A 72,089-nucleotide genomic window follows, 5' to 3' on the forward strand; every position below is an offset into this window, starting at 1 on the left:
TGATTTAATTTTTACTCTTCTTTTAGTATATCCTACAAAATAGGACTATGATGCAACTATTTTACATGCTTCATAATTATTTGAAAGAGAGGTAATATTAAACTTTTCTAGTAGCCATAAGAAAGTGGCAACACTAGCTTCATGACTTCCATAATATATAGTGCAAATTTTTTTTTTCTCTCTTTTTGCCTTACTCGACCTGATGATGAAGATCCTTAACAAAGCTAGGCAACAAGCAAAGCACAAGCATCGAACAATTTATTCTTTCATTGCACATGAAGGAAAGCAAGTACAATTCACAGTCAAGCAAGCACTTCATTCTAAAAATTCAATTCATGATGTGCCTCTTTTACTATCACGAGATGTCCTCTCTCCCATTATTTTTACTCACTCTTGCCCCAAAAGGACTGATACAGAAGCTTCATGTGCCGTCAGTACAACTTCCGTAAAGCGGTTGCTGCTTCCCATGAAATTCTACTGTAACTTAAAGGAGTGCATGCCACACGACAGTACAGAGTTGTTTTCCACAAACTTGGACAGAGTGAATTGAGTGTTCGGTTGTTTCTGATGCTTCTCTATCCGTTACTACTGAACTTTTTGGCTCTTGCTGCTCTGGAAAGGAATAAGTTTTTGTCTGAAGGAAAAGAAAGGTTGCCAGCTACTCTTTGCCCCATCTTGCTCCGTGTAACATTCGTCTTGTTGGTGTGTTAGGTAAGCTCAACTGCTTTCTACCTTTCTTCTCTTCGTACCTAGCGTGGTAGTAAGATGTGCTAAGTAGGATGATTAAAACTATATGGGTTCGTACCAAATGGAGTTTGTTTGAATTGGGACTACGTCTGTTGAAGTGGGTCAACATAGAACCTCCAATTTTGATGCACAACTCTTTACCAAGAGGACTTGTCAATGATAATTATGGAGGATGCCGGCTTGTAGGGTGAGGAGAATTTGAATATACGCACAATTCTAGATCGGAGTTACTCCAACTGAATTAGTATGATTTGGTGTGTTTAGGTTGTACAAAGATTTGGTAGAACACATAAAATTTGAAAAGCGTATGACTCGACAGGCCAAGTGTTTATAATTTGGAGAAGTTGCATGAGGCAACCTAGATAAAATAGGACAAGAAGCATTAAAGTGATATTGAAGCAGCTCAAAAATCACAATTTGGCACAACCAAGCTGATTGACTTATTGGCTCAAGGTTTGATGAAGCTCAAAAATGGATGATATGGAATCACCGAATGACCACAAGATAAAGTGCGTCGAGGCACAATGTTGGACAGAAAGAAGGCGAACTAAATAGGAAAAACACTAAAGTGGTTTTGAAGCTCGAGAATTATAATTTGGCACAACAACCAAGCTGATTGACTTAGTGGCTCAAGGTCTGATGGAACTCAAAGATGGATGGTGATCTTATCCGGAATCTAAGTTAGACGGATCGTGAAGTAAGATGGATGAAATGTTGATTGAATCATGATTTTCAAGAGGGGTATGCTGAGATGACCTTTATGTTGATCAAATTATTAGAAGTCCTCTGGTCAACGCTACCTGCAGCCAGCGACCGGGTCGTCCCAGTCTCTGGTATCCTGATACTCGAGGTAGATCCAACGAATATATAAGTAACAGACTAAGACGCATAATAATGAAATACATATAGAATATGAATAGAGAACATACCTTAGCCCAAGGGACGCCCTTGGGTGGATCGACAAGTATTAGTGAGAGTCCTAGAGCCAATCATATGATGATTGTTGTATGGACTCGATATATCATAATCCTATATATTTATAAAGACATTTCTTTATGGTTATTGTACTTACTTGTATTTGTACCAAATAATTAAGTATAATAGTGTCCTTGAGTAGAAGGTTCTTATCTATATTAATCGATTGGTTGAATTGATAGTGAGATGATATAGAGAACACTACTCTTAATCATTCCTAGTCAAGTATTAACATTCAGGGACAATGTTAATGCGATGAGACTAGCATGTAGGTCAACTCGATGACTTGATCTCACAAGTCATGGATATTAGATATTAAGTTGACACATGAGTGTGCATTGGAGAATCACTACAACAAAAACCTTCATAGACATCGATTTTCCATCGGTGTCTATTTCATTTTCGACCGATGTCTATGAAGCTGATGTTAAAAGTTTGTCATTTTAGACATCGGGTTAAAACCGGTGTAGTATCACTTAACAACACCGGTCTTCGAATCGGTTATTAACCGGTGTAGTATCACTTAACGACACCGTTTCATCAACGGTGTAAAACCGATGTAATATTGTATGTTAATAACACCAGTTTTGGCAGCGGTAAATGACCGATGTAATATTAGTTAATAATACCGGTTTTGCAGCGGTGGAAAACCGATGTAATATGTATATTTTTTAACAGCACAAATTTGATTTCCGAAACAATGAAAAACCGACAATAACAAAAAAAAAAACACAAATATTCACAAATTATACAAATATTCTTCATTCAATAATATCCATAAAATACACAAATATTCACAAATTATATAAATAATCTTCTTACAACAATATCCATAAAATACCCAAACATTCTTTTTACATCAAAAGCTAGCTAATAGATATCAAAATCAAGGTAGAACATTCTTTTAACACATCAAGGTAGAACCGCACTTCAAATGTAATCTAGCATGCATTCAGCCCACTCGAACCGCACTTCATCAATTTCAACTCTGGAGTACTTGAGATTTGTAAACTGTAAAAACACATAAATTCATCATATGTCAAATAACTAAAACAAATGTGTACATGTATCAAATAAAATAGAATACTGAGTTTTTAAAGGCTGCTGTGGAAGATAACGAATATAACATAGAATCTAAAACTTTCATATATGACACTTAGTATATGCTACTTAGAATATAATATAGATAATTTGCTCCTTCTAATTCAAGTGTACAGATTGATAATTAAGAACCAACAGCATCATACAACAACTTACTAGGCATGATAATGGTTGAACAAAGAAATATGACTACACAACAAATCCAGTGAAGGAAGCATAGAAGAACAAAGCTATTATTAAAGCATACCAAACTCTTATAAGTTGATTGAAAAGAAACTTATATTCTTCTTATAATTTGCAGAAGGAAGAGAGAAAGAGAGAGAATACTCTAAATTCTACTAAAAATTCTCTGATGAATGTTGATTTAGGATTAGATTTGACTACTGAATATAACAAATATTCTACAGTATTCAGAAATCAGAAGTAAGAACTCAGAGCAATTGGTATTAATATAAGTAGAACTGTCATCCTCACAATAGCTGAATTCTGAATATAAAATCCATGTGAACAAGATTAGATAAGACGCAATGTTTTGACCAAAATGCATAGTGATAGATATCCTACAAAATTGTTCCATTGATCAAGAGAAGGATGCAAAACAAGCCATTGCATTGAGTTAGTACTTTAAAGTCGAACGCGTACCTTGGATGATGAAACATTATCAGCAAAACCAGGCAATTTAACCTCAATGTTAGATGTCGCGCAAACAGCAAATTCGAGTGTTATCAAGTGGTTAGCTTAGAGTTATTATATAATCAACAGGTAAAGATGGGACTCAACTCCAAGACCTTGTCAACAATTATAGTAACATCAACACAACCAGTTAAATAAATTGAAGTCGACTGGTAATCTGATAACAAGGAATAAACTTAGACCATAGCTGATGTAACTAATCTCTCAAGTGACAAAGAAATCCGTAACTATGAATAAACAAGAACAAAGCATTCTAGAAAAGATCAAACAAAGACCAATGTCACTGTGCTCTAAGCGACAATTAATCAAACAATACAAGTGCATCCAAAATAATGTACACAAACTAGAGGCACTGGGAATAGGGGACATTAGCAACTCACCTTGCAGGCTTCAATCCCGAACTGGAAGAGCTTAATTCCCATATTGGTTGAAATTTTCATGGGAAAAGAGTTTGGCTTTTTGTCTTCAATGCTTTCTTTTCAATCAACTTATATGACTACACAACTTACTTCTTTTGACAATGCTTGTGGATGGTTAGGTTGTAAAGCAAAGCATGACTTGGGAAAATTTATTAAAATGAAGTTATTCAACAAGGAAAAAAAACTTAAGAGAATAAAAATATCCAAATTAAAAAGTCACCCTATAATGTCCAGTGTCTTTGAGAGCATGTTCAACGTCTTTGAGAGCATTCCCCTTTTAATGTGCAAGAAAATCGATCATTAACTAACCTGGCTCACCATCAAGAAGGATACCACATTTTGACATATTAGACCATTATCAACTTACCAGATTATTGTAAGCTTCAATAAAGGTAGAATCACAGTTGATAGCTTGCTTGTAATGCAGAATTGACATGTCAAGTTGACTTTGTTCATAATAGATGCCAGCAAGGTTTCCTGCGTCCAGATATCCCCAATGCATAGTTGACATAATAAACTCTCTTCAGAGCATAGTTTGCAACAAAGTTATCCACAAAATCAAAAAGAGATTAACAGTCCAGTGGAAAAATAGGAGTTATTGAATCACGTAGCATATTCCAATGAAAGTATTCTGCAACAGTAATGTTATGAAGAACCTGAAATAAATAAAAAATGATTAAGATTTCACACAAACAAGAACTACACATAGTAAATAAACTTCTCTTCTTTTGTATGCAAGTCAACAACAAATCATCATGTACTTCAAAAATCTACAATATCCACAGTTAACAACAAATTAACCATGCTTTTTTAGCGCATAACTTGTGGCAGAGAACAATACCACACAGCATCCTACCAAAAACTATTATATGATTCCTCAAGTCAAAGATGTCACAATAGTTCATATTTATACTCTATCAACCTGCATCCACAAGACCTACTAAAACAATGAAGAATGGCAATAAACCATTTGTCTTCCAAAAAAGAAGCAACTCAATCAAGACTTCAAACATCGAGGCCTTGTTCAGACTCCAAACATCGTTAGCAGCTAACCAAATCACAGTAATCAAAGCTAACCGAATCACAACGTTAATGCTAGTAGAACAATTATCAGCTGGTTCGCAGGAAGTGAAGGCTGTCGCAGCCCGTGAACTCCGATTAATGGCAAAAACCAGGAAGGAGAATAGGTCTTTCATTGCAGAGGGTGGAGCAATCCCAGCTCTCTACCGGCTTTTCCGGTCTACAAATCCAGTTGCTCAAGAGAATGCCCTGACTGCAATATTGAACATATCTATTCATGATGAAAACAAGAGAAAGATTATGGAGGAGAATGGTTGTTTGGAATTAATAGTATATGTTCTGAGATATGGGTTAACTACTGAGGCAAGGGAGAATGCAGCTGCTACATTGTTCAGCCTCTCTGCTGTCCATGACTTCAAGAAGATGATTGTGGATGAGCATGGTGCTGTTGCAGCACTAGCTGATTTGCTGATGCAAGGAAGCCCAAGGGGAAAGAAAGATGCAGTGATGGCCTTGTTTAATCTTTCGACCCATCCTGAGAGCTGGTCCCAAATGTTGAATATGGGAGCAATTTCAGCCCTGGCGGGAGCTTTGAGAGATGAAATTGTTGCTGAGGAGGCTGCTGGAGCTCTGACATTGCTTATGAGGCATCACATTCTGACGCAGACAATTGCAAGTGAGGATACTGCAATCACAAATCTGGTAGGGTTAATGAAAAGGGGCACCCCTAAGGCAAAGGAGAATGCAATTGCAGCTTTGCAAGAAATGTGCAGACGTGGAGGATTAAATGTGATACAGAATGTAGCTAAGATGCCAATGTTTAGTGGTTTAATTCAGACCATCTTGCTCTGACATTGTTTACCTGCATCAGTACTAAAAACTGATTCCACAGCACACCTTGTTCTAATAGTACATGATCTGCTCTCCAATTCTTCTCTTATCTACTTATAATAAGCATCAACTTTGAGCCAAAAGTTTACAAAGAATGAGTTCAAAAACTCGGGGAGAGGCAATACCTTGTCGACGTAGCACTGTGAACGTGACTTGACAGTGAGCCACTGTGGACGGTCGAATAACTGAAATGTGAATGGAAGCATTAGAGAGATCAGAATAAGGGAGAAGGGAAATGGAGAAACAAGGATGCTAAGTTGAATAAGCTCTAGCAAACAACAAAACTTTTGACAACACAGAAGATACATCACTAAGCATGTAACATGCAACAACAAAAGAACAATCATTCCTAACCATTCCTCCATTTCATCGTACCTGAAACACCACAAGTATCACAAATGAACAATCCACAACAACAAAAGATTTTTTTGTTTGTTTGTGTAACGCCTAAAAATTCTCAAAACTATTTTAGAAATATTCTATGATTTTTCTGGAATTTTAGGATATTTTTACAGAATTTTGAGAGTAACGGAAGTAGCAAAAAGAAATAGAAAACGAAAACGGCCTAAGCGAGAATTGAACCAGAGACCTACGGTTTACGGATAATGTTAGTAACTAGTTGAACCCAGCAGGACCGTGCTGAAAGGAAAGGGAGGCAATTAAATTTATATTAGAGTTGGGCTGAAATTACCCACTTAATATAAATAGGGAATTTAATAGGTGAAGAGTTATTTTTTTTTTAACGTGACTTTTCCTTCTCCTCACCCTAGCCACGCCGCCCCCTTCCCTCTCCTTCTCTCGGCGCCAACCACAAGAAGAAACCTAGGGTTCCTTTCCTAGGGCTTCAAGGACACCTTCCGGCGACATCTCCGACACGAGGACGTTTCCCTTCGCGAGAGGAACGCTTAGACGCGAGAAGATCGTCGAAAGGATCGTCTCCTCCAAAAAATCTCGCGATTAGAATCGTAAGAAATTATGAATAGGAGGTAAGAAACCCCTCACCTGCAGTATAAGTAGCTTCCGTTTGAATGCATGCTTTTAGATTAGTTATACTCGGATTTTTGTCGACATCTAGGGTGTATTTAACCCTCCTCGCAGCTTTAGGGATTAGTCGAGCACCTCTAGATGGGCCGGACGCGTTTGCCCTCTTCAGTTGAGGTGTTAGATGTTGTCGGGTGCCTAGATGTGGTCTCCCTACTAGAGAGGAGAGTTAGAGCACACCAAATGCTCGATAAAAAGATTAGGACAGCTTTTGATTCAGTGGGCATTTATTCAGCTCAGTCAAATGCCGTATAGACGTATTGATCCAGTTAATTAGCTTTATTACAGCTTTCATGGGACTAGATGTTCAATGGGTGGGCTCCCACAGTCGCCTCTAGGTTCAGACAACCTAGCTCTAGGTTCAGATAACCTAGAAACGGCTAAATAAAATAGTACAACTATTCAGTATTTTATTTTCAGCAGTGGCACTGTACAGGATCAGATATCCATTGGGTTGGACTCCCACAGTCGTCCCTAGGTTCAGATAACCTAGTAAACCCTACTAGATTTGGAACTTGCAATCCCGGGTCTAGCTAGGGGTGCGCGCACAGCACGTACAGTTGCCAGGGCCCTCAGCAGCATGATTATTATTTTAATCTACTTATGTATACAGTTTTCAAAACTCTCAGTCACCTATGTGATCAGGATTTAATTCAGTATCAGCTTAGTTTAGTTCAGTTTCAGTTTCAGTTTAGTTCTTTCTGACTGATACCATGAGTTAACTCCATGCTTAGATTTTGATATGCATGCTATGTTTCAGTATTTGTGCTTAGTAACTTTGCTATGTCATGCTTATCTATGTTCAATACGTATTTCAAATAGCATATTTTCAAAACATAAATTGCATCGTGTGCATGTTTTGTGAGGTAGCTGGTTTCTTACTAAGGTTTAAGCTTACAGATACTTTTTCCTTATACTGCTGATAAAGGTAAAGGGAAAATGGACTAGCGGAGGCTGGAGGACAATGCGATGAAGATGTGTGTGGAAGGAACTTGGGAATAAAAGATCTTAGGGATCTAACAAGCTTTATTTATGCATTAGAACTTTCAGCAAAATTAGTTAACTGTTAGAACCTTATTATTCTACACATAGTACATTTACATGCCATGAATTAGTGAACCATCCGTGATATCATGTTTAAAATGTTAGCTAATACATGTTAAAAATGTTTCTAGCTGTTATAGACTTGATGTGTATGAGTTGGGCACGAAATAGTGCTGAAATCAGGTGTTCTGATTCGAAATCAGAAACCTAGATCGATCTACAGATCGATCAGAATTGGGTTGTGCCACTGGATCGGTCAGCTGACCAATCCAGTCGCGAACAGAGAGTTAGCGTCTGTTATGGATCGGTCAACCGACCGATCCAGATGTGAACAGAGAGTACAGAAGCTCACTGATCGGTGAGCCACTGGATCGGTCAAGCCGACCGATCAGTGTACTCCTGGATCAGTCGGTAGACCGATCCAGCCGCATACAGAAGCAATATAGCTTATGGATCGTTCAGCCGACTGATCCAGAGTTTTTCTCCGTGCCGGTATCAAGCTGGATCGATCCGACAGCCCAATCGATTCATGGATCGATTGAAATGCCAGATTATAGCTAGCAAGACATCCGAGAGGCATAGATTATCTTCCCTAGCATGTGTACAACTCCTAGGTACACCTAGAATATTAAGTTCAGATTTTACAGTAATCAGTTTAGTAAAATTTTAATCAATCCAGATTTCCGCAATAGTAATTTAGCACAACATAATGTAGCGATCGACCTCACAGCCTAGTCAGTAGAAGACGGGTCGTTACAGAGTGGTATCAGAGCCAAGTTCCCATACTTCCTACACACACATCAGCATTGAACCTACAGCTTCCAAGTAAGAACATCTCTCACTCTCTTTATGAGGTGAGAGGACGCCCAGCTAGAAGGGCACCAGCCACTGAGCCCCAGCATGAGGTAGGCAGTTCAGTGCCTCCCCCAGACCTTACAGCATTGGTGGCTCAGTTACAGCAGCATCTAGCTGAACAGCAACAGGAGATAGCCACCCTAAAGGCTAGTCAGCAGAATACCCCCACAGTCACTCCAGAACCAAACTTAGCAACACCAGTAGTCTTAGAGGTTCCACTAGTCCAGCCTACAGCACCAGTAGCCCCAGCAGCAGAGGCAAAAAAAAGAGAAGCCTATCTGATCTAGTGGCAAAGAGTCAAGCCAGAGAGTTTCTCAGGCACCAGTGAACCATTGGATGCTCAGGCCTGGTTCAAAACACTGGAGAGTACGATGGAGCTTCTGGACTGGCCAGAACATGAGAAGGTGAAGTGCGCCTCCTTCTGTCTGACAGGAGAACCAGATGACATGGGCTAACTTCGAGAAAGAATTCTTTGAGGAGTTCTTTCACATGCGGGTCACGAACCGCCACTACGACGAGTTCACTGAGTTTCGTCAGGGCAACCTATCAGTTGAGGAAGCCGTGAAGAAATTCAACAGGTTGGCTCGCCTATGCCCTGAACTAGTCAACATAGAAAAAGAAAGAGTTCGGTTGATGCTCAAGATGCTGAGGCCGGAAATAGCAATGAACGTGGCTGGCGGCGTTCATAGGCCGCAAACCACTGAAGAACTAGTCAGCAGTGCTCTGACCACTGAGCACTACCAAAATAGTATCAAGCAGCAGAAGCAAGTTCTCTCAGAGTCGAAAGGTCAAGGAGGCTCAGGTACTCAGAAACAGAAGGGCCACAGCTCCCACGGCTCTAACTGGAAAGGGAACTCCAGCAACAAGCGCAAACCAGGGAGTTATCCAAAAGGAGGACCAGCCAGCAAGCAGCCCAGTTATCCAAAGTGTGCTACTTGTGGAAAATTCCATCCTGGAGTTTATCGTAAGGGCACACGAGGATGCTTTGAGTGCGGACAAGAAGGGCACATGGCCAAGCAGTGTCCGAACAAGACCAGCTTTCCTCCACCACAGCCGATCCAGTATGAAGCCAAGCCAGCACAGTTGCATCAGATGCATGCCACTTTAGATGGTCCCCACATCAGCCAGGGCAGATTAGAAGCCCCTCCAGCTACGACTAATGCGAGGATCTACTCACTGACCAGAGAGGACGTAGCAAATGCCTCGACAGTTGTTACAGGTTAGATTAGTATTTTACAGTAAAGTACAACTGTCTTATTCGATACTGGGGCAACCCATTCATACATATCCAGGGCGTTAACTGGGAAGTTAGCAGTACCTCCAGAGGTACTCAGTAGTCAGTTTCTGATGACGCTACCTTCAGGAGAAATTATGGCATCCACGCATTGGCTCAGAGCAGTGCCAGTCATTATAGCAGACAGAGAACTCTTTTGTGATCTGATAGTGCTAAATATGACTGACTACGATGTCATCTTCGGGATGGATTTCTTGATCAAATACGGTGCCTCCATCGAGTGCCGTAAGTAGAAAGTCACATTCCAACCCGAAGCAGAAGCACAGTTCGAGTTCATCGGAGAACCCAAGAGAAAGGCCAAGAAGTTTCTCTCAGCTATGAAGGCACAGAGGTTAATGGATTCAGGATGTACGGGATTTTTTGCACATGTATTCAATACCAGTCAGGACAAGGACCAACAGCTAGCAGAGGTCCGAGTCGTATGTGACTACCCAGCAGTCTTCCCTGAAGAGTTACCAGGATTAGCACCAGACAGGGAGATTGAATTTGTGATAGAGCTCATTCCCGGTACCAACCCTATTTCCAAAGCACCGTACCGCATGGCTCCAGCAGAACTGAAGGAACTTCATGAGCAACTACAGGAGCTGCTTGACAAGGGCTTCATCCGTCCTAGTCACTCACCATGGGGAGCACCTGTATTGTTCGTGAAGAAGAAAGACGGGAGCATGCTCCTGTGTATAGACTACCGGGCACTAAACCAAGTCACAATCAAGAACAGGTATCCTCTTCCCAGAATAGATGACCTGTTTGATCAGCTAAAGGGAGCAGCAGTGTTCTCTAAAATAGACCTCAGATCAGGTTATCATCAGGTGAAGGTTAAAGAAGGGGACATACCCAAGACAGCATTCAGGACTAGATACGGACATTACTAGTTCATAGTCATGCCCTTTGGCATGACAAATGCTCCAGCTACTTTCATGGACCTTATGAACATGGTATTCAAAGAATATTTAGATAGGTTCGTTATCGTGTTCATCGATGACATCCTTATCTATTCCAGAACTCAGGAAGAACACGTAGAGCACCGCGAAAAGATTGCATAGAATCAGCTATACGCCAAGTTCACCAAATGTGAATTTTGGCTAGATCAGTGTCCTTCCTGGGTCACATCATCTCAAAGGATGGTATCATGGTAGACCCATAAGATAGAAGTGTGAGCAATTGGAAAAGACCCAAGAACCAGTGAGATCGAAGCTTTGGGATTAGCAGGTTACTACAGGAAATTCGTAGAGGACTTCTCCAGGATAGCCTCCCAGCCTTACCGGAAAAGAGCAGAAAATTTCGGTGGACGGAGGAGAAAGCAGTTTGGTGAAAAGGAGATTGACCAGTGCACCTATTCTGACTCTACCAGAGAACGCCGATAGCTTTGACATATATAGTGATGCCTCAAAGTTGGGACTAGGAGCAGTGCTGATGCAAGATGGCAAGGTGATCGCCTATGCCTCCAGACAACTTAAGGATTATGAGAAGACCTATCCTACTCATGACCTTGAGCTTGCAGCAGTGGTGTTCGCTCTCAAGATTTGGAGACATTACTTGTATGGAGCTCAGTGCAGAGTGTATACAGATCATCAGAATCTAAAGTACTTCTTCACTCAGAAGGATCTAAATATGCGACAGTGCAGATGGCTAGAACTGGTCAAAGACTACGACATAGATATCCTCTACCACCCAGGAAAAGCGAATAGGATAGCAGACGCCCTCAGCAGGAAGTCCAGCGCTACCCTATTATCTCTAGCAGCCATGTCACCGCCCCTACAGAAGGAGATCTCAGATTTCGATCTCGAGCTCATAGTCGGACAGCTCTCGACTATGACATTAGAGTCTACCTTGCTCGGTGACATCTAGACAGCTCAGGAGCAGGATCCTGAAATTTAGAGAATCAAGCAAGGTTTAGCAGAATCAGAAGGTGGAGAGTTCAGAATATCAGATAGCGGGGTGTTGTATTTTGGTGACAGGCTGTGTGTTCCGGATCAGGAGGAACTACAGAGGAAAATCCTAGACGAGGCTCACAAGACTCCCTATGCGATGCATCCTAGATCCACCAAAATATACCAGGACATGAAGAAACATTTTTGGTGGCCTCGCTCGATATGTCAGCACCTGCCTAACCTGTCAGAGGGTTAAGGCAGAACATCAGAGACCAGGGGGAGTTTTGCAGCCCATACAGATACCAGAATGGAAGTGGGAAGACATTTCTATGGATTTTATAGTGGGATTACCCAGAACCACGAATGGTTTTGATACCATCTGGGTAATAGTCGACAGATTGACTAAATCAACCCACTTCTTAGCTATCAGGATATCCTACTCCATGGAACAGCTAGCTCAGTTGTATCTCAAGGAGATCGTTAGATTACATGGAGTCCCACGAACCATTATTTCGGACAGAGACAGCAGGTTCACGTCACACTTCTGGGAGTGTGTAGAGACAGCTTTGGGCACGAAGTTAAAGTTTAGCACAGCCTTCCATCCGTAGACAGATGGACAGACGGAGCGAGTAAATCAGGTACTCGAGGATATGCTCCAAGCATGTGCCCTAGATTTCAAGGGAAGTTGGTGCAAATATCTGAGTTTAGCAGAATTCGCATACAACAACAGCTATCAGGCCACTATCGGTATGGCACCTTATGAGGCTCTCTATGGGCGGAGGTGTAGATCTCCAATCTGCTGGTATGAGAGTGGTGAATAGAAAGAGCTAGAACATCAGACAGATCTAGTGGCAGATACCACAACAGCTATACAGCAGATCCGCCAGAGGATAGAGACAGCTCAGAGCCGCTAGAAAAGCTATGCTGATATACGACGCAGACCTTTGGAGTTTTCAGTTGGGGATTCAGTGTTCCTTAGAGTAGATCCCATGAAGGGACTAATGCGTTTTGGGAAGAAGGGCAAGCTAAGTCCCCGATATGTGGGACCATACCTTATCAGCAGAAGAGTGGGCAAGGTAGCATATGAGCTAGAGCTACCCCAGGAAATGTCAGCTGTCCACAATGTATTTCATGTCTCTATGCTGAAGAAGCATATCCCAGATGCCACCCAGGTGAATGAGCCCCAGTCGGTACAGATCCGCGAAGACCTCAGCTATGACAGTCGGCCTATTCAGATAATAGACCGAGCAGTTAAGAAATTATGGAACAAGGAAGTACCATTAGTCAAAGTCATTTGGCACAGTCACACAGCAGAAGAGGCAACATGGGAGACAGAAGCCAGCATGAGACAGAAGTACCCAGAATTATTCTAAGTTCGAGGATGAACTTTTTATAAGGTATAGGGGATTGTAACGCTCGAAAATTCTCAAAACTATTTTAGAAATATTCTATGATTTTTCTGAAATTTTAGGATATTTTTACAGAATTTTGAGAGTAACGGAAGTAGCAAAAACAAATAGAAAACGAAAACAGCCTAAGCCGGAATTGAACTCGAGACCTACGGTTTACGGATAATGTTAGTAACCAGTTGAACCCAGCAGTGCCGTGCTGAAAGGAAAGGGAGGCAATTAAATTTATATTAGAGTTGGGCTGAAATTACCCACTTAATATAAATAGGGAATTTAATAGGTGAAGAGTTATTTTTTTTTTAACGTGACTTTTCCTTCTCCTCACCCTAGCCACGCCGCCCCCTTCCCTCTCCTTCTCTCGGCGCCAACCACAAGAAGAAACCTAAGGTTCCTTTCCTAGGGCTTCAAGGACACCTTCCGGCGACATCTCCGACACGAGGACGTTTCCCTTCGGGAGAGGAACGCTTAGACGCGAGAAGATCGTCGAAAGGATCGTCTCCTCCGGAAAATCTCGCGATTAGAATCGTAAGAAATTACGAATAGGAGGTAAGAAACCCCTTACCTGCAGTATAAGTAGCTTCCGTTTGAATGCATGCTTTTAGATTAGTTATACTCGGATTTTTGTCGACATCTAGGGTGTAGTTAACCCTCCTCGCAGCTTTAGGGATTAGTCGAGCACCTCTAGATGGGCCAGACGCGTTTGCCCTCTTCAGTTGAGGTGTTAGACGTTGTCGGATGCCTAGAGGTGGTCTCCCTACTAGTGAGGAGAGTTAGAGAACACCAAATGCTCGATAAAAAGATTAGGACAGCTTTGGATTCAGTGGGCATTTATTCAGCTCAGTCAAATGCCGTATAGACGTATTGATCCAGTTAATTAGCTTTATTACAGCTTTCATGGGACTAGATGTTCAATGGGTGGGCTCCCACAGTCGCCTCTACGTTCAGACAACCTAGCTCTAGGTTCAGATAACCTAGAAACGACTAAATAAAACAGTATAGCTATTCAGTATTTTATTTTCAGCAGTGGCACTGTACAGGATCAGATATCCATTGGGTTGGACTCCCACAGTCGTCCCTAGGTTCAGATAACCTAGTAAACCCTACTAGATTTGGAACTTGTAATCCCGGGTCTAGCTAGGGTGCGCGCACAACACGTACAGTTGCCAGGGCCCTCAGCAGCATGATTATTATTTTAATCTACTTATGTATACAGTTTTCAAAACTCTCAGTCACCTATGTGATCAGGATTTAATTCAGTATCAGCTTAGTTTAGTTCAGTTTCAGTTTCAGTTTAGTTCTTTCTAACTGATACCATGAGTTAGCTCCATGCTTAGATTTTGATATGCATGCTATGTTTCAGTATTTGTGCTTAGTAACTTTGCTATGTCATGCTTATCTATGTTCAGTACGTATTTCAAATAGCATGTTTTCAAAACATAAATTGCATCGTGTGCATGTTTTGTGAGGTAGCTGGTTTCTTACTAAGCTTTAAGCTTACAGATACTTTTTCCTTATACTGCAGATAAAGGTAAAGGGAAAATGGACTAGCGGAGGCTGGAGGACAATGCGATAAAGATGTGTGTGGAAGGAACTTGGGAATAAAAGATCTTAGGGATCTAACAAGCTTTATTTATGCATTAGAACTTTCAGCAAAATTAGTTAACTGTTAGAACCTTATTATTCTACACATAGTACATTTGTATGCCATGAATTAGTGAACATTGCGTGATATCATGTTTAAAATGTTAGCTAATACATGTTAAAAATGTTTCTAGCTGTTATAGACTTGATGTGTATGAGTTGGGCACGAAATAGTGCTAAAATCAGGGGTTCTAATTTGAAATCAGAAACCCAGATCGATCTACAGATCGATCAGAATTGGGTTGTGCCACTGGATCGGTTAGCTGACCAATCCAGTCGCGAACAGAGAGTTAGCGTCTGTTATGGATCGGTCAGCCGGCCGATCCAGATGCGAACAGAGAGTACAGAAGTTCACTGATCGGTCAGCCGACCGATCAGTGAGCCACTGGATCGGTCAAGCCGATCGATCAGTGTACTCCTGGATCGGTCGGTAGACAGATCCAGCCGCATACAGAAGCAATATAGCTTATGGATCGGTCAGCCGACCGATCCAGAGTTTTTCTCCTTGCCGGTATCAAGTTGGATCGATCACTGGATCGATCCGACAGCCCAATCGATTCATGGATCGATTGAAATTCCTGATTACAGCTAGCAGGACATCCGAGAGGCATAGATTATCTTCCCTAGCATGTGTACAACTCCTAGGTACACCTAGAATATTAAGTTCAGATTTTACAGTAATCAGTTTAGTAAAATTTTAATCAATCCAGATTTCTGCAATAGTAATTTAGCACAGTATAATGTAGCGATCGGCCTCACAGCCTAGTCAGTAGAAGGCGGGTCGTTACAGTTTGTTTAGAATTGAGGCATCAATGGTGGTTGCCTCACATATGGTATCCACGTTCGGAGAGGTTCATGGTTGGAGAAGTGAAGGTCTCTGTGAGCAGCATGCCTGCGCCTGCTGCATTGACATTAGGGTACACGTAGCTTACTTTGTCCCGAGCAGATGCCATGAACAGGAATGCCACATGGCCAAGTCCAGCAAGCTTGGTCGACAAGATCAAATCATAGTATCAATTCTGTCAACAAATTCGTAAAAAGCTAGTGAGATTTCTTCTGTCATTCCATTTCAAGGATCATGTGTTTTTCCCCCTTTCATTTGTACCTTTAACAGACCGATCATCTTGACGTACTCCGCTGGCTCCGAGAAATCTTCGTCGGGGTCATACACATTCGCCCACCTCACATTCTTGTTCACCTCGTACACCTGCTTCCCACTGGGCAAGGCAACGACATCGATCTGCACGCCGGGGTACCTATCCTTGATGAGCTGGATTACGGGGAAGAAGAGGAGGTTCTCGTAGACTCCGCCAAAGATGACGCAGCAGCAGAGGCGCACGTCGCCGCGGACCTTGGAGGCGAGCGAGGCGAGCTCGACGTTGAATCCCATGGGAAACTTGAGGAAGCCGTAGGGGTTGGAGGGGTTGTCGGGAGGGCGAGGGTCCTCCTCCTGCTTTCCGTCGACGAAGAGGGATCCGTACTCGATGTCGGGGTCCTCTCCATAGTCGAAGGGGTCGAGCCAAGGGTTCTTCTTCTTCTTCGCGGCGGTGGCGACGAATCGAAGCCGTCCTCGCTGAGGATGGAACGCCGAGGAAGAGGATAGGGCATGGGTGTGGATTGGGGAAGGGAATGTGTGGGAGATGGGGAAGGAAAAGCTACAGAATGAGAAGAAGGTGTTTAGGTTTAGGTTTAGACTGAGAGAGATGGTCGGAGGAAGGGGCGCGATATAGGTTTAGGTTTGGAGGGAACTTTGTGTAGTGTTGCAAATTTTGACTAGTGGAAAAATTAAAATATTTTATTTTGGTTCATTAACATCGGATTTTAAAAACCGCTGTTAAAACTGGTGTCTATTAACGAAAAAAAGGCGCTCATAGACATCGGCTAAAAAACCGATGTCTATGAGCGAAAATCTGCGCTCATAGACATCGGTTTTTGGAAAAATCGGTGTAAAATACTCAAAGACATCGGGTTTTGCTTAAAACTGTTGTTGTTCCACCAATGTCTATGAGGGTTTTTCTTGTAGTGAATGTAAACTGAATGACCCGCTATGAGAAGGTATCATGGATCATTATATGAATGTCATATACTTTCTCATGTGACTATTAGTATGACTATCATTCTTTGGACCTGAAGTCACCATGGTTCCCTATATAAGGAGTTGCATACTTTGGCTTCGTCAAACGTCACCCGTAAATTGGTGGAGTATTAAGGCGATTACTAGGTATGTAACAAATTATGCGGAGGGATGTGAGTGATGTAGAAGGGATCTATCCCTCCTATATGACGGGAGTGATATCATGATTCTTGATAGAGTGAGGCCACTAAGTGCATGACCATGCCCAAATGAGTCAATATGAGATATTGAGCTCATTTGATTAGAGTGAGTCTACTTGGAGTTCAAGATATAAATTGATTAGAGGATGACACGGTCTATGCCTTAATTGATCAATTTAGATATCTAGGATAGAAGGACATTGTCACATATTGTGAGAGTCACAATTAGTAGTCACAATGGTAATGTTGGATCTCAACATTCTTGTAACTTGGGTAGTAATGAAGTGTTGCTAGATACCGCTCATTACTTATGTTTCTAAATGGGTTTAGGAGCATTGCCAACGCTACAAGAACTTATAGGGTCACACACAAAGGGCAGTTAGATGGAGATTAGGTTCATATGATGGACCAAGAGGATTAGGTTCATGTGATGAACCAAATTGGATTAAGAGTAATCCAAATTAGACTAATTGAGTTGGACTCAATTTGATTCATGTGTCGAATGAGTCTAATTTAAATTATGATTCAATGAATAGAGATTCATTAAATTAAATTGATTTAAATCAAAGGTTAGATTTGATTAACCATGGGAGATAAGAGGTCAAGTTTGACTTGACTTGAGAGGGAAGATGAAGGGTCAAGTTTGACTGGACCAAATGCCACGTCATTTGTGACTTGGCATGGGCCGACCAATGATTGTGATCCATATCATCAAGGCTACATCATAGTGTGCCACCTCATGAGGAAGACCAAGAGCCATGACTCTTGGTATTACATGGAGGCTTAAAACCCTCCTTTATGTGGCCGACCACATTAGTGCAAGCATTTGTGCTTGTTGTAACTTCTTCTTCTTCCTCCTCTCTTCTCTTATTCTCTCCCTCTCCTTCATTGCCGCAACTATTCAAGGGTGCTAGCACACTCTAAGTGGTTTTCTCCACCTTTTGTGCGTGTGGATACGTGTAGAGGAGTGTACACTTGACACTCTACGAGATCCGACAACCGTTTGGACGAGCAGGATAAGTGAAGGGAATCGCGACAAGGGTAACACTCTTATCATGTAGATCTAAGGTAGATCTAGGATAAACAAACATGTACATGAATTTTTATTTATCTTCGCATGGATCTGTGGCAAGACTTCAAGGTTTCCGCAACACAAAAAATAGTTTTTGCGACTCGAATTGCTAACAGTGGTATCAGAGCCACGTGCGAAGCTTGTACATGTTTTGTTTTTGTTATTATGAAAAGGTTTCAGATCTGTAAGTTTCTATAATTTTTCTATTTTTATGGATTTTGTGAGTATTTTTCTTGTAGAGGCGAAGCAACAAGTGCTTGGACACTTGTAGGCTTCATCTACCAAGAAAAACCTTCCGAAACGGCAAGGTCTCGCCAAAACAAAATTATTTAACACATTGTTAGATCAAGATGGGACACTCGTGATATTCATTTAGCGAGAAGGGGTGCTGCCCCTAACTCCGCAAGGGGCATTGTCTCACGATCGAGCCCGAAAATCGCTAAACGGGACCGCCGGGGAGTAATGACTCATAAAATTGATAAAAACAGAAGTAAAATTATAGAAATTTATGTAAAATATATAAGTTAGAATTATGTATGATATTGTGATGGTCATGGCCTAATAACCCCAATATGATTGGTTAAAAATTATGTTGTAATTCATAATATGGCCTGCACGCCATTTTTTGTATTGTGCATGTTGTATATGATATATGACTTGCGTGTCGTGCGTCCCCTTTTATGTTCCTATTGTAAATAGATTTTAGACTCGAATGTAACTCGAGTTTCATATTTTTAATATACAAAATGAAGCGGTGGAAGGTCCACTCAAGAAGGAGTTACGAAGAGGGTGCTATTAACACATGGCGGTCAAAAGGAGGCGCTTGAAGAAGTCGTTGACCCTAGGTTGACCACCCGATCTTTTCATTGGATTGAGAAGATCATAGTAGCGTCATGACCTCATCACAAATTAATTAATCAGTATATATGATTGCTTGTGTGTATATGATGCATGCTAATGTAGGGTAATTAGTGCCTTAATGCGTATATGATACACATTCATGATTAGATTAGATCTTAATCAAGTCAACTCGAAATGCCTACCAAATTATGATACCCATCACTACCTCGATCATTTGTTGTTGTTGTTGAATCTGTCAAAGCAGAGCAACACATATTATCTCGGTAGGGTGCGGAGGGACAATCTTGTGTTGGTGCAATCGACCTCCAAGGTTTTAATGTCAGACAAATATGTTTAAGTATGCTTAAGTATAGAGCTTGATCTAGGGAAGTCCTAGTTGTAGGCTAGGCAAGGGAAGTCCTAGTTGGAGGCTAGGCAAGGAGGGAAATCTTGGTATATCGTGGAAGCCAGGTGGATAGGTATAACACCCAAAATTTCATGATTTAGAGTTCTAAAAGACCTTATTAAAATATAGAAATATTTTATAAAAATTCTAGAGATTTTTAGGAATTTATAGAGTATTTTTATACAATTTTTGGAGTTCGTTTGGTATTTTTACCAAGAGGAAGAAGTAAAAAAAATAAAATAATATATATATATATATATATTGAAGCCGGGTTTTGAACCCAAGATCACGGACCCGAACCTGAGTCTTAACGAACTCAGTCCAACCATCTGGTCTACGGATGTTTTGTTAATCATATATGGAGCGATATATATTTAAGTAGTAGTTAGGAATAGTAAAATAAATTGGAAATAAAAGTGCGCGGCTGAGGAATCGAAGCCGATATCCCTGACCCGAGCAAAACACTACTAACCAACTGGGCTAGCAATTATTACTTAGTGAAATAAAGGGAGAATTTTATTTAATGAGTAGAAGTTAATAACAAGAATTAATGGGCAGAAAATGGTTGCAGCCGAGTTTCGAACTAGCGAGCCACACCTTAAGCAGAACGCGGCCAACCAACTCTTCCGCGAGTATTTCGTGAAAAGGTAGGGTACGAAATATTCTTAAGCAACGGTTAGTAATAAAAATAATCCTAGGTAATAAAAAGAGGTTAAGTTAAGAGAGGAAATTATATCTCTCGATCCCTCTCCCCTTCTCTCGAATTCGACGGCGCGACTCTTCTCGGCGAAGACGCAGCGAGCAGCCCGGCGTCTCCGGTGGCTGGCGAGGACATTTCCCGTGAGATCTTCATGTTCTCAAGACCCCTTCAGCGAGAGGAAGGTGTAGATGCAAGAGATCGCCGAGCAAGCGAGTCCACCCGAAACCCTAGCGTCCTTCCCTTCCGGCTGTGAGTTCAAGAAACCGAGGTAAGTTGCTACTCACCTGCAGTAGGATAGCTCCGATTGTTCCTTTCCTTTTTCCCGAGAGCTTTGGGACAGATTGTAGGTGCTTTGTGCTTTTGATCGGATTCTATGCTACCTAGTTGCATCTATGCTGACCACTACAGAACCTTGTTTTTTTAAGCGTGCATAAAGTCTTATTACAAACTTGAAACACAATAATTTTCTAGATCTTTAATGTTGCACGTAATTGGAAACTCCTTTGTTGTTTGTTGCTTGTTACATCTATAGATTCCAAGCTAATTAATGGAAGTGTTTCTGATATCAATTTGGCTAGTTTTACAGTTCTATGTAGAGAATTAAGGCATGAGATGAATTTTGAAAGTTGGAAAACTACTTTTACAGAATCATTGCAATAGCACATTTTAGATGTTGCAAAGATGCAACAAAATGGATTTTCCAGAATTTGGATAGCCCTTTTAAGTTGGCTTTTGAAGTGGTACAACTTGCCTTTTTGGAACAGATATGCTTAGCTTGGATGGGAACTTTATTTTCAGATTATTTAATTAACACTTTCAAAATATAGCATTGAGGAAAGAGTTATTCATAACATTAAGGTTACAGAAGATTTTAGGAGTGTAAGTATTGAAGTTATCGCTATTACTTTTTGAACGGTTCAAAATACATATGTACGATTTGGATAGCTAAGGTAATTAAGAGAAGTTAACAATTTTCTTCCAACAATTGGATGAAGAGATGTTGGTATTTATTCATACTAATAAATTGGAATAAATATTCTTCTAATTATAAATGGATTATGTTGATGTTGAAACAGAAAGTTTAGAAAGCAGTCGTTGATACTAGATGAGTGGGGAAACCAAAATAATTGAAATAAATTTGGAAGTTTTAATGAAGTTTAGATCTTCTTGTAGTATAGAATTTTAGTGCAGTTTAGATCTCTTTGAGGTGCAGAATTTTAGTACAGTTTTCTCCATTAAGTGCAGACTTTTCTTTAAGTATTTAGTTCTTTAGCAGTGCAGATTTTAGATAAGCTTAGTATGCAGAGTTTTGATAAGCTTAGTATGCAGATTTTGTTAAGCTTAGTATGCAGATTTTAGATAAGCTTAGTATGTAGACTTCTGTTAAGTTAGTATGCAGATTTTTATTAAGCTAGTATGCAGATTTCTGTTAAGCAAGTGCAGATTTTGTTAAGCTAGTATGCAGATTTTTATTGAGCTAGTATGCAGATTTCTGTTAAGTATTAGTGCAGATTTTTGATAACTATTGTATGTGCAGATTTCTTTTGTATTCTATGCATGATTATGTGTTACATAGTTAGTTTCATTCATAGATGCATACGAAAGATACCTTAACAGTATTTTGGGTTTAAGAAAAGTATAAGAAAGATAAAGAAAAGTATAAGAAAGATAAAGAAAAGAAAGAAAAGGCCGAGGCCTTAAGTAGATCCCAAAGTCAAGACTTTAGGGATTTTGGCACACAAGGTGTCTATTAAAATGTCAAGGCATTTAAAGAAGAAGTAATTAAGATTATAAGTATTTTACTTTTAAGAAGAGGCTAGTACCCGACTTCCGAGGTTGTCGTTAAACAAATCCAGGTGTCCAATTCTGAGGTCTTGGCCCTAGTAGACCGAGGTATGCTCTTTTAGGATTGGTGGCTCGCTACCCCAACCTATTAGGGAACGCGCATAAGATGGTACTAAGCCTGGGCCCAAGAAGAAGTTGATTAATATTTTGAAGTATTATAAGTATAAGTTTTTGAACAAGTAAAATGAGTTTTACATAAACATAAAGTATTAAAGATTAAGTTTAGAACAAATGAAATAAGATTCATATAGTTCTAAAAATCAGTAAGTTTAGTTCTTTATTCTACCATGTTTATCTAGTAGATGAGTAGTTTTCATGTTTACCTATTAGATGAGTAGCATGATTAACTATTAGAATTACATGAGTAGATTCCTTAGCTTTTCTTTGCTATTAGTTTGACATGAGCAGTTATGTTTATGCTTTATTTCTTTTTAGAGCATATAGTTTCTAGTTCTTTTCGTATACATGCACATTCATGATTTTGTGAGTTAGATAGCGCTTACTAAGCAAATTTTGCTTATAGACTACACTTCCTCTTACTGCAGATAAAGGAAAAGAAAAGATTTAGCAAGGAAGGCGACAAAGTGGCGCGGATGGTGTGTGATGCCAGGACTATGGAAACCTTGGGACTTAGTTTAAGAATTTATTAAGATTGCCATTTATTAAGAATGTATTAGATGAGTCATTTAGTCTTCCGCTGTTAGTTAATTGTATGTTTTTATTTTGTTTCCGCTATTCATTACTTGCGTGATTTGATTTCATTAAACTGCGTGGTGATGTTATTCCTTTTGTGTGTTTGATATGTGTTCCAGCCGCCTGTGGCTGTGTATATTATGTTATGTATGTCAGTTTAAGGTCACCGGTATAGGGGAGACTCTACCGAAATTTTTCGGTAGGGTTTCCATGTGATTTTTAATCATACCGGTTAAGTAGAGTTAGTAGTTAAGTAACGGTCATCCTTAGAGAGTAGTAGTAGTAAGAAGGGTGGTCGTTATAATAGGTCTGGAGGACTTAATCCCTGGGTAGCCGAATACTGAGTCCTAGTTGTAGGCTAGGAAAGAGAAATCTCAGTATGTCGTGGAAGCCAGGTGGATAGGTCTGGAGGACTTGATCCCTGGGTAGCCGAATACTGAGTCTTGGTAAGTGAAGCCAAGTGGAGAAAATCCTAGGGGTGGTAACCTTAGGTAACGAGAAGTCTTGGAGGAGTGAACTCCAAGCAGGGTTGATCGGATGGTTTCCGGTCGACCGCGCGCGGTCGACCGGACCAGTGGATCTCGGTAAATCTAGGTTTAGTTTTATCATTGTTTTCTATATTACTATTATTGCTGTTGACTAATGTAGTATTGCAGGAAAAGTCTTAGTGGATCAGGCGATCAGACACTGAGCAGGCAAAAGTCCAAACATGTCTGGAGGAGCATGTTTGGCAGGTAAGTTGAGGTAAACAACTGGAGGAGCGACAGTGAGGTCGGGTTCCCGGAGGGAACAACCTTAGGTCACTGATCCAACTGAAGAAACCATATCTAAAAAGTCTTCCTTGTGGGTAACAAGGATATCTAAAAATAGTGTCTAGTTAAGGTGGAGAGACTTGATTGTAGGACATATTTTCTGAAAATATATTTTGAAAATGTTTCAAAACACTCTTTGAAAATTGCTTGATAAATTTTTTTTAATCTTAAATCTCTTAATCAATTTTTTGTTAACAAAAATTATTATTACAAAATTATTCTTCAAGCATTATCTTTTCAAAATCATATTTTTCAAACTCATACTTTTTGAAAAATCATAGCTTGAAAAATACTTTGAAAATTCCTCTACAACTTTATGTTTTATACTTTGAAATATTCTTTTCAAATAAAAAAAAAAAAGACTTAGTGCATAAGAAAAGTATTTTTTTTAAATAAATTCTAAGATTTTTTTTTTTGCAAGCATTAAAACTTCTATATCATGTTTTTGCAAAAATACTTTATGTCTTGGAATACTTTTTGAAACATATTCTTGAGAGATTTTACTTAGTGCATTTTTCAAAATTACTTTGAAAAAGATAATGCAAATTTACTCAATTTTTTAATGGAATAAGGCTTTTTCAAAATCTCTATGACTCATTTTTGAAAACTCTATTATACATCAAATGGGTGAGGGAATACCTTAGGCATATCCTGACAATATTTAAAAGTATTCCATCATTGTTGGTGCAAAACTTAGGAATCCTTAGCAATTAAAGCCATTTATGAAGAGTTCTTTTTGTTGTATGACAAAAGGGGGAGAAGAAGGGTTTAAGTTAGAAATCAAAATCTTTTTGAATTGACCTAACTTAAACATATTTGTCAAACATCAAAAATGGGGAGATTGTTGGTGCAATCGACCTCCAAGGTTTTACTGTCAGACAAATATGTTTAAGTATGCTTAAGTATAGAGCTTGATCTAGGGAAGTCCTAGTTGTAGGCTAGGCAAGGGAAGTCCTAGTTGGAGGCTAGGCAGGGAGGGAAATCTTGGTATATCGTGGAAGTCAGGTGGATAGGTCTGGAGGACTTAATCCCTGGGTAGCCGAATACTGAGTCCTAGTTGTAGGCTAGGAAAGGGAAATCTCGGTATGTCGTGGAAGCCAGGTGGATAGGTCTGGAGGACTTGATCCCTGAGTAGCCGAATACTGAGTCTTGGTAAGTGAAGCCAAGTGGAGAAAATCCTAGGGGTGGTAACCTTAGGTAACGAAAAGTCTTGGAGGAGTGAACTCCAACAGCAATAACCTTACTATTATTGCTGTTGGCTAATGTAGTATTACAGGAAAAGTCTTAGTGGATCAGGCGATCAGACACTGAGCAGGCAAAAGTCCAAACATATCTGGAGGAGCATGTTTGGCAAGTAAGTTGAGGTAAACAACTGGAGGAGCGACAAAGAGGTCGGGTTCCCGGAGGGAACAACCTTAGGTCACTGATCCAACTGAAGAAACCGGGAAGGTTTCCAACTTGAGATCAAGAACAGTTCTACTGTTCTTTTATTACTCATGCATTATTATACTGTTATGCTAACATCTGTGTTGCAGGGTGTTTTGTTGCTCTAACACTGATTTGCAGGTCTAGGCGGATCGGTCGACCGAACCAGAGGACCGGTCGACCGAACCAAGTAAGATCAGCACAGAAGTCAGTCCAGATCAGAACTGAGCCAGAGTCCGGTCAAAGCTTGGTCGGTCGACCAAAAAGTAAGATCGGTCGACCGAACCTGTTGACTCAGCAAGCTAGTTCATTAGCACCGAATCAGCAAGCAAAGGAAAGAAGGGCTGATTGGTCGACCGAACAAGAGGATCGGTCGACCGATCCAATCAACATTTAATCAGCATTAAAGGGTGATCTTGGCAGATTTCAGCGAACAAGGAAAAACCTTGTTCGGTCGATCGATAAAAGGATTCGGTCGACTGAACCATTGAAGGCAAATTAAAGCACAATTACGAGCCAGCGTCAGATTGCCAGCTGGAGGTGATCAAAGCTGGTTCGGTCGACCGAACAGGGGATCGGTCGACCGAACCCTCAGCACTCCTATAAAACCAGGCTCGAAGACAGAGGCGAAAATAACTTTTCTGATAAACTCTTGTGCTCGTTTGCAATCTGTCCACGCTACAAGTCTTCATCAAATTTGCAAGCGACTTCATCGAATTGCCGACCGAGCTAAGACTTAAATTCTGCAATTGTCGGTATAGCTTTATTTTTGTACTGCACTTTAATTCTGTAAGATAGTAGAAGTGTTACTATCTTATATATCTGTACTTATACGATTCACTTCTTTCCGAGGAGTTCGGAAAGAAGGATTATAGTGTTTTACCCATCGGTGCGGTCAAGGACCGCGGGCCTTCGAGTAGGAGTCGAGCTAGGCTCCGAACGAAGTAAACGATTGTGTCTCCTTTCTTATTTTCCGCTGCACGATTCTGACTTAAAAAGAAAAGAATAGTTTTAAAAAGAAGCGATATTCACCCCCCCTCTATCGCGCTACTCGATCCTATCATCTTGGTCCCGCCTATCAAAGCTTGGGTGAGTACAAACTCAATTAGATTGAGTATAACTAGTTAGCTCAATTGGATCGGGTAAAACTATAGGCATTTTCCAACGGTTGGAAGAAACAAGAGTTGCATAGAGATGTAATTGATAATTAGTTATCTACCGATCATACTAAGTCTTAGGCGATTTAGCCAAAGCTAACTCAAGGCGTAGTATGATGTGGATCTTGTCCCGCGAGAATTATAGCTAATTGGTCTGAATCTAGTAGTGTAGTTTGACCACATCCATGACTTGATTATACAAAAGACCTATAATTCAGTGGGAGCATCATTTAGTTAAAGACCTAATTAAATGGTAAGTAGAATATGATATTTACTTTCTGCTTTATTTATGTTGTAGATTGCCATGTTGACAAGCACGAATACTTTCTCCCTATGTTCTGTCCTTGACTAGGAAAAGCTCAATGGAGCTAATTTCCTAGACTGGTACAGGAATCTGAGAATCATTCTCACACAAGAAAGAAAACTGTACGTCCTGGAGCAGCCCATTCCGGAGGCATCTCCTGCCACTGCCACGCGAGCTGACCAGGATGCTTATAAGAAGTATCAAGATGATGTATTAGATGTATCATTCCTCATGCCCGCAACCATGAACTCTGAGCTTCAGAAGAAACACGAGTTGATGAAAGCTTATGATATGGTTGAACATCTTCGTCAACTATATCAAGGACAATCAAGGAACGAGAGATTCGAGATCTCAAAGGCACTGTTTCAGTGCAAGATGCAAGATGGGACTCCCGTAGGTCCATATGTACTCAAGATGATTGGGTACATAGAGAACCTACATAGGTTGGGATTCCCACTTGGCCAAGAACTGACCATTGACTTGATCTTGCAATCCTTGCCAGAAAGTTACGGTCAATTTGTCATGAATTCCAACATGAACGAAATTGATAAGCCACTGCATGAGCTACTAAGCATGTTGTGAACTGCTGAGCTCAACCTTAAGAAGGTAAAGCCCAACTCCATTTTGATGGTGCAAAGGCATAAAAGCAAGGGCAAGCCTAAAGGTAAGGGAAAGTCCTAACCCAAGGGCAAAGGCAAGGTAATGAAACCTAAATGAGGGGTTGCCAAGGATGCTACCTGCTTCCGCTGTGGTCAGACCGGGCACTGGAAGAGGAACTGCAAAGGATACCTGGAAGATCTTAAGAAGAAGAGAAATGAGATTTCTACTTCAGGTATTTATGTTATAGAAGTTAATCTCTCTATTTCTTCATCATGGGTATTAGATACCGGATGTGCTTCTCATATTTGTAATAATGTACTGGCGCTGAGAAATAGCAGGGCATTGATGAAGGGCGAGGTGGACCTACGAGTAGACAATGGAGCACGGGTTGCTGCTGTTGCTGTAGGAACTTACTTTCTATCTCTGCCCTCTGGGCTTGTACTAGAATTAGATGAATGTTGTTATGTGCCTGTTCTCACAAAGAACATCATTTTAGTTTCTTGTTTAGACAAGAAAGGTTTTCCATTTATAATAAATAATAAATGTTGTTCCATTTATTTAAATGATATGTTATATTGTAGTGCACCTCTGATGAACGGACTCTATATTCTAGACTTAGAGAACCCCATCTATAACATAAGTACCAAAAGGTTCAAGTCAAATGAAATAAACCGAACCTATCTCTGACATTATCGCTTAGGACATATAAATGAGAATCACTTATCCCAGTTCTATAAAGATGGTTAGCAGGACTCATTTGATTTTGAATCATATAAGACATGTGAGTCATGCCTACTAGGCAAGATGACCAAGACTCCCTTTAGTGGACACAGCGATATTGGTTGCTACTCGGAAAACCTAATGGTTCCACTGTACAAAAATTTTGTACAAATGTCTGAACCTTTTCCTAGCTACCATGTGTTCTTTTAAATTAAAACTTGGATCGCCTGCGGAACTTAACACGTTTGATCCAAGGTTTAATCTATTTGTTCTTTTAGGTTTAGACTTGGATTTCCTGCGGAATTTAACACGTTCGATCCAAATCACCTAGGTTATTAATTCCATTAAATATTAATTTCCAAAATTGGCTTCCAAGACTGCAAGGCGAGGCACATGGCCTTCTTGGATATGAGAACAATCACCACCGCCTAGACAAAGCCTTTTAAGGAAAGCTAATATTTAATTTCCTTAAATAGCTTTAGGTCAACCAAAAAGAACAATCAAATCACAAGGAAAAGAAAAACAAAAGAACACAATATCGAAAACTAATTCGAAATACTAGAATCGCATGCCTCTTGTATTTGGTATTTTTACATGGAGATAAAACTAACATGATGCGGAAAACTATATTAGTTATACCTTACTTAGTAGATAATGACCTCTTGATCTTCTACCGTATTCCTCTTCTAATCCCGGATGTTGTGTGGGCAACGATCTTCCGAGACGAGAACCACCAAGGCACCTTCTTCTTCTTTGCAAGGTTCGGCCATCAAAACCTCTCCTAGGATGAAGAGGTTCGGCCACCACCACCATGCTCCAAGGGATGCTAGAAACAAAGCTTTCTTTCTCTCCTTCTTCTTCTTCTTCTCTAAACTTGATCCAGCCAACATATGAATCTCCACAAGAAGGATGAGGTTCGGCCATCAAAGAGAAGAGGGGAGGAGAGGATGGCCAGCCACACCAAGGAAGAAAAAGAGGGAGAAAATAGAATAGAGTTCTTGTCATGAAGGCACCTCTTCCCCCTCTTTTATAATCCTTGGTCTTGACAAATAAGGAAATTTTAATAAAAACTTCCTTAATTCCTTTTCCATGAAAAATAAATTTAATTGATATAAAATCACTTTATCTTTTATTAATCAACATGGCCGGCCACAATAATCTAAGCAAAGGAAATTTAATTCAATCAAGAATTAAAACCTTCCTAATTTGTTTCCGGAAATTTTAAAAATAAAATTTCTCTAATAATTTTTATCCCTTCATGATTGGTTTATAAAAAAGAAATTTAATAAATTAAAATCTTTCTTTTAAACATGTGGATAAAAAGAAAGTTATCTCTAAAAATTAAAATCTCTTTTAATCTACAAATAAGGAAAGATATCAAATCTTTTCTTAATCTTTTGTAGAAACTTATAAAAGAGAATATTTAATTTTTAAACTCTCTTTTAAATCATGAACATGGTTTAAAAGGAAAGTTTTCTTAAAATTTAAAATCCACCTTTTAATCAACAAATAAGGAAAGATTTTAAATTTTAAACTCTCTTTTAAACATGTAGATGATTTATAAATAAGGAAAGTTTTTACCAAAAATTAAAACCATCCTTTTAATCTACAAATAAGGAAAGAGATTAATCTCTTCTCTAAATCTTTTGTAGAAAACTATAAAAGAGAATTTTTAATTTTAAATTCTCTTTTAAAACATCCACATAAGAAATAATTTTATTAAAAATCCTTTTTAATATTCTAGTGGCCGACCACCAACTTAGCTCAACCATTTGGTCTTGGCCGGCCCTAGCTTGGGTTCCAAGCTAGCTTGGCCGACCCCATTGGATGGGTAAGAAGGTGGGTATGTGGTGGGTATAAATCTCTATATACAAGAGGCTTCGATAGGGACCGAGAGGAGAAATTGATTTTGGCCTCCCGATAAAATTAAGCATCCCGTGTTCGCCCCGAACATACAATTTAATTTTATCAATAATAATTCATTCCACTAGAGAACTATTATTGAACTACCGCACCAATCCCAAATTATATTTTTGGGCTCCTTCTTATTATGAGTGTGTTAGTCTCCCTGTGTTTAAGATGTCGAATGTCCACTAATCAAGTGAGTTACTGACAACTCATTTAATTAATATCTTAGTCCAAGAGTAGTACCACTCAACCTTATCGTCATGTCGGACTAAGTCCACCTGCAGGGTTTAACATGACAATCCTTATGAGCTCCTCTTGGGGACATTCTCAACCTAGATTACTAGGACACAGTTTCCTTCTATAATCAACAACACACACTATAACTGATATCATTTCCCAACTTATCGGGCTTATTGATTTATCGAACTAAATCTCACCCATTGATAAATTAAAGAAATAAATATCAAATATATGTGCTTGTTATTATATTAGGATTAAGAGCACACACTTCCATAATAATTGAGGGTTTTGTTCCTTTATAAAGTCAGTATAAATAAACGACCTCTAATGGTCCTACTCAATACACTCTAAGTGTACTAGTGTAATTATATAGTTAAGATAAACTAATACCTAATTACACTACGACCTTCCAATGGTTTGTTCCTTTCCATCTTGGTCGTAAGCTACTGTTTATAATTTATAAGGTACTGATAACCTGATCCTCTGTGTGTGACACCACACACCATGTTATCTACAATATAAATTAATTGAACAACTACATTTATCATAAATGTAGACATTTGACCAATGTGATTCTTATTTCTAGATAAATGTTTATACCAAAAGCTAGGCTTTTAGTATACATCCTAACAATCTCCCACTTATACTAAAAGACTAAGCTGCTATATCTGCTGCCATACATCTGATTCTCAACCCTTCAACATGCCCATCAAAAGCTCTTGCCTTAAGGACCTTAGTGAAAAGATCTATAGGTCATCATCTGATGCAATCTAGACAGCAACAACTTCTCCTCGTTTATACGATTTCTCGTATTGGGTGGTACTTGCACTCTATTGTGTTTATTTGCCTTATAGACTCATGGTTTCTTCAAGTTTACTACGGCACCACTATTATTGCAATAAATTGTAATAATCTTTGGACAAACCAGAAATCATATCTAAGTCTATCTTGAGGTTATTGAGTCATTCATCTTTTATGGCTACCTCAGAGGCTTGCCATATACTCAGCTTCTATGGTGGAGTTTAGAAAAACACCTATGCTTATCACTCTTCCATAGTTATGACTTTACCTCCTAAAGTAAACACAAAACCCCGAGGTTGACTTACTATTGTCCTTATCCGATTGGAAGTCAAAATCCGTGCAACCTACAGGGACCAAATCAACTGCCTTGTAAGCTAGCATATAATTTCTAGTGCCTCTAAGGTACTTCAATATATGCTTTACTGCAGTCCAATGTCCTTGTCAAGGGTTACTTTGATATCTGCTAACTATGCCCTTGGCAAAACAGATTTCTGATCTCGTGTATAGCATACATTAGGCTTGCGATAGCCGAAGCATAAAGATCTGCCTTCATTTCCTCTATCTCCTTTGATGTCTTCGAAGACATCTCTTTAGATAAAGCTACTCCAAGCCCAATAGGTAAGAAATCTTTCTTGGAGTTCTGCATGCTTAAAACGAGCAAGGATTTTTTTCGATATATGAAGCTTGGGATAAGTAAAATATTCTTTTCTTGTGATCCCTTATTACTTTGATCCCAAGAATATATACATTCTCCCTAGTCCTTCATATCGAATTGTTTGGACAACCATACCCTTACTTTTGACAACACTTTGATATTGTTTCCAACTACCAAAAATGTTATCTACGTGTAGTACAAGAAATACCACCACGTTTCCATCACACTTTTTGTATACACAAGACTTATCCGGTTACTTAATAAATCCATAGGTCTGGATTACTTTGATAAACTGGATGTTCCAAGACCTTGAAGCTTTGCCTCAGTCCATAGACTGATTGAGCTTGCATACAAGATGCTCTTTGCCCTTTGCAATGAACTCTTCTGGTTGCTTTATATGGATGCTTTCTTCAAGACTTCCATTTAAGGGATGCTGTCTTGACATCCACTTGCCAAATAGATAAAAGAATTCGGATAGACTTAAGCATGGCTACCAGTGAAAAAGTTTCCTTTTTCATCAAGTCTTGCTTTGAAAGTTTCTACCTTTTTGTCTATCAATCTTTTCCTATTGTAGACTTTTTTTCACCGAATGGCTTTTACACCATCTGGTGGTTCTACAAGCTTCCAGATTTTATTAGAATACATATATTCTAATTCTATATTCATTGCTCTTTGCCAAGATGCTGCATCTTTATCTTGGAGTGCTTCATCATATGTCCGGGATCAGGCTCATGTTCATTTGGGATCAAGTCCAAAAGACTCTCCCAAAACATGAATCTTTTAGGTTGTTTGACAACCCTCCCACTACGATGATGCACTATCTATAATTGTGTATCAATTATGATACGTGTTGCAGTTTCTTGTGATATTTCATCTTGTACAGTTGGTACTAGATTAGATGTGTCTTTTATTAAGAACAAATTTACTTATGGGCTTATGGTTCATTATATAGTCCTCTAAAAATCAGTCATTGATGCTAACAATGACCTTCTGATTTTTAAGACTATAAACCTACTTTCATTTCTCTATGATAACCTATAAATAAGTGAATTCCTATCCAGCTTTTCATTGTCTCTCTTCAGCATATGTGCTGGACTACCCAAATCCGAATATGCTTCAAAATAGGCTTACGCCTATTCAGCAATTCTATATGAGTAGAGAGTTCTGACTTTGGAAGGTACTATGTTCACTTTATTTTCCAGAGTATATCCTTAAAATGAACTTGGTAATTTTCTGAATAACTCATCATCAATCTAATTATTTCCATAAGAGTCATATACCTTCTTTCTACTACACCATTCTGTTGGGGTGTACCAGGTGCAGTTAGTTGGGAGTGAATCCCTGCTTTTGATAAGTAACTCCTAAATTATCCCAAGAGGTACTTGCCACTACGATCTTACCATAGTGACTTGATACTTTTACTTTAACGTTTCTCCGCATCAGCCTTGTACTCTTTGAACTAATCAAAGCACTTAGTCTTGCGGCACATTAAGTAAATATATTTGTATCTTGAATAGTTGTCTATAAAATAGATGAAATATTTGATACTACCTCTTGACTGGATAGTCATAGGATCACATAAATCAGAATGAACCTAATTCAATATATCTTTGGCTCTATACCCCTTAGACTTAAAAGCTTCTTGGTTATTTTTCCTTCCAAGTAAGACTCGCAGGTTGGAAAGATTTCTACTACTAATGAACCCAAAAGTTCATCAGCTACCAATGAATCCTACTCAAGTTAATATAACCTAGCCTTAGATGCCAAAAATATAATTGGTTCATTTCCGAAGGTTGCTTTCTCTTAAAGTTAGAAGATGTGTTACTAATTTCCATTTATTGCATCGTGGGAGTTATTGGATTATAATTTGTCAACCAACATACCAGAATAGATAACTTCCCTATTTTTCTTGATAACAACTTTGTTATCAAAATAGACACAATATCTATTCTATAATAATTTAGAAACTGAAATCAGGTTCTTTCTAAACTTAGTATGTAAAGATAATTTATAATAATCCATATTTTATTCCTATTAGAGAATAAACTTCTCCCACTACAACAGCTGCTATTTTTGCAGTAGTGCCCATGTGGACGGTGTTTTAATTTTCATTTAGTTGTCGGGTTTCCTGGAACCCTACAATGAATTACAGACATGATTAATGACATCTGTATCTACACTCCAGGTTCTGGTAGATAACACCACTAGACATGTTTCAACTAATGAATTAAATACACCTATATTGTTCTTAGTTCTAAGAAGACAGTCTACCTTAATGTTCAAGTCCTATTTCCAATCATTACAATTGGGGCTACTAAGTCTTTTCTATAGTATAACAACTAGGGAATTGACAAATATTTTTAATCCTAAGAGTCACAAAAATATTTGGTCAAGATCAACTCCTTAAAATTCCCATGAATTTTGTATGTCACGATAGTGTGGACGTATACAAAAACAAAGAGGAGATTTTATCCATTAATTTTATTATCTCATCAATTTTACTTTATGACGAATAAAATTAATAGTTGATCTGCCTTTGATCAAATATTTGGTCAAAACTTTTGAATTTTAAAATAACATTGATTCCTCAAACAATATTATTTAAATTCACCAACACTTCAAACACCGTGAATTTTGCATGCCACGATAGTGTGGACGTATACAAAATTAAACATTTGTAAGAGGAGGGGTTTACCCATTAATTATCTTGTCAATAAATCTTTATGACAAATAAAATTACCTCAAACACCGTGAATTTTGTATGCCACGATAGTGTGGACGTATACAAAATCAAACATTTGTAAGTGGGGTTTTTAATTTTATTATCTTGTCAACCTATTTATTTGACAAATTAATAGTTGGATTTCTTCGGTCACACAAATAATAGCAGTGACTCTGATGGGGAGGATACTATTAGGCGTGCCTAAGTGTATACCATTACTTGACACTAAGTCCATTAATAAGATTGCGCCCCTTCCGATGGGGAAGATCACACGCTCTTAATTAACTTTCTATAGTCATCCAAAATGGAAGTTTAAGCTAGTGATCCGCAAACAAGCTCATCCGATATGGAGGAAGGCACTCAGAGCCAACGCGCAAGCTTGTTGCATCACATATAAACCAGTAATGGAGACCGTGGAATTTATTTAAAATTAAATCTCTCTCCCACTTATTTATTTAAAGTGAGGAATTTTTGACTATGCTAGCCTACTTAGCATGCATACTAACAAGCACACACAACACAACATAAAAAGCAATAAATAGAAAAACTAATTTTCAACTATTATGGCTTTTATCTATTGCTGTCCTCCGTGTGTCGCCAACCCTAGCTGTTGCCATCTTTGGCCACCGCCACCGGGTCTAGTTGTCACATCCATCTTGCTCCTTGTTCCGCTGCGCCTCTGATCCTCAAAAGGTTCCACGCCTTGCAAGATTCGATCCGCGACATAAATAGAATTTTACATTTTTCGATCCTATATTCCTCGAAGGAATGTACATGTATCTAGATCAAAAAAATAAAATCCTAATAAAACTAAATACAGCTCCTGCTGTATTTTATAATACAATCATGCACATACAATAAAATGCCCTTGACATGTCCAAGGGTCCAACCACATACACAATATCTATAAGCCATAATAGTTGGATCCTGCATCCACAAAGTTAGCACATCTTACTATTAACCTGCCTAAATTATGTATGACATGTGCATAATTAAACTAATACCAAATACACAGAGGCAAAACCCTAGCTCTGATACCAATTGTTGGTTGATACTCGGAAAACCTAATGGTTCCACTGTACAAAAATTTTGTACAAAGGTCTGAACCTTTTCCTAGCTACCATGTGTTCTTTTAAATTAAAACTTGGATCGCCTGCGAAACTTAACACGTTTGATCCAAGGTTTAATCTATTTGTTCTTTTAGGTTTAGACTTGGATCTCCTGCGGAATTTAACACGTTCGATCCAAATCACCTAGGTTATTAATTCCATTAAATATTAATTTCCAAAATTGGCTTCCAGGACTGCATGGCGAGGCACATGGCTTTCTTGGATATGAGAACAACCACCACCGCCTAGACAAAGTCTTTTAAGAAAAGCTAATATTTAATTTCCTTAAATAACTTTAGGTCAACCTAAAAGAACAATCAAATCATAAGGAAAAGAAAAACAAAAGAACACAATATCGAAAACTAATTCGAAATACTAGAATCGTATGCCTCTTGTATTTGGTATTTTTACATGGAGATAAAACTAACATGATGCGGAAAACTATATTAGTTATACCTTACTTAGTAGATAATGAACTCTTGATCTTCTACCGTATTCCTCTTCTAATCCCTGACGTTGTGTGGGCAATGATCTTCCGAGACGAGAACCACCAAGGCACCTTCTTCTTCTTTGCAAGGGTCGGCAATCAAAACCTCTCTTAGGATGAAGAGGTTCGGCCACCACCACCATGCTCCAAGGGATGCTAGAAACAAAGATTTCTTTCTCTCCTTCTTCTTCTTCTCTAAACTTGATCCGGCCACCATATGAATCTCCACAAGAAGGATGAGGTTCGGCCATCAAAGAGAAGAGGGGAGGAGAGGATGGCCGGCCACACCAAGGAAGAAAAAGAGGGAGAAAATAGAATAGAGTTCTTGTCATGAAGGCACCTCTTCCCCCTCTTTTATAATCTTTGGTCTTGGCAAATAAGGAAATTTTAATAAAAACTTCCTTAATTCCTTTGTCATGAAAAATAAATTTAATTGATATAAAATCAATTTCTCTTTTATTAATCAACATGGCCGGCCACAATAATCTAAGCAAAGGAAATTTAATTCAATCAAGAATTAAAACCTTCCTAATTTGTTTCCGGAAATTTTAAAAATAAAATTTCTCTAATAATTTTTATCCCTTCATGATTGGTTTATAAAAAAGAAATTTAATAAATTAAAATCTTTCTTTTAAACATGTGGATAAAAAGAAAGTTATCTCTAAAAATTAAAATCTCTTTTAATCTACAAATAAGGAAAGATATCAAATATTTTCTTAATCTTTTGTAGAAACTTATAAAAGAGAATATTTAATTTTTAAATTCTCTTTTAAATCATGAACATGGTTAAAAAGGAAAGTTTTCTTAAAATTTAAAATCCACCTTTTAATCAACAAATAAGGAAAGATTTCAAATTTTAAACTCTCTTTTAAACATGTAGATGATTTATAAATAAGGAAAGTTTTTACCAAAAATTAAAACCATCCTTTTAATCTACAAATAAGGAAAGAGATTAATCTCTTCTCTAAATATTTTGTAGAAAACTATAAAAGGAAATTTTTAATTTTTAAGCTCTCTTTTAAAACATCCACATAAGAAATAATTTTAATAAAAATCCTTTTTAATATTCTAGTGGCCGGCCACCTAAGCTTGGGACCCAAGCTTTGGCCGGCCACCAACTTGGCTCAACCATTTGGTCTTGCCTGGCCCTAGCTTGGGTTCCAAGCTAGCTTGGCCGACCCCATTGGATGGGTAAGAAGGTGGGTGTGTGGTGGGTATAAATCTCTATATACAAGAGGCTACGATAGGGACCGAGAGGAGAAATTGGTTTTGGTCTCCCGATAAAATTAAGCATCCCGTGTTCGCCCCGAACACACAACTTAATTTTATCAATAATAATTCATTCCACTAGAGAACTATTATTGAACTACCGCACCAATCCCAAATTATATTTTTGGGCTCCTTCTTATTATGAGTGTGTTAGTCTCCCTATGTTTAAGATGACAAATGTCCACTAATTAAGTATGTTATTGACACCTCACTTAATTAATATCTAGCTCCAAGAGTAGTACCACTCAACTTCATCATCATGTCGGACTAAGTCCACCTGCAGGGTTTAACATGACAATCTTTATGAGCTCCTCTTGGGGACATTGTCAACCTAGATTACTAGGACACAGTTTCCTTCTATAATCAACAACACACACTATAAGTGATATCATTTCCCAACTTATCGGGCTTATTGATTTATCGAACTAAATCTCACCCATTGATAAATTAAAGAAATAAATATCAAATATATGTGCTTGTTATTATATTAGGATTAAGAGCACACACTTCCATAATAACTGAGGTCTTTGTTCCTTTATTAAGTCAGTATAAAGAAACGACCTCTAATGGTCCTACTCAATACACTCTAAGTGTACTAGTGTAATTATATAGTTAAGATAAACTAATACCTAATTACACTACGACCTTCCAATGGTTTGTTCCTTTCCATCTTGGTCATGAGCTACTGTTTATAATTTATAAGGTACTGATAACATGATCCTTTGTGTGTGACACCACACACCATGTTATCTACAATATAAATTAATTGAACAACTACATTTATCATAAATGTAGATATTTGACCAATGTGATTCTTATTTCTAGATAAATTTTTATACCAAAAGCTAGGATTTTAGTATACATCCTAACAAGCGAAAGAGCAACTGACTTGTTAGGACTTATACATAGTGATGTATGTGGCCCTTTCAATGTCACTGCCAGAGGTGGTTATAGGTACTTCATTACATTTATTGATGACTTCAATAGATATGGTTATGTGTATCTGATGACACATAAGTCACAATCCTTTGAAAAGTTTAAAGAATTCAAGAATGAAGTACAAAACCAGCTAGGCAAGAGTATTAAAATACTTCGATCAGATCGAGGTGGTGAATACCTTAGCCATGAGTTTCGTGACTATCTAGCTGAGTGTGAGATTCTATCCCAACTCACTTCTCTTAGAACACCACAGTGGAATGGTGTATCCGAAAGGAGGAATTGTACCCTATTAGATATGGTATGATCTATGATGAGTCACACAGATCTTCCTATATCTTTTTGGGGATATGCTCTAGACACAGCAGCCTTCACACTTAACCGTGTTCCATCCAAAGCTGTGATAAAGACACTATATAGGATATGGACTGAGAGAGATGCTCATATATCTTTTATGAGGATTTGGGGTTGTGAGGCTTACGTTCGACGTCAAGTCTCGGACAAACTGGGACCCAAATCCGATAAATGCTATTTTATAGGATATCCCAAGGAAACGAAGGGATATTACTTCTACATTCCCAGTCACCACAAAGTGTTTGTGGCTAAGATTGGGGTATTTCTAGAAAAAGGACTTTGTTTCTAGAAAAACTAGTGGGAGTACGTTTGATCTTGAAGAAGTTCAAGATATGGACCATAGCACTGAAGCCTTGATGGAAGTTGAACTGGAACCACAAAATGTTGTGGATGATGAGATTGTTGGGCAAGGAGTTGAGGAACAACAACAAGTTCAAGTAGACCTACCTCTTCGCAGGTCTGACAGGATACGTTGTCAGCCTGAGAGATACTCTTTTCTCTTGTCTGACCATGACGACGTTATGCTCGTTGAGAATGAGCCTACCTCCTATCAGGAAGCTGTGATGAGACCAGATTTTGAGAAATGGCTAGAGGCCATGAGTTCCGAGAAGGAATCCATGTACACCAACCAAGTATGGGCTTTGGTTGATCCACCTACTCATTGGAAATGACATCCCTTTGCTGTAGTCTGTAAAGACTTGGCTGGGGAATTGTTCCTTAATGAAGGACTTAGCTGAAGCAGCCTGTATTCTCGGCATAGAGATCTATAGAGATAGATCTAAGAGATTGCTTGACCTAAGTCAAAGTACATATATTGACACGATATTACTACGGTTTGCCATGCAGAATTTCAAGAAAGGATTTCTGCCGATGTCACATGGTGTGAGTCTTTCAAAGACTTAAAGTCCCTCTTCTAGAGAGGAGAGAGACCTCATGGAATAGATCCCTTATGCTTCAGCCATAGGATCTATCATGTGCGCCATACTATGTACTCGTCCTGATGTTTCGTATGCTTTGAGCATGACGAGCAGATACCAGTCAGATCCAGATGGGCGTCACTGGATAGCGGTCAAGAATATTCTTAATTACTTGAGAAGGACTAAAGAATATTTCTTGATATTTGGAGGTGATGACGAGCTGGCTGTAAAGGGTTACAGTGATGCCAACTTCCAAATTGACCAGGATGATTATAGATTGCAGTCTGGGTTTGTGTTTTTGCTTGAATGGTGGTGCTGTGAGTACCCATAGAGGCTAACGTCGTTGATCCCTTAACCAAGGCTTTGGCACAGAGAAAGCATGATGGTCAGACTAGGTCATTGAGTGTTAGAGCCTACATTGATTGATACTAGTGCTAGTGGGAGATTGTTAGTGAGAGCCCTAGAGCCAATCATATGATGATTGTTGTATGGACTCGATGTATCATATTCCTATATATTTATAAAGGTATTTATTTATGGTTATTATACTTACTTGTATTGGTGCCAAATAACTAAGTATAATAGCGTCCTTAAGTAGAAGGTTCTTATCTATATCAATCGATTGTTTGAATTGATAGTGAGATGATATAGAGAATACTACTCTTAATAATTCCTAGTCAAGTATTAACATTCAGGGACAATGTTAATGCGATGAGACTAGGATGTAGGTCAACTCGATGACTTGATCTCACAAGTCATGGATATTAGATATCAAGTTGACACATGGGTGTGCATTAGAGAATGTATACTGAATGACCCGTTATGAGAAAGTATCATGGATCATTATATGAGTGTCATATACTTTCTCATGTGACTATTAGTATGACTATCAGTCCTTGGACCTGAAGTCACCATGGTTCCTTACATAAGGAGTTGCATACTTTGGCTTCGTCAACGTCACCCGTAAATGAGTGGACTATAAAGGCAATTACTGGGTATGTAACAAATTATACGGAGTGATGTGAGTGATGTAGAAGGGATCTATCCCTCCTATATGACGGGAGTGATATCATGATTTTTTATAGAGTGAGGCCACTAAGCGCATGACCATGCCCAAATGAGTCAATATGAGATATTGAACTTATTTGATTAGAGTGAGTCTACTTGGAGTTCAAGACATAAATTGATTAGAGGATGACACAGTTTATGCCTCAATTGATCAATTTAGATATCTAGGATAGAAGGACATTGTCATATATTGTGAGAGTCACAATTAGTAGTCACAATGGTAATGTTGGATCTCAACATTCTTGTAACTTGGGTAGTAATGATGTGTTGCTAGATACCGCTCATTACTTATGTTTCTAAATGGGTTTAGGAGCATTGCCAACGTTACAAGAACCTATAGGGCCACACACAAAGGGCAGTTAGATGGAGATTAGGTTCATATGATGGACCAAGAGGATTAGGTTCTTGTGATGAACCAAATTGGATTAAGAGTAATCCAAATTAGACTAATTGAGTTGGACTCAATTTGATTCATGTGTCGAATGAGTCTAATTTAAATTATGATTCATTGAATCAATTTAAACCAATGAATAGTGATTCATTAAATTAAATTGATTTGAATCAAAGGTTAAATTTGATCAGCCAAGGGAGATAAGAGGTTAAGTTTGACTTGACTTGAGAGGGAAGATGAAGGGTCAAGTTTGACTTGACCAAATGCCACCTCATTTGTGACTTGGCATGGGCCAGCCAATGATGGTGTTCCACATCATAGTGTGCCACCTCATGAGGAAGACCAAGAGCCATGACTCTTGGTATTACATGGAGGTTTAAAACCCTCCTTTATGTGGCCGACCACATTAGTGCAAGCATTTGTGCTTGTTGTAACTTCTTCTTCTTCCTCCTCTCTTCTCTTGTTCTCTCCCTCTCCTCCATTGCCGAAACCATTCAAGGGTGCTAGCACACTCTAAGTGGTTTTTCTCCACCTTTTGTCGGTGTGGATACGTGTAGAGGAGTGTACACTCGACACTCTACGAGATCCGGCAACCGTTTGAACGAGCGGAATAAGCGAAGGGCATCGCGATAAGGGTAACACTCTTATCATGTGGATCTAAGGTAGATCTAGGATAAACAAACATGTACATGAATTTTTATTTATCTTTGCATGGATCCGTGGCAAGACTTCGAGGTTTCCGCAACGCAAAAGCGGTTTTTGCGATTCGAATTGCTAACAACAAGTTGATCAGGTTGCTGCTCGAATTGTCGTAACCTGAAAGAGCAGATAACTCTGAACAGGCTAAAGAGCTGGATCTTTCGACAAGGAGCCGAACACGGTGGCACGAAACCGGTTGCGACCTTGGTACGCAGGCTGGGATATGACATCGACACGCATGCCGGGATAAGGCATCAGCACACAGGATAGGAGATAATAGCGGCGCACAGGCCGGGATATGACAATGATATGCAGGCTAGACATAAAGCACACAATCCGGAATACGACAACGATGCGAAGATCAGTATATAGCCTTGGCTCGAAGGCCGGAACATAGTGGAGATGGATTACGATCAGATCGACAACTACAACTATAGTAGCTGGATTCATGCTAGGGGACAACAGACACCAAATCCCTACCGGGCATGGCTGTAAGGGCTATGAGGGGAAAGGGGTGGCGGCACTTGGCCACCGGCGGACTGAGAGAGAAGTAGGTAGAACTGGATGCAGCACTCAGACTACCAGTGTGGAGAGGGGGGGATTATTGGGGTTGGAAGGTTGCAAACATAGTTCCACATTGAAAAGATATGGGAAAGATCATGGGTTTATAAGAGAAAGATATCTCCATTGGCATGAGGCCTTTTGGGGAGAGCCCAAGAGCAAAACCATGAAGACTTAGGCCCAAAGTGGACAATATCATGCAATTATGGAGATATCTAAAGTCTTTTCGATCGAATAAGACCAGAACATGATCAGGGAGAGAGCACAGTTGACTAGTCATTGTGCCTGACCGAGAGGTCATTGGCCATGAGAGCCTTGCTCGCTTATAACTTGATCTCGTGCGAGAGTCCAGAAAACTGACCGAGAGAATGCGATCGAACGGTTGAATGGTACCCAATGGATGCCCAGCAAATAAAAGAATGTCGAGTGTGTGTATAAACAGAACAAAGCAACATACCAAATAGTGTCGAGTGGGAGATGAAGAAATGTGGACCAAGCTCTCGAGGGAACACCAGGTGAGTGGAAAGGCGACGGGTGAGCGGTGTCGAGCGCGCGACTAGGAAAACAGAGCGATAGTAAACCACGGTCGAACGATCAAAAAATGGCTATCGAGCAATCGAGAGTACAATGAGCAGGTGGAAAGACAATAGGCGAGCAATGTCGAGCATGCAACCGAGAGAAACATTGAGCGATAATCCAACCAGAATAAAGCGAGTAGCCAAGAGAACGACCGGGTGATACTAATTGAGCGACTATGAAGATGCTGACTAGATGACCAAAAGAATGTCGACCGGGCATCCAAGAGAAAGTCGATCAATCATCCAAGAGAATGTTGGGTGAGTGGCCGAGTAGTACTAGTGAGTGGTCGAGTGAATGGCCAAACAATACTGATTGAGCGGCTACGAAGATGTCGATCGAGTGACCCAAAAAATACCGAATGGACGACCAAGATAATGCCTACCGGGCAATCAGGAGAACACTGAGCAGATGGAAATTAAAGATGATGAGAGAGCAGTGTTAAGCGTACGATCGAGAAAATGTCGACCAAGAGACAGTAAACCACGATCGAGAAAATATCGATCGAGCAACAGTAAACCACGATCGAGAAAATGTCGACCGAGCGACAGTAAACCATGATTGAGAAAATGTCGACTGAGTGACAGTAAACCATGACTGAGAAAATGTTGATCGAGCGATAGTAAACCACGACCGAGAAAATATCAATCGAGCAACAGTAAACCACGACCAAGAAAATGTTGGCTGAGCAACAGTAAACCATGATCAATCGATCAAAAAATGTGACTGGATGACCGCAAGGGTGTCGAGTAGGTGTGAAGCATATGTGCTTGGCATGCTGAGTTAGACGTAGATCCCAAGGGATCGAAAGGCACAATGTCACTGCACCGAATATGTGTGAAGCCCATGAGATTGAAGGTGAATGCAAGAAGGGCAAAGTCGGGGAGCTGAGTGTATGCAAACCCTGTGAGCCTAGCGGCGAGTGGGACGAGTGATAATTGAGCGACAAGTGTTAAGCAGAGCAGCGAGTGAAACGTGAATAGTGAGTACCGAGCAGAGGAGAAAAACTTGACTAACTAGTCATTGTGCCCGATTGAGAGATCATTGGTCGCGAGAGCTATGCTCGACTATAACTCGCATTGGGACGAGAGTTTGGAGAGCCAACCGGGAGGTCATTGGTCGTGAGAGCATGCTCGCTTATAACTCGCACTAAGATGAGAGTCTGGAATGTCGTCCGAGAGGTCATTGGTCGTGAAAGTATGCTCTTTTATAACTCGCACTGGGTGAGAATTTGGAACACCGACCAAGTGGTCCTTGGTCATAAAGCATACTCGCTTATAACTCGTGGTGGGGTGAGAGTCTGAAACTCTGACTGAGAGGTTGTTGGTCGCGAGAGTATTCTCGCTTATAACTCGTGCTAGAGTGAGAGTCCGGAAAGTCGATCGAGAGGTCGTTGGTCACGAGAGCATGCTCGCTTATAACTCGCGGTGGGGCGAGAGTCTGGAAAGCCGACCGAGAGGTCATTAGTCATGAGAGCATGATCGCATATAACTCGCGCTAGGACGAGAGTCAGGAATGCCGACCGAGAGGTCGTTGTTCATGAGAGCATGCTTGCTTATAACTCGCGATGGGGCGAGAGTCTGGAATGTCGACCGGGAGGTCATTGGTCGCGAGATCATGCTCGCTTATAACTCAAGCTGGGGCGAGAGTCAGGAAAGCCGACCGAGAGGTCATTGGTCATGAGAGCATGCTTGCTTATTATTCGCACTGGGCTGAGAGTCTGGAACACCGACCGGGCAGTCGTTGTTTGCGAGAGTAGGCTTACTTATAACTCGCACTAGGATGAGAGTCTGGAATGGCGACCGGGAGGTCGTTGGTCACGAGAGCAGACTCGCTTATAACTCGCATTGGGGCGAGAGTCTAGAACACCGATCGAAAGGTCATTTGCAATACTCCGGTCTAAGACCGATGGTGATACTCTGGTCCGAGACTAGTGGAGATACTCCGGTTCAAGACCGGTGGTGATACTCTGGTCCGAGACCAGTGGAGATACTCCAGTCCGAGACCGGTGGTGATAGCTTAAACCCGAACGAGGGAGGTTAAGCCCTGAAGTCCATAGAAGTGGAGTCTGTAGCAATATAAGGGAGCAGAGCCATTGTCATACCTGATCATGAAGTGGTGTCGACCGGTTGAGGATCTGACTCGATCCCTCAACTCCTAATACCCGTGAAGTCGAGGATAGAAGTAGTGCCAATCCCTTGACTCCCAAATGACCGCGGAGTCAGGGAGTGAATGATCTAAGCCTTGACCATCAAAGGAAGTGAAGCTCACAACAATATAAGGGAGCAGAGCCCATAGCAATAGAAGGAAGCAGAGTGACGTGGGTGGAGGGTGCAAAGCCTGTAGACGTCAGAGGTTGCAAAACCCCATAGGCGAAGAGTGTAGAGAATATAGTAGTAATAGGGTGTAGAGCCCCATGGGTGGAGGGTATAGAGCCAGTAGCACACCTGATCGGGGAGCTGGGCCCCTAATTCCTGATCGGAGAGTAAGGTCCCTAGCCTGTAATCAAAGAGCGAGGCCCCTAGATCCTGATCAGGAAGCTGTACTGCGAGTCTTTGATCAGGAAGCTGTCCCTAGTGTCTGATCGGGGAGCTATGACCTTAATGTCTAATCGGGGAGTTGGGCCCCTAATATTCGATCAAATATCTAGGGCACTAGTTTTTGATCAAGGGACTAGGATCTTACTCTCTTATCAGGGAGATATAGTAGATCTTATAATTGTAAAAAGAGAGTAGAGCCCGTAACGTACCTGATGGTGGAGCCATGCCAACCGGTTGAGGATTTGTCTCGGTCCCTTGACTCCCAAATACCCGTGGAGTCGAGGAAAAAATATAATGGAAAAACTAACCTGTCGGCCAGCTGAAACTCCAACTCAATCCCTTGACTCCCGAATACCTTGGAGCAAAGGGAGAAGATAATATGTTCATCAGTATCCTCCGGGATTGCGATAATGGCAGAGAACCTCCCGAAGTTGTCCATCTTCATGTTCCAGAATAGGTAGAGAAGATTCCCACAGACAGCGCCAAATTTGATCCTGCCCGGAATATGAGTCAGACAGACCACCGGGTGAGGTGGATGGAATGTTGACCGAATTGCGATGTCCCGGAGGAGGGGTATGCTGAGATTACTTCTATGTTGACCAAGTTATTAGAAGTCCTATGGTCAACGCTACCTGCAACCAACAATCGGGTCGCCCCGGTCTCTGGTACCTCGATGCTTGAGGTAGATCCAACTAATATATAAGTAATAGATTAAGACGTATAATAATGAAATGCTTATAGAATATGAATGGAGAACGTACCTTGGCCCAGGGGGGCACCCTCGGGAAGATCGATAAGCTGATCGAGATGTTGCTCGAATTGTTGTGACCCAGAAGAGCAGATAACTCAGAACAGGCTGGAGAGCTGGATCTGATGACGCGGAGCCGAATGCGGTGGATTGAAACTGGATGCGACCTCGTCATGTAGGACGAGATATGACATCAATACACAGGCCAGGATAAGACATCGGCTGTCATGCCCCATAACCTAGGCGCATGACACTGACTTTGCACACCAATATAAATACTCGAAAACAACAAGCCTCATAAAGTGCATACCAAACCAGTAATAATATAATGAAAATATTATCTTTACAATCCAAAAGCGAAAGCGTACAAAGAAAGATAACATGAACTAAACGGGCCAATCACTTGGACACGACTTCATTACCAGCCCCAAAACATCTCTTGCTCCTCCTCCTCGACTTGTTACTCATCTTTATCTAGGGATGGAAGTAAGGGGGGTTGAGTGCTTGGGAAAACACTCAGTAAGTGGGATGGATCGAACATAACATGACAGAATACAAAACATAGAAAGACATTCGGAATTCATGATGAAAACATATTTCATGAAACATGATAGAAATAATACTTAATCAAAAACATATACTTTTAGCAAGACATTCAGAATTCATGATAGAAACATATCTTAATCGAAAACATAGCAAGACATTAAGAATTCATGACAGAAACATAACTTAATCGAAAACATAGCACTGTTAATCATCTTGTTTTCTATGGTACTACTGATCAGTCCACTATATGTAATTCTTTTAAGGGATATGCCATATATTTGTTATTATTACCCACCGCATCAGGGCCATAACTTGTCATATCTTATTAAGTTTTTGGAAATTTCCTTTATTGATCAGTCCCTTATATGTAATTCCTCTAAGGGGTGAGGCCATATAACAGTTATTATTACCCACCACATTAGGACCATATATCAGTTATTATTACCCACCACATCAGGGATATAACTTGTCATATCTTATCATATTTTCGAAAATTTTCTTTACCACATCTAACTTGAGTTATAATAGTGCATCTTGGAATAAAAAGAAATGATTTGCAATATAAAATAATGAAATGTAAACATATTCTGCAGCTACACTCGAAAGGAAAAGCCCACTTACCTGGTCAGAAACTTCTTTGATTTTAGATAGAAACTTTATGGAACTTGAACTTGCACTTGTTAATCGGAACTTGGGCTTAGAACTTGCGTAGAAACTTGCACAAAGGTTTAAGTGTCTATTTGGAAGACAATGCATTGGTTATTTATAGGTATGAAGGGGTGGCCAAGGCATGTGAAGAGAAGGCTAGATGGAGGGGCATTCATTAAAAATGCTAGGTGAAAGGTCATGACTAGATGGAGGTTACAAGTAGATGAAGGGGCATTCATTAAAAAGGCTAGGTGAAAAGGTCATGGCTAGATGGAAGTTACAAGTAGATGGAGGGTCATTCATTAGAAGGCTAGGTGGAAGGTCATGGCTAGATGAAAGTTACAAGTAGATGGAGAGTCATTTATTAAAAAGGCTAGTTGAAAGGCCATGACTAGATGAAAAGCCATCCATTAAAAAGGCTAGGTGAAAGGTCACCATACCATTACAACTAAGCACATGAAACATAGGCATAGCTAGAACAAGTCCAAGTTACATAAAAGGATTAAGACATGACTTATTATGTTATCATGATAAAACCAAAAGAAACATAGGTATACAATTTTAACATATGACTCACTATGTCATCTTGTTAGAAAGCAAGAAAAATATAGATATAACTAGAATAAAAATTTAAAACACATAAAATTAATATGTGACTCATTAAATTCTCATGATGGAGAGCATAGAAGAAACATATGAGTAACTAGACCCAACATATGAAATCCCTAAGATCCAAACATACACATGACACAAAGTAATCATAAACTTGGGTTTAAATTTTTATGGTATTAAGATTTCTAGGAGTCAAACCTAACTTAACTTTCAAAGGTATCTCCACTAGTGTCCATCATCATGTCCAAAATTGGGTCTTCACATCCCACCCACCTTATTGGAAGTTTCACCCTCGAAACATGAGCTCGCTTGATCTTCAGAGAGATATGGGTAATGCTTGGCATCATTTCCTCGGGTTCCCAGGTAGCTTCCCTTTCAGTGTGATTGGACCATTATACTTTGACGTACGGGATGGTTCTTCATCTAAGTACTTGATCCTTGGTGTTAATAATTCGAATGGGAACTTCTTCATACTTCAATTCTTCATTCAAGTTCCCTTCGACTAGGAATGGTCCAGTTTCAAAAATATGGCTCGGGTTTGCAATGTATCTTCTTAGTTGGGAGACATGAAAGACATTATGAATCCTTGACATATCCGATGGTAATGCCAGTCTGTAAGCCAGTGATCCCTCTTTCTCTTGAGTCTCGAAAGGCCCTACATATCTAAGATTCAGTTTCCCAACTTTATTGAATCGAAATACTCCCTTCATTAGCGAAATCTTATATAGGCCTTATCACCTGTTTCGAATTCCACTGGTCTTCTTTTTAAATCAGCCCAACTTTTCTGCCCATCTTGAGCATCCTTGAGTCATTCCTTGATGACAGTCACTTTTTCTACCGTGGTTTGGATAATCTCAAGTCCAGTGATAGCTTTTTCTCCTACTTCATCCCAATATAGAGGTGACTAACAATTGCGCCCATATAGAGCCTCGTATGGGATCATTCTAATGTTGCTATGATAACTATATTATTGGCAAACTCGATTAAGGGAAAGTGCTCACTCCAATTACTGCTGAAGTCCAAAGCACATGCTCTTAGCATGTCTTCGAGTGTCTGTATTGTCCTCTTAGTTTGGCCATCAGTCTGAGGGTGATACGCCATGCTAAGAGCGACCTTAGTCCCCATAGATTTTTGAAAACTTTACCAAAAATGGGAAACAAATCTTCGGTCTCTGTAAGATAGTATGTTGCCGGAACTCCATGCAGCCGCACAATGTTGTCCATGTATAGAGTAGCCAACTTATCTAGATTATAACTCATGCAAACAGGTAGGAATTGTCCAGATTTTGTGAGTCTATCCACCACTACCCATATCCCATCATGGCTTTGTCTTGACTTTGGCAATCCCACCACAAAGTCCATGGAAATGTGCTCCCATTTCCACTCTGAAATCTCTAAAGGTTGAAGAAGTCCTCTAGGTCGTTGGTGTTCGGCTTTGACCTGTTGGCATACTAGGCACATAGAGACAAATTCCTCGACATCCTTCTTCATTTCGCTCCACCAGAAGTTCTTTTTCAAATTCCTATGCATCTTTGTACTGCCAGGTTGGACCTAGAATTTTGATTTGTGGGCCTTAGACATTACTTCTTGTTGAAGATTATCAATGTCAGGCACCCACAACTTTCCTTTCATCCATAAGAACTTGCTATCATTTATTTGAAGATCAGGTGTTTTTCCTTTTTTGATCTGCTCAGTAAGTCTTGCCAATGTTGGGTCTTGCTTATGCTTCAACTTGATTGTTTCTCGAAGGCATGGTTGTGCTGAGAGTGATGCCAAAACTGTCTTGCCCATACTCTTTTGACTTAATGCATCAACTACCTTGTTTGCTTTGCCTGGGTAGTAGCTTATTATTAAAACTTAATCCTTTAAGTGCTCAACCCATCGTCATTGCCTCATGTTTAATTCTTTCTACGTAAACAGATTCTTGAGACTCTGATAATCTATCAACACTTCACACCTGACACTATATAGGTAGTGTCTCTAAATTTTTAGCGCCAATACTACTGCAGCTAGTTCGAGGTCATGCGTTGGATAGTTTTGCTTGTATGATTTCAGTTGTCGTGAAGCGTAAGAAATAACCCTTCCCTCTTGCATGAGGACGCACCCCAGACCTCCTTTTGATGCATCACTATAAATAGTGAAATCCTTATCCTCTGTGGGTAGTACTAGTACTAGTGTATATGCAAGCCTTTTCTTCAAGGTTACAAAACTCTTCTCATATTCTTCACTCCAGTTAAATTTGAAGTTATTTTGTGTGAGCTTGGTTAGAGGTATAGCTATCGAGGAAAATCCTTCAACGAATTTTTGATAATAGTCGGCTAACCCCAAAAAGCTTCGAATCTCTGTTACTGTCTTTGGTCTTGGCCAGTTTAAAATTGCTTCCACTTTCTTGGGGTCAACAGAAACGCTTGCTTTGAAGATTATGTGACCTAAGAAGGTGACGCTTTTTAACCAAAATTCACACTTCTTGAATTTGGCATATAGTTCCTTATCTCTCAGTGTCTGGAGGGTAAGGCGAAGGTGCTCTTTGTGATCTTCTTCACTAAGTGAATATACGAGGGTGGAGTTGATAAACACCACCATAAATTTATCAAGATATGGTATGAACACTCTATTCATGAGATCCATGAATGCTGCTGGGGCATTGGATAAGCCGAATGACATTACCATGAACTCGTAGTGTCCATACCTAGTTTTGAAAGTCGTCTTTGGTATATCTTCGGCCTGACCTTAAATCGAGTTTGGAGAACACTCTTGCTCCTTTAAGTTGGTGGAAGAGGTCATCTATCTTTGGAAGCGGGTACCTATTCTTGATTGTGATTTTGTTCAATTCTCGATAATCGATACACAATCTCATACTCCTGTCTTTCTTCTTCACAAATAAGACTGGGGCTCCCGATGGAGATGCGCTCGGATTGATTTGCTTTTTGTTTAACAACTCTTGAAGTTGTTTTTTAGTTCTTTGAGTTCTATTGGGGCCATTCGGTAGGGAGCCTTTGATATTGGCATCGCACCTAGTGCTAAATTAATTTCAAAGTCTGCTTCACGGTTTGGAACTGTGCCAGGTAGTTCCTCGGGAAATACATCTGGGAAGTCTTAAACGGCTTGAATTTCTTCTAGCCTAGCCTTGGTCTTCTCTTCCACCACACCTATCATAGCTAGATAGATTCCATCACCGCTCCTCATGGCTTTCCAAGTTTAAGATGCAGACAGGAGCAATCTCTTTTCCATGGCCTTGCCATGGTAGATGATTTCTTCTTGGCTTGAAGTTTGAAGTTTGACGATCTTCCTATGGCAATCCACTAATGTGTGGTTCATGGCCAACCAATCCATTCCAAGAATGACATCGAACTCAACCATGTTTAGTTGAATCAGATCAGCTTTGAATGTATGATTACCAATATTGACCTGATAGCTTCGATGCAACTTATGAGTTTCGATGGCCTTATTAGTGGGTGTAGCTACTCTATATGGTTCGCTAAGTATTTCAGCTCTGAGTCCTAACTTCATAGTGAATCTTTTATATATAAAAGAATGAGTGACACCATAGTCAAACAATACATAGGCAGTCATTTTGTTGATTAGAATGGTACCTGCCACGACATCGCTTGCGTTGTCCACCTCTTCTTGAGTCATAGTGAACACCCAAGCATTGGGATTATTCTCCTTTGGTTTATTCTAGACTGCAACAGAATTTGATACCACCCCTTGTTTCTTGGATTTAGGACAATCCGTAATTCGGTGCCCCATCTTCTCACAGTTGAAACATGCACCAGAGATCCTACAACATTCTCCAAGATGTATGAAGTTACAAGTAGGACATGGTTTAATGCTTTGGGAGGGCAAAGTGAAAGAGGGCCCTTTGGACTAGCCACTTAATAGGTTGAGTTGTTTTAACTTTTGTTCACTTGGAGAAGATTGACTCATGAGGGGTCGCTTGTTCTTGCCTTCTTTTTCAAGTCGTTTGATGTCCGTTTCAGCTCTAATGGCTGCTCCCATCAGATCGAAGAAGTTAGTTGGCTTGTAGTTTGCTAATGCTGATTGAATTCGGCTACTCAAACCCTTCTTGAAGCAATGTAGCCTCAGGGTGTCATCTGCCATGATGGTAGGGTCATAGGTCCCGATCGAGTTGAACTTTGAGGTGTACTCTAGTACGGACATACCCGGAGCCTAAGTAAAATTTTCAAATTCACTAAGCTTCTATAACCTGAACTCAGTCGGATAGTAATGCTTCAAGAACATCTCTTTAAATCGTTGCCATGTCACTGGTCCAACTTCAGTCATTGTTGGTGAAATGATTTCCCACCACTTGCATGCCTTATCTTCTAGGAAGGGTGTCACGATGTCCACTTTAAACACCTCTGGGATTTCTAGTAGTCGAAGCCGAGTCTCGATATTCTTGAGCTAGTTTTGACCAACTTCTGGGTCGGGGTTGCCATCAAACGTCAGGGCTCTGTTCTTCCAAAGGGACTCATAGTAGTACTTAATGCCACGTAGTTGGTCTTCTGGTGGTGGGTTGGGATTCTGGTTAGCACTTGGGGTTGCTAACCCTTGCAGTGTGCTTGCTACGATGGTAGCAATGGCCATTAAATCTTCTTGGCTTAGGCTAACTCTTAGGGGAGGGTTTGCATCTTCATTGTTGTTGTGGTTGGCACCGTTGGGGTTACAGTTGTTCCGAATAGGTCTGTCAGCCATTTCCTAAATTCAGATTGTTAGGGTCGAAATGTGCTAGAGAGGGGGGGGGGGTGAATAACTCGTCGTGCTCGTCGTTGCTTGCTTCTTGGTGATGATATGCAGCGGGAAATACAAGAACACACAATTACAATGCTAACACAAAGGATTTACTTGGTATCCACCTCAAGAAGAGGTGACTAATCCAAGGATCCACACACGACACACACTCTCTACTATGAAAACACTCCTTTACGGTAACTACCGAAGACAGAGAGGCCCTACAACACTCTCAGTACAAGAAGAAAGAAAGGGAAGCAAATACAATTGAAATCTTACAAGATTTACACTTGAAACCCTAACCCTAGCTTCTTCTTCTTGTTGTAGATCACCTCTTGACTTGGACGTGCACAAGCACTTGCCTCCAAGAACCTTCAAGAACTAGCGGTGAGAGCTTGGAGAAGTTGCTGTGAAGATCTGAGATGAATCGGGAGAAGAGTTGCTGAAGAAAACGCTTGCAACTGCTTTATCCATCGGCAACGGTCAGATCCCAATCGATTGGATTGCTCCCAATCGATTGGGGAGGCTTTGGATCGATCGGTCAATCAATCCAGAGTGCCTCTAGGCTCTCTTAAAATTGCCTGAATCAATCAACCGATTGATTCAAGGCTATCGTGTGATTTCTAGCCCTCCAATCGATTGTCCGATCGATTGGGAGGCATTCTGTGTGACGCCGATTCTTCCCCAATCGATCAACCAATCGATTGGGAGAAGCGTTTGTCACATGACACCCAATCGATCAACCGATCGATTGGGCATGAGTCAATTGATTGGTTGATTGATTGAACTCACATGTGACTTGCCAAATCATGTCCAAAGTCCCTAAAACTAACATCTTGTCAACCATGACCTGTTGGGACATCATGCCTAGCATCCGGTCACCCTCAACCTGCTAGGACTTCCTCACCAAGTGGCCGATCAATTCCTTTGACCCACTTGGACTTTTCTCCTCGTGCCAAGTATCTGGTTAACCCTTTGACCTACTTGGACTTCTCAATACCAGGTGTCCGGTCAACCTTGACCCACCTGGATTTCCACGTGCCTGGCTTCACTCACCAGGACTTTCCTTCCGCCTGGCTTCAATCACCAGGACTTTCACCTAGCTTCACTCACTAGGATTTTCATACTGCCTAACTTCACTCACTAGTTCTTTCACCTGGCTTCACTCACCGGGATTTCCCAACTGCCTGACTTCACTCACCAGGACTTCTCCTTTGCCTAGCTTCACTCACTAGGTCTTTCACCTGGCTTCACTCACCAAGATTTTCTAAATGTCTGGCTTCACTCACTAGGACTTCTTCTCAGCCTAGTTTTACTCACTAGGACTTTCACCTGGCTTCACTCACCAGGATTTTCCAACTGCCTGACTTCACTCACCAAGACTTCTCAGTCAAGTATCCAGTAAGTCTTGACCTATATGACTCTTCTTCACATCTAACTGGCCAACCTTGATCAAAGGAGAATTGTATCAACAATCTTCCTAAATTAATGATTGTACCTACAATCTCCATGTATTGTCAAACATCGAAACTCAAACATCAAGACTCAAGCTTGATCCATCTCAAGCTAAGTCAACCAGGTCAAACTTGACCTAGGGAATATTGCACCAACACAGATAAGAGAAATGGTTCATGATAGTTCCTATGAGAAGTTATAGGCAATCAGAAACTTTCTTGAAATGGTGAAAATGTGATTTCGGGGCCTCAACGATGGAATTCGGTAGAGAAATGGCATGCAAGAATTCGATAGAGAAATGGCATGCGACTTTTCCTAGTTAGGCCATTTCGGAGGGCGCTGGTCGTTTGTCGAAAATCCAACTTCGTTAGATTTGCATACAAACATCCCAATCAGATTAGGACTTGGCTCTGATACCACTTCAATGTCACACCTCGTGACCTAGGCGCATGACACTGACATTGCTCATGAATATAAATACTCGAAAACAACAAGCCTCATAAAGTGCATACCAAACCAGTAATAATATAATGAAAATATTATCTTTACAATCCAAAAGCGACGTACAAAGAAAGATATCATGAACTAAACGGACAAATCACTTGGACACGACTTCATTACCAGCCCCAAAACATCTCTTGCTCCTCCTCCTCGACTTGTTACTCATCTTTATCTAGGGATGGAAGTAAGGGGGGTTGAGTGCTTGGGAAAACACTCAGTAAGTGGGATCGATCGAACATAACATGACAGAATACAAAACATAGGAAGACATTCGGAATTCATGACGAAAACATATTTCATGAAACATGATAGAAACAATACTTAATCAAAAACATATACTTTTAGCAAGACATTCAGAATTCATGATAGAAACATATCTTAATTGAAAACATAGCAAGACATTCAGAATTCATGACAGAAACATAACTTAATCAAAAACATAGCACTGTTAATCATCTTGTTTTCCATGGTACTACTGATCAGTCTCCTATATGTAATTCCTTTAAGGGATATGCCATATATTGGTTATTATTACCCACCGCATCAGGGCCATAACTTGTCATATCTTATTAAGTTTTTGGAAATTTCCTTTATTGATCAGTCCCCTATATGTAATTCCTCTAAGGGGTGAGGCCATATATCAGTTATTATTACCCACCACATTAGGACCATATATCGGTTATTATTACCAACCGCATCAGGGATATAACTTGTCATATCTTATCATATTTTTGAAAATTTTCTTTACCATATCTAACTTGAGTTATAATAGTGCATCTTGAAATAAAAAGAAATGAATTTGCAATATAAAATGAATAAATGTAAACATATTCTACAGCTACACTCGAAAGGAAAAGCCCACTTACCTGGTCAGAAACTTCTTTGATTTTAGATAGAAACTTTATGGAACTTGAACTTGCACTTGTTAATCGGAACTTGGGCTTAGAACTTGCGTAGAAACTTGCACAAAGGTTTAAGTGTCTATTTGGAAGACAATGCATTGGTTATTTATAGGTATGAAGGGGTGGCCAAGGCATGTGAAGAGAAGGCTAGATGGAGGGTCATTCATTAAAAATGCTAGGTGAAAGGTCATGACTAGATGGAGGTTACAAGTATATGAAGGGGCATTCATTAAAAAGCCTAGGTGAAAAGGTCATGGCTAGATGGAAGTTACAAGTGGATGGAGGGTCATTCATTAAATGGCTAGGTGGAAGGTCATGGCTAGATGAAAGTTACAAGTAGATGGAGAGTCATTCATTAAAAAGGCTAGGTGAAAGGCCATGGTTAGATGAAAAGTCATCCATTAAAAAGGCTAGGTGAAAGGTCACTTTACCATTACAAGTTAGCACATGAAACAAAGGTATAGCTAGAACAAATCCAAGTTACATAAAAGAATTAACACATGACTTATTATGTTATCATGATAAAACCAAAAGAAAGATAGGTATAAAATTTTAACATATGACTCACTATGTCATCTTGTTAGAAAGCAAGAAAAATATAGATATAACTCGAATAAAAATTTAAAACACATAAAATTAATATGTGACTCATTAAATTCTCATGTTGAAGAGTATAGAAGAAATATATGAGTAACTTGACCCAACATCCGAAATCCCTAAGATCCAAACCTACACATGACACAAGGTAATCATAAACTTGGGTTCAATTTTTATGGGACCTAACTTAACTTTCAATGGTATCTCCACTAGAAGAAACATATGAAGAAACATAGGAGTCGAACCTAACTTAACTTTCAAAGGTATCTCCACTAGTGTCCATCATCATGTCCAAAATTGGGTCTTTACATCGACACACAGGTCGAGAGATAATAGCAGCACGTAGTTCGAGATATGACAATGACACTTAGGCTAGAGGCGATTACTGGGTATATAAAAAATTATGCAGAGGGATGTGAGTGATGTAGATGGGATCTATCCCTCCTATATGACGGGAGCGACATCGGTATTCTTGATAGAGTGAGACCACTAAGTGCATGGCCATGCCCAAATGAGTCAACATTAGATGTTGAGCTCATTTGATCGAGTGAGTCTACTTGGAGTTCAAGATTTAGATTGATTAGAGGATGACACGGTCTATGCCTCACATTGATCAATCTAGATGTCTAGGATAGAAGGAAAAATGTCACATATTGTGAGGAGTCACAATTAGTAGTCACAAGGTGATGTTGGATCTCAACATTCTTGTAACTTGGGTAGCAATGATGTATTGCTAGATGCCGCTCATTGCTTATGTTTCTAAAGGAGTTTAGGAACATTGCCAACGTTACAAGAACCTATTGGGTCACACACAAAGAACAAGTGGATGGAGATTAGGTTCATATGATGAACCAAGAGGATTAGATTCATTTGATGAATTAAATTGGATTAAGAGTAATCCAAATTGGGCTAGCTTGAGTTAGACCCAAGTTGATTCATGTGTTCAATGAGTCTAATTTAGATTATGATTCATTGAATCAATTTAATTAAATGAATTAGATTCATTATATTAAATTGGCTTGAATTAAATGGTTGGATTAGATCAACCATGAGAGAGATTAAGTGAAGTTTGACTTGACTTGAGAGGAAGAGGAAGAGTCAAGTTTGACTTGACTTTGCCACATCATATGTGTGACTTGACATTAAGTGGTCAATGATGATGTGCCACATCATCATAGTTAATACATGATTATGCCACCTAATGGAAGTTACACTTCCTTCTTTGTTTTAATGTGGCCGGCCACATTAATGAGAGTAATTACTCTCATTGTGGCCGGCCACTCAAAATGAAGGGAATTGATGTTTTTCATGATTATTGTGATTAACTCCTTCTTCTTCCTCCTTGGGTGGTCTCTCTTCTCTCCATGGTGCTGTTGCCGTGAGGTTCCAAGAGTGGAGAGGGTGATTTGAGTTCCCAAAAGTAGAAAGGGTAAGTGAAGGTCACATAGAAGAGTGTTCTTGGTTTTTATCCTCTCTTCAATGAAACTCGTACTCATATTTTTTTCGTTTGGTTTTCCTTGCATGGATCTACGGCTTTGGGTGATTCGGGGTTTCCGCGATGCGAAAAGCGGTTTTCGCGACCCGAAAAATGCATAATTTGTTGGGTTTTTCGGGCCGCGAAAACCGCTTTTCCGCATCGCGGAAACCCCGAAACCCCCTAGCCATTGGATCTGTGCGAAGAAAACTTTCGAAAATATGAGTACGAGTTTCAAACTATGATCTACAGTAGATCTACAAAGGAAAAACATTTTATACCTTTGAAGAGTGCCTTCGCAAATCCCGCTCGTCCAACGGTACGCCGGATCTCGAAGTTGTCAACGTAGACAACTCTCTAGTGATATCCACACGAACAAGATGTGTTCTCTAACACACAAGGATGGAGAAGAGAGTACCACAAGTGTGCTAGCACTCTCTAGGGCTCTCGGATAGGATTGGAAGAAGAAGAAAGGAAAAGAAGAGAACACACTCCTCTAAAATCTCTATGTGACTTTCACTAACCTTTCTTCTTGGATTAGATTCACTCCCCTTTCTTCTCCCTTGCTTGAAACCCACGACCAAGAGAAGAGAAGGAGCAAGAAGAGAGCTTAGGAGGAGGAAGATCACTTGAAAATCAGAGTTACACGTGCAAAATGAAACTCTTTTCATCTAATTAAGTGGTTTGTAACCTCCATGGGAAACCAAGAGTCACAACTCTTGGTAACTCCCATGAGGTGGCACTTCACTTAAGTAACCATGATGATGTGGAGCATCATCATTGGTTCACTTAATGCCAACTCACCAATGAGGTGGCATAAAGTCAAGTCAAACTTGACTCTTCATCTTCCTCTCAAGTCAAGTCAAACTTGACTTAATCTCTCTCATGGTTGATCTAATCCAACCATTTAATTCAAGCCAATTTAATATAATGAATCTAATTCATTTAATTAAATTGATTCAATGAGTCATAATCTAAATTAGACTCATTGAACACATGAATCAACTTGAGTCCAACTCAATTAGCCCAATTAGGATTACTCTTAATCCAATTTGATTCATCAAATGAATCTAATCCTCTTGGTTCATCATATGAACCTAATCTCCATCCACTTGTTCTTTGTGTGTGATCCAATAGGTTCTTGTAACGTTGGCAATGCCCCTAAACTCATTTAGAAACATAAGTAATGAGCAGTATCTAGCAATACATCATTACTACCCAAGTTACAAGAATGTTGAGATCCAACATCACCTTGTGACTACTAATTGTGACTACTAATTGTGACTCCTCACAATATATGACAAGTGTCCTTCTATCCTAGACATCTAGATTGATCAATGTGAGGCATAGACCGTGTCATCCTCTAATCAATCTAAATCTTGAACTCCAAGTAGACTCACTCAATCATATGAGCTCAATATCTCATATTGACTCATTTGGGCATGGTCATGCACTTCGTGGTCTCACTCTATCAAGAATACCGATGTCTCTCCCGTCATATAGGAGTGATAGATCCCATCTACATCACTCACATCCCTCCGCATAATTTGTTACATACCCAGTAATCACCTTTATAGTCCACCCAGTTACGGGTGACGTTTGACGAAACCAAAGTACATAACTCCTTATGTAGGGAACCATGGTGACTTCAGGTCTAAGGACTACTAGTCATACTAATAGCCACATGAGAAAGTATATGACACTCATATAACGATCCATGATACTTTCTCATGGCAGGTCATTCAGTATACATTCTCCAATGCATACCCATGTGTCAACTTGATATCTCTATATCCATGACTTGTGAGATCAAGTCATCGAGTTGACCTATATGCTAGTCTTATTGCATTAACATTGTCCTTGAATGTTAATACTCGACTAGGAATGATTAAGAGTAGTGTTCCCTATATCATCTCACTTTCGGTTCAACTAACCGATTGATATAGGTGAGAACCTTCTACTCAAGGACGTTATTTTACTTAGTTTATTTGGCACCAATACAAGTAAGTATAATAACCAAAAACCAAATACCTTTATTTATATAGAATATGATACAATAAGTCCAAAATACAATCATCAAATGATTGACTCTAGGGCTCTAGCTAACAATCTCCCACTAGCACTAGTGCCAATCAGTGTAGGCTCTAAGCCACAATGACCTAGTGTGACCATCATGCTTCCTCTGTGCCAAAGCCTTGGTCAAGGGATCTGCGATGTTAGCCTCTATAGGTACTTTGCAAATCTTCACATCTCCTCTCTCGATGATCTCTCGAATGAGATGGAAGCGCCGTAGTATGTGTTTGGTCCGCTGGTGTGAGCGAGGTTCCTTCGCCTGTGCTATAGCTCCATTGTTGTCACAATAGAGCTCAATAGGGTCAGCAATGCTAGGAACCACCCCAAGTTCAGTGATGAACTTGCGAATCCAAACTGCTTCCTTTGCTGCCTCTGATGCAGCAATGTACTCGGCCTCTGTCGTAGAATCAGCTACTGTGTCCTGCTTCGAACTCTTCCAGCTCACAGCACCACCATTAATGGAAAACACGAACCCAACTGCGATCTATAGTCATCCTGGTCGGTCTGGAAGCTAGCATCACTGTAACCCTTTACAGCTAGCTCATCATTGCCTCCATATATCAAGAAATATTCTTTAGTCCTTCTTAAGTACTTAAGAATATTCTTGACCGCTATCCAGTGACTTTCACCTGGATCTGACTAGTATCTGCTCGTCATGCTCAAAGCATACGAGACATCATGTCGAGTACATAGCATGGAGTACATGATCGATCCTATGGCTGAGGCATAAGGGATCTGATCCATGCGATCTCTCTCCTCTCTAGATGAGGGACCTTGAGTCTTCGAAAGACTCACGCCATGTGACATCAGCAGAAATCCCTTCTTGGAGTTCTGCATGGCAAACAGAAGGAGTACCTTGTCAATGTATGTACTCTGACTTAGGCCAAGCAATCTCTTAGATCTATCTCTATAGATCTGTATCCCTAGAATGCGGGATGCCTCACCTAAGTCCTTTATTGAGAAGCAACTCCCTAGCCATATCTTGACAGACTGAAGCATAGGGATGTCCTTCCCAATGAGCAGTATGTCATCCACATACAATATGAGGAAGACAACTATGCCCCCTACAACCTTCTTGTAGACACAAGGTTCATCTTCATTCTTGATGAAACCAAACTATTTGATTGCATCATTGAATCGAAGATTCCAGCTCCGAGAACCTTGCTTTAGTCCATAAATGGACCTATGCAGCTAGTATGCTGTGGATCTAAAAAACCCTCAGGTTGTGTCATGTACACATCCTCGAGTAGGTTTCCATTCAGAAACGTGGTTTTGACATCCATCTGCCTTATCTCATAGTCATGGTAGGCTGCAATAGCAAGCATGATCCGAATGGACTTAAACATCGCTATTGGAGAAAAGGTCTCATCATAGTCAATACCATGAATCTGCTTGAAACCTTTAGCTACCAAGCGACCCTTATAGATAAGTTCATCCATGTCAGTCTTTCTCTTAAAGATCCACTTGCACCCAATGGGTTTTACCCCTTTAGGTGGATCAACCAAAGTCCATACTTGGTTGGTGTACATGGATTCCATCTCGGATCTCATGGCTTCTAGCCATTTCTCGGAATCTGGTCTCATCATAGCTTCCTGATAGGTGGTAGGCTCATCCTCTATGAGCATAACGTCATCATGGTCAGACAAGAGAAATGAGTATCTCTCAGGCTGACGACGTACCCTATCAGACCTACGAAGAGGTATATCTACTTGAACTGGTTGTTGTTCCTCAACTCCTTGTGGAACAACATCATCCACAACACTTTGTGGTTCCAGTTCAATTTCCATCGAGGCATCAGTGCTATTGTTCGCATCTTGAACTTCTTCAAGATCGAACGCGCTCCCACTAGTCTTTCTAGAAACAAAGTCCCTTTCTAGAAAGGCCCCAGTCTTTGCCACAACTACCTTGTGCTGACTGGGAATATAGAAGTAATATCCCTTAGTTTCCTTGGGATATCCAATAAAGTAGCACTTGTCGGATTTGGGTCCTAACTTGTCTGAGACTTAACGTCGAACGTAAGCCTCACAACTCCAAATCCTCATAAAAGACAACTGGGCATCTCTCCCAGTTCATATCCTATATGGTGTCTTTATCACGGCCTTGGATGGAACTCGGTTGAGTATAAAAGCTGTCATGTCTAAAGCATAGCCCCAAAGGTATGTCGGAAGATCTGTGTGACTCATCATAGATCGTACCATATCTAATAAGGTACGATTCTTCCTTTCAGATACACCATTCCACTGTGGTATTCCAGGAGGAGTGAGTTGGGATAGAATCCCACACTTAGCTAGATAGTCACGGAACTCATGGCTAAGGTATTCTCCACCTCGATCTGATCGAAGTATCTTAATACTCTTGCCAAGATGGTTCTGTACTTCATTCTTGAATTCTTTGAACTTTTCAAAGGATTCAGACTTATGTGTCATCAAGTACACATAACCATATCTACTGAAGTCATCAGTAAATGTGATGAAGTATCTATAACCGCCTCTAGCAGTAACATTGAAAGGGCCACATACATCACTATGTATGAGTCCTAACAAATCAGTTGCTCTCTCGTTGTGCCTACTAAAGGGAGTCTTGGTTATCTTACCTCGTAGGCATGACTCACATACATATGATTCAAAATCAAATGGGTCCAGCAAACCATCCTTATGGAGCTGGGATAAGCGCTTGTCATTTATATGACCTAAGCAACAGTGCCAGAGATAGGTTTGGTTCAGGTCATTTGACTTGAACCTCTTGGTATTTATGTTATAGATAGGACTCTCAAGGTCTAGAATATAGAGTCCGTTTATCAGAGGTGCACTACAATAGAACATATCATTTAAATAGACGGAACAACATTTGTTCTTTATTATAAACGAAAATCCTTTCTTGTCCAAACAAGAAACTGAAATTATGTTCTTAGTCAAGGCAGGCACATAACAACAATCATCTAATTCTATTACAAGCCCAGAGGGCAGAGATAGATGGTAAGTTCCTACAGCAATAGTAGCAACATGTGCTCCATTGCCTACTCGTAGGTCTATCTCACCCTTCGTCAATGCCCTGCTATTTCTCAGCGCTTGTACATTAGTACAAATGTGCGAAGCACATCCGGTATCTAATACCCACGATGAAGAAATAGAGAGGTTGACTTCTATAACATGTATACCTGAAGTAGAAATCTTATTTCTCTTCTTCTTAAGATCTTCCAGGTATTCTTTGGAGTTCCTCTTCCAGTGCCTCGCTTGTCCTTGATATAGGTGACAAAGATGTTCAACCATATCGTAAGCACCCATCAACTCATGTTGCTTCTGAAGCTCAGAGTTCATGGTCGCGAGCATAAGACAGGACACATCTAATGCGTCATCTTGATGCTTCTTGTAAGCATCTCGGTCTGCTCGCGTGGCAGTGGCAAGAGGAGCCTCCAGAACGTACAGTTTACGTTCTTAGGTGAGAACTATTCTCAGGTTCTTGTACCAGTCCAGGAAATTTGCTCCGTTGAGCTTGTCCTTCTTAAGGACAGAACGCAGAGAGAAGTTGTTCGTGTTTGACGTCATGGAAATTCTACAACAGAAATAAATGCAAAAATAAATATCATAGTCTTTAAATCATTTAATTAGGCCTTCAATTAAATGATGCTCCCACTGAATTCTATAATTCATGTGGGGCAAGATCCACATCATACTAACTCTTGAGTTAGCTTTGGCTAATACGCCCAAGACTTAATATGATCGGTAGATAACAATTACCAATTACATCTCTATGCAACTCTTGTTTATAGGATCAAAATCAACATTTATATTAAAACTCGAGTTAGCTTTGGTTAATACGCCCGAGAGTTAATATATATGTGATTTTGACCTATCTTTCCAACCGTTGGAAGAATGCCTATAGTTATCCTCGATCCAACCGAGTTAACTAGGAATACTCAATCTAATTGAGTTGTACTCACCCATGCGTTGATAGGCGGGACCAAGATTGTCCCTCCGTACCCTACCAAGATAGTATGTGTTGCTCTGCTTTGGCAGATTCAACAACAACATGCGATCGAGGTAGTGGTAGGTATCACGGCATGGTAGACATTACGAGTTGACGTGATTTAGATCTAATCTAAACGATGATGCGTATCATATACTCGATAGATCTAATCTAATCGAAGGGTGCATCATGTGCACGACTTAGATCTAATCTAATCGTAAGGCACTAATTAATTACTTAATTAACTAGCATGCATCACATACACACAAAACAATTAATTAAATAATTAATCAAATAATTTTGTGATTATATCATGGCCCTACTACGATCTTCTCAAGCCAATGAGAAGATCGGATGGTCAACCTAAGGTTAACAGCTTCTCAAGCTTCTTCGTTTGACCACCTTGTGTTGCTCGCGCCCTCCTCGTAACTCCGTCTCAAGTGGACCTTCCACAACTCCAATTTTGTACATTACAATTTTGAAACTCGAGTTACATTCGAGTCTAAATCTAATTTACAACCAGAATATAAGAGAAAGACACGACGCGCAGATCATGAATAAAATAAAAAAAATAAAAATACAAGTACAACACGCACATCACATCACGGCGCGCAGGCCGTATTATGAATTACAACACCAATTGTCCAATCGAATTGGGTCTTTGGGCCATGACTATCACAAAAATAATATATAATTTAAAATTATATATTTTTCATAATTTTCTGTAATTTTTCATAATTTTACAGATTTTATGAGTAAATTTTCCCCGGCGGTCCCGATTAGCAATTTCGGGCGCAATCGCGGAGTAAATCCCCTTGCGGGGTTAGGGGCAGTACCCCTACCCGCGATCTAAGCATCGCGAGTTGCTCCTAAGCGATCCAAGAGCATCTTAGCCCGCTATCCCAAAAAATTTTGGGGCGAAACTTTGCCGTTTTTGAAAATTCTTCTCGGTAGTCGAAGCCTACAAGTGCCGAAACACTTGTGCTTCGCTTCTACGAGAAAAATACCCATAAAAACTTTAAAAACCATAAAATTACAGAATATCACAGAACTGAATTTTTGTCATAAAAACAAAAACTAAACTCGTACAAGCTTCGCACGTGGCTCTGATGCCACTGTTGGATTTTTCGGGCCGCGAAAACCGCTTTTCCGCATCGCGGAAACCCCGAAACCCCCTAGCCATTGGATCCGTGTGAATAAAACTTTCAAAAATATGAGTACGAGTTTCAAACTATGATCTACAGTAGATCTACAAAGGAAAAACATTTTATACCTTTGAAGCGTGCCTTCGCAAATCCCGCTCGTCCAACGGTACGCCGGATCTCGAAGTTGTCAATGTAGACAACTCTCTAGTGATATCCACACGAACAAGATGTGTTCTCTAACACACAAGGATGAAGAAGAGAGTACCACAAGTGTGCTAGCACTCTCTACGGCTCTCGGATAGGATTGGAAGAAGAAGAAAGGAAAAGAAGAGAACACACTCCTCTAAAATCTCTATGTGACTTTCACTAACCTTTCTTCTTGGATTAGATTCACTCCCCTTTCTTCTCCCTTGCTTGAAACCCACGACCAAGAGAAGATAAGGAGCAAGAAGAGAGCTTAGGAGGAGGAAGATCACTTGAAAATCAGAGTTACACATTCAAAATGATACTCCTTTCATCTAATTAAGTGGTTTGTAACCTCCATGGGATACCAAGAGTCACAACTCTTGGTAACTCCCATGAGGTGGCACTTCACTTAAGTAACCATGATGATGTGGAGCATCATCATTGGTCCACTTAATGCCAACTCACCAATGAGGTGGCATAAAGTCAAGTCAAACTTGACTCTTCATCTTCCTCTCAAGTCAAGTCAAACTTGACTTAATCTCTCTCATGGTTGATCTAATCCAACCATTTAATTCAAGCCAATTTAATATAATGAATCTAATTCATTTAATTAAATTGATTCAATGAGTCATAATATAATTAGACTCATTGAACACATGAATCAACTTGAGTCCAACTCAATTAGCCCAATTAGGATTACTCTTAATCCAATTTGATTCATCAAATGAATCTAATCCTCTTGGTTCATCATATGAACATAATCTCCATCCACTTGTTCTTTGTGTGTGATCCAATAGGTTCTTGTAACGTTGGCAATGCCCCTAAACTCATTTAGAAACATAAGTAATGAGCAGTATCTAGCAATACATCATTACTACCCAAGTTACAAAAATGTTGAGATCCAACATCACCTTGTGACTACTAATTGTAACTCCTCACAATATATGACAAGTGTCCTTCTATCCTAGACATCTAGATTGATCAATGTGAGGCATAGACCGTGTCATCCTCTAATCAATCTAAATCTTGAACTCCAAGTAGACTCACTCAATCATATGAGCTCAATATCTCATATTGATTCATTTGGGCATGGTCATGCACTTCGTGGTCTCACTCTATCAAGAATACCGATGTCTCTCCCGTCATATAGGAGGGATAGATCTCATCTACATCACTCACATCCCTCCGCATAATTTGTTACATACCTAGTAATCGCCTTTATAGTCCACCCAGTTACGGGTGACATTTGACGAAACCAAAGTACATAACTCCTTATGTAGGGAACCATGGTGACTTCAGGTCTAAGGACTACTAGTCATACTAATAGCCACATGAGAAAGTATATGACACTCATATAACGATCCATGATACTTTCTCATGGCGGGTCATTCAGTATACATTCTCCAATGCATACCCATGTGTCAACTTGATATCTCTATATCCATGACTTGTGAGATCAAGTCATCGAGTTGACCTACATGCTAGTCTTATTGCATTAACATTGTCCCTGAATGTTAATACTCGACTAGGAATGATTAAGAGTAGTGTTCCCTATATCATCTCACTATCGGTTCAACTAACCGATTGATATAGGTGAGAACCTTCTACTCAAGGACGTTATTATACTTAGTTTATTTGGCACCAATACAAGTAAGTATAATAACCAAAAACCAAATACCTATATTTATATAGAATATGATACAATAAGTCCAAAATACAATCATCAAATGATTGGCTCTAGGGCTCTAGCTAACACACATAGCACACAATCCAAAATACAACAACGACGCGAAGATCGGTATATAGCCTCGGCTCGTAGGCCGAAACACAGCGGAGGTGGAATATGGTTAGATCGGTGACAACGTCTATAGTAGTTGGATCTATGCTAGGGGACACCAAATCCCTACCGGGCATGGCTGTAAGGGCTATGAGGGGAAATGGGAGGTGGCACTTGGCCACCGACGGACCGAGAGAGAAATAGGTAGAACCAGAGGCTGCACTCGGACTACTAGCATGCAAAGGGAGGTTGTGTAGTCGGATAAATGGAGAAGGAAGTGAGAGGGGACTGCTCTAGCAGTAGAGGCTGTACCGGGTTTGTGATGGTAGCGCTGGCAGCCACACTGGTGACTGGGGTATACCCACCAATGGCCGCGAAGCGGTCTTGGTGATTGCTGCCGAAGCCACAGAAGGTGGCTGGGGTGTGTAGCGAGGAATAGGGGAGAGCAAGGATGGCAACATCGACATCAACGTCGACGTCGGCGATCGACATGGAGATGAGGCAGCGATGGTGCTAGCCATGAGAGGGGAGTCGGCAGCGGAAACATAGCGTGACATCAAGAAGGAGAAGCGGTGCTGACGGCGTGAGGCGGTTACTGGCGAGGGAGATGGTATAGCCATCCGTGAGAGGATGGTGGTCAGGCATGAAGAAACCAACTCCGAAGGGGGCTGTCAGCGAGAGGAGTGGTGGTGAGGTGGCCTAGGCGTGCATCCTCCTGGTGACGGTGGTGAAAAAATGTAGAAGAGAATGAAGTGAGGGAGAGAGAGAGAGAGAGAGAGAGAGGGAGCAGTGGTTTGCAGGTGATTAAGTAGAAGGCGATAATGGCGGCGTCGAATTTGCCTCTTGGTGGCGGTGATAGACCTTCCAGACGAAGTGAAGAAGCCCCCTAAACCAGCTCCCCCTTCCATCTTTAAAGTCCTAAATAGTATAAAGACAAAAATACCCCCTCCTCCCCCTCTTAATTACTCCACTACCCTTAAGACATATCACATCAAATGGTATGGAATATTCGAGGGATTGCAAAACAAAGAGTTTTGAGGCACGATGTTGGGCTGAAAGAAGGCAAACTATGTAGGAAAAGCATGAAGGATAATACAAAAAGAGGTAAAAGAAAATTACCAAAATTAACTGGATTAAATCACCAAATCAAATCAAATTAGTATTTGGATTATTCTAATAATTCTATTAAATTTATTAGAATAATTCTCAGAATAATTCTGTTATTTATTAATTGGTCAATTGACCAAGTATTTTTTTGAACATTATATATTGTATTGTCCTTAGGGCAAATATCAATGAATAATAGATTTTATTGCTCTCATATTATTTTTTTCTCTCTCCCTATTCTTCTTCTTACATGGTATCAGAGCCATCTCTTTTTATCTTCCCTCAATTTCTTGAGGTGGAGATCCAATAAATGACATTTTTTTTTTAATTTTTCCCTCAGGACACTTCTTCTCTCCTATGTGTTTTAATTTTCTTGTTCTTCTCTGTTTTCCAAAACAAACGAAAAATACTTATTTTCTTCCATCGCCAACCCCTTTGTTTCTCTTTCCTCTTCCTTAATCTCTATTTTTTTCCCGTCTCCGTGGTTTTTCTCCACTGCCACTAGACAAGTTATTTTTTACTTTAGATGTCAAATACTCGACGACATCAAAGAGGCCAAAAGTAAAGTTCAGATCGACACTACAAGAAAAACCCTCATAGACATCGGTGGAACAACAACGGTTTTAAGTAAATTCCGATGTTTTTGAGTATTTTACACCGGTTTTTCCAAAAACCAGTGTCTATGAGCGTAGATTTTTGCTCATAGACATCGGTTTTTTTAGCCGATGTCTATGAGCGCCTTTTTTTCATTAATAGACATCGATTTTAACAGTAATTTTTAAAACCTGTTGTCTATGACAGCTTCCTTGTCCTATCTACAAAATCGGATAGTAAAAAACTGTTATTAAAAGTGGTGTTAATGAACCAAAATAAAATAATTTAATTTTCTCACCAATACTTAGCCAAAATTTACAACACTTCACTCTTCCCTCCAAACCTAAACCTATATCGCGCTGTCCACCGTATACCATCACGATGCCACCACCACTTTCCTCCTCGCCTCATCTCCCTCTTCCCCTTCCTAGATCTATGAAAGATGGCGTCTTTTTCGTGGACGGAGGAGGATGTGCCACGGTGCTGTGGCATAAGCGTTTCGCCAAGGAGCTCGCCTCTGCCTCGCCGTTTTCTGACCTCCACCACGCAATCCAGTCTGCCTGTGGGATCCGGTTCAACAACGTCGCACCTTTGCCCCCTTCTTCTCTACTCTCGATCACCCTCGCCGATCCCTTTCCTCACCTTCTAATTCTTCAAATTGACGTCGTCGGATGGCTCGAGGCCTTCGCGGCTCACCTGCCGATCGGATCCATCTCTCCCTCCGTTTCGCAGTCACTATTCTTCTAATCCCTCTCATTCCTTTTTCTATTCTGGAATCCTTTTAACTTTTAATTGTTGGCCAGATTAGGTGTTCCAAGGAAGAAAAATCTGCTGCAATGACTACTGCCAATGATACCACGTTGCAGGTGGATCTGATCATGTTCCCCTCTTTATTTTAGAGATCATTCTTTTAATTTGAGATTTAAATTCTTTTTCTTTTGTCAAACTATAGGAATTGGTGGACTGGAATATCCGTTACCAGGAGAAGTTTGGGTTTGTGTTCCTCATTTGCGCCTCTGGAAGGGGCATGCTAGAGATCCTTGTTGAATTGAAGGTAAATTGCTAAAAGAATAAGTTTAGTTTGGTCATCTCTTGTGCATGCCTCACGTTTCAGCTTTAGAAAAATGGTTTGGTTTCACATTTACTCTTCAAACACAGTAGATTTGAATGTCGGGTAAGACTATGGTTGTGTCTTAAGGTTAAAGCTCTTATAATATCTTAATCTTCACAATATAATTGTCATCTTAATAACAAGATATATATTACATGTAAGCCATGATGATTATGAGTCTAGCTCACCTCCTATTGTCCATTTTATTGTCTCGGAGAATCGAGTAACTAAATTTAGATATCAAACTATGCAGACTTCGTCAAGCTTTGCATAGAAATTGGAAATCGTGACTGAGAGAAGCACCTTCTTGATGTTATAAATTAGCAAAATATGCTTATTTTCCTGGCTGGCTAGATCATCTTCTTTACATTATCATGCTATATGTAAGCCATGATCGATGCCCCTTCCTCTTCCCCTTCCTAGATCGACACCACCACCACTTTCCTCCTCGCCGCTAGCATTCCGGTAAATTTTCCTTTATCCATCGTCGCTACTGAAGTCCTTCCTCATCTTCGATAGTTTCATCTTCTTGATCTCTTGATTGCAAGTATTAATTGATTGATGCATGCAATGTGTTTGATGAATTTCCTCAAACACTACCCTGAGTTTATTTTATCATTTTTGTTTGCTAGATTGAGGAGTTGTTATTTCTTGTTGCTAAGTTGGTTTTATCTATTCCTTGAACTATCAAGTTTCTTTTATGTATATGCTAATTCTTATCACTGATATGCCATGTTTTCTGGTTTATAAATTTACCTCTTTTTGTTATTGTTGTTTCTACAAGATTTGTGTGTTGGGCTTCTTAGACGCGCTACATATACAACTTAAAGGCTTTGATCATTAAGTGAGTATTTTATTTTGACCTTCTTATTAAATCGATTCATGACCAAGTTAATTATGATCATTAAGGATTCGCCAGCCTCTCCCTCGGCCGCAGCAGCTCTAGCCGGGACCACAGATGGGCCTGCCAATGACGAAGGGAGTCTCTCCGATGCCAAAGGGCTTGCCAAGGAAGCTGCTTTCTTGTTCCAGAACCGGCGGTTCCAGGAGTGTGTTGAAATATTGAGCCAAATTTTTGATAAAAAGAGAGGCGATGCGAAGGTGCGTCTAATTTATCTTTCGTTATACTGTGATTCTGCTGTCTAGTACATTTATGGTTAGGGGGATTCCGAATACTAGTTCTCAATGGAAAGTGCTGCTCGAATGACGACTTAACAGTTTGTAGAATAGATAACTGAAGAAGACAAGTCTCTCTTAGTCCAATAATTACTTCAAGCATTTATATCAATCTTCTAGCATATGCAGACACTACTACATATCCAAGCTATGAGCAAATGAAAGGTCCTTTATGATGAAAAATATATAAGATTTTGGGGCTTAAAAAATGGTGAAAAGATGAACAGAGCTTGCACATGGCTTAATGACCTAAGGATATCTTTTATGAAATTGCAGCAAATGCATGACGGATGTAATTCTGCGATGAGACCAACAAGTAAGAGAAACAGGATTTTAACTTTCTCTATGGTCAACCTTGCATAACGGAACATGTAGATTCCTACTCTGTATTGTTTGCTATGAAGAAGAGTGTACTATAATCATGTGTGAACTCTAGATATTGTAGATTTCATAGTCAAAGTCGTCAGCCTACATTAACTTTAGCGTCCAAATATTAGATGCTAAGTTGTTAAGATTAAACCTCAAGGGGCCCTCCTCACCTTTTCTTGCACTTGACCTTTGATAAGACTTCAACTCCTAGTGTGTTTAGCATTTGCATTCTAGATTCATTACATTTCATGCGCAGCAAACTTAGATTCTTTACCACAAATAAATTCTTAGATTTAGTGTTTTTAGAATGTTTAGGTTCTGTGAACTGTTGTGATAATGAAACCTATTGTCTATTTGTTTATTTCTTCACTGTGATTATCATTTGTCATTGATTTAATCTGTATTTTAGTTGAAATATAATTCGACTTCAACTCTTAAGGATTTTACACTGACTATATTTTACTTGGTTCTTCTCCATACGAAAATCAATTGACCAGTTATTATACAATCAATAATGTAAAATTTCTCAAATTTATTCTATTTTAATTGAAATCTCATTGCTTCCCAAAGATGACAGTGATCCAATGATTCTTTGCTGAGTTTGATATGAAAGAAGAAATTACATATTTGGTATCCACACTTCTACTTTTTGTGCGAAGGCTTTTACACTGTTTGTCATTAGGTCTCCCTAATAGTTGCAACTCAGGGTTTGATGTTGTTTCTCCATGTCAAAATGTATTAATTGGCTTCTATATGAAACATATCTATTTTTTCCTCTAATTTTTTCTATTTTAACTAATATCTTACTCATTTTTAAAGTACATGATGATTTGTTGTTGACTTGCATACAAAAGAAGAGAAGTTTATTTACTATGTGTAGTTCTTGTTTGTGTGAACCTTAATCATTTTCTATTTATTTCAGGTTCTTCATAACATTGCTATTGCAGAATACTTTTGAGATGGTTGCACTGATCCTAGGAATCTCCTTGATGCATTAAACAAGGTTAAAGTAAGTTTACTGAATCACAGGTAATTAGTTTTTTGAATTAATTTATGAAGATAATTTCTCATCTTCATACTGACATTCTTGAGGAACCAAATTATTAAACATTAAAGCTATAATAATATTAAACATATGATATTATGACATGATTATACTTAACATGTATGATAAGGTTAAACATGATCTTTAGAATCATCCATTCTTCTATAGCAAAAATGTCTGTTGTTCCTTGGGAATCATGTCTTCTCCAAATCATGGTATTTTGAATATTGCTAATATTTTATTAT

The 72,089-nt window shown here is 39.8% G+C and overlaps 1 protein-coding gene and 1 pseudogene across 1 annotated transcript; one reads left to right on the top strand and one right to left on the bottom strand.

Moving 5' to 3' along the window:
• Nucleotides 1–5,027: 5,027 nt before the first annotated feature.
• LOC122054886 (U-box domain-containing protein 4-like) lies at nucleotides 5,028–5,807 on the top strand. Its single transcript, XM_042616307.1, has one exon. It carries the CDS (start codon nucleotides 5,028–5,030, stop codon nucleotides 5,805–5,807), a length of 780 nt encoding a protein of 259 aa, XP_042472241.1.
• An 89-nt stretch (nucleotides 5,808–5,896) lies between these two features.
• LOC122054887 lies at nucleotides 5,897–46,005 on the bottom strand (annotated as a pseudogene).
• Nucleotides 46,006–72,089: the final 26,084 nt, after the last annotated feature.

This window comes from Zingiber officinale, chromosome 3B, assembly GCF_018446385.1.
Source record: "Zingiber officinale cultivar Zhangliang chromosome 3B, Zo_v1.1, whole genome shotgun sequence".
In the NCBI taxonomy this organism is placed as follows: Eukaryota; Viridiplantae; Streptophyta; class Magnoliopsida; order Zingiberales; family Zingiberaceae; genus Zingiber; species Zingiber officinale.

Bases quoted from the DNA above. Each gene is read 5' to 3' on its own strand.
- LOC122054886 (XM_042616307.1), top strand. From the start codon at position 5,028: ATGCTAGTAGAACAATTATCAGCTGGTTCGCAGGAAGTGAAGGCTGTC.